Source organism: Lathyrus oleraceus, chromosome 3 (genome assembly GCF_024323335.1).
Source record: "Lathyrus oleraceus cultivar Zhongwan6 chromosome 3, CAAS_Psat_ZW6_1.0, whole genome shotgun sequence".
Classification (NCBI taxonomy): domain Eukaryota; kingdom Viridiplantae; phylum Streptophyta; class Magnoliopsida; order Fabales; family Fabaceae; genus Lathyrus; species Lathyrus oleraceus.
In genome coordinates, this window is record NC_066581.1 from 320489954 (window position 1) to 320562042 (window position 72089).

Sequence of the window (72089 nt, forward strand, 5' to 3'; positions counted from 1 at the left end):
TTATGAACGGTTATATGGCGAACGTTAATCTTTTGTTGTTGTCCGCTGCGATGTTTTAACAAATTAAATAATATGTTTTATGTTGTGATGTGTGATGCGATAATTGTTATGTTGTAAGAAATGTAAACTCTTCTACATGCTGTACTCTGATAATTTATTTAAATATGTCGTTTGGGTAGAAGGGTGTTACAATAGTGGTATCAGAGCATGGTCAGTCCAGTCGAGTCGTAATGTGAGGTTTTCCCTGTTGGTCGATTAGTGTAAATGACACTGTCGATATGTAACGGTTGTGGTTGTGTTGTGCAGAGTATGGCTGGAGAGAATGACCGTGCGATTGCTGAAGCTTTGGCTGCTATGGCGCAGGCTATGCAGGCGCAGCAGAATCCGCCGGTCGACGAGTTTAGGAATTTGGGAAGGTTTCTGAAGAATAACCCTCCTACATTCAAAGGACGCTATGATCCAGATGGTGCTCAGATTTGGCTGAAGGAAATTGAGAAGATTTTCCGAGTGATGACGTGTACTGAAGCACAGAAGGTGCAGTTTGGTACGCATATGTTATCTGAAGAGGCTGAAAACTGGTGGGATAACACTCGCCAGAGAATTGCAGTACCAGGTGCTGAGATGACTTGGGAAAGGTTCAAGACGGCCTTTCTGGAGAAATATTTTCCTGCTGATGTGCGATGTAAGAAGGAGATGGAATTTCTGGAACTGAAGCAGGGTAACATGTCTGTTGCTGATTACGCTTCGAAGTTTGAGGAGCTGGTGCAGTATTGTCCTCATTATAATGATGCTGATGCTGAGGAATCCAAGTGTGTCAAGTTTGAGAATGGGTTGCGTCCAGAGATCAAACAAGGCATTGGTTACCAGGAGATTCGTAGGTTTCCTACACTGGTTAACAAGTGCAGGATATTTGATGAAGATAGCAAGGCTAGGACTGCTCACTACAAGAATCTTAGTGAGAAGAAGAATAAGGATCGTGGTAGTCCTTATACATCTCCGAATGGTAAAGGTAAGCAGAAAGTGGTAGATGAGAAGAAGCCAAGTGGGGGAGGATCTCCCATAGCTGGTAAATGTTTCAAGTGTGGCGAGCCAGGCCACCGTGCTGATAGCTGTACCAAGAAAGTGCTGAGATGTTTCCGATGCGGTCAGGCTGGACATAGAGTTACTGAATGTAAGGATGCTGGTCCGACATGTTTTAATTGTGGCGAGAAAGGCCATATCAGTTCGCAGTGCTCGAAACCGAAGAAGGCGGCTACTGCAGCTCATACTACTGGTAGGGTGTTTGCTCTGAGTGGGGCTGAAGCTCCTAAAGAAGATAATCTGATTAAAGGTACTTGCTTGATTAATAATGTTGAATTGCTTGCTATTGTTGACACTGGTGCTACTCATTCGTTCATTTCGTATGAGTGTGCGACCAGGATTGGTGTGATTATGTCGTCCCTAGGCGGAAGTATGGTGATAGATACTCCTGCTAATGGTTCTGTGAAGACTTCTGTTGTCTGTCGAGGTTGTCATTTGACGATCTTTGAGAGAGAGTTCGTGGTTGATTTGGTGTGCTTACCCTTGCACCAAATTGATATTATTCTGGGGATGAATTGGCTAGAATTCTATGGCGTGTCTATCAACTGCTATAGAAAGACGGTGCGGTTTTCTGAAGTTGGTGAGAATGTTGAGGCAGGATTTCTATCTGCTAGGCAGGTGGGGGAATTTGTGAAAGATGAAGCTCAGATATTCGCTTTATTTGCGTCTCTGCAATCGGATAAGAAAGTGGTGAGTGTAGATTTGCCTGTTGTCTGTGAATTTCAGGATGTGTTTCCGGAGGATGTAAGTGAATTACCTCCCGAACGTGAAGTCGAATTTGCCATTGACTTAGTACCAGGTACGAGTCCAGTGTCGATGTCTCCTTATAGAATGTCGGCAACTGAATTAGTTGAATTGAAGAAGCAACTTGAAGAATTGCTTGAGAAGAAGTTTGTGCGTCCAAGTGTTTCTCCTTGGGGTGCACCAGTATTGTTAGTGAAGAAGAAAGAAGGTACGATGAGGTTGTGTGTCGATTATCGGCAGTTGAATAAGGTGACTATCAAGAATCGGTATCCATTGCCGAGGATTGATGATTTGATGGACCAGTTGGTTGGAGCTCATGTTTTCAGTAAGATTGATTTGCGGTCGGGTTACCATCAGATCCGAGTGAAGTCAGATGATATTGCGAAGACTGCTTTCCGTACGAGGTATGGTCATTATGAATACACTGTGATGCCGTTCGGTGTGTCTAATGCTCCAGGTGTGTTTATGGAATATATGAATCGTATATTTCATCCGTACCTTGATAATTTTGTTGTGGTGTTCATAGATGATATATTGATATATTATAAGACGGAAGAAGAGCATGCAGGACATCTGAGAATTGTTTTGCAGGTGTTAAGAGAAAAGAAATTATATGCAAAGTTATCTAAATGTGAGTTCTGGTTGAAGGAAGTGAGTTTCCTTGGCCATGTGATTTCGAGTGGTGGAATTTCTGTTGATCCTGCTAAAGTTGATGCTGTATTACAGTGGGAGACTCCGAAGTCTGCTACTGAGATACGCAGTTTTCTGGGGTTAGCTGGTTATTATCGCAGATTTATTGAGGGCTTCTCTAAGTTGGCATTGCCGTTGACGCAGTTGACTAAGAAGGGTCAAGTGTATGTGTGGGATGCAGCTTGTGAAGCGAGTTTTGTTGAGTTGAAGAGGCGGTTGACCAGTGCTCCAGTGTTGATCTTGCCTAATCCTGGTGAGTCCTTCGTTGTTTATTGTGATGCTTCTTTGATGGGTCTTGGTGGTGTTTTGATGCAGAATGGTAAAGTTGTAGCTTATGCTTCTAGACAGTTGAAGGTTCATGAGAGGAATTATCCTACGCATGATCTAGAACTTGCAGCTGTTGTATTTGTGTTGAAAATGTGGAGGCATTATCTGTATGGTTCCAGATTCGAAGTGTTCAGTGATCACAAGAGTCTGAAGTATCTGTTTGATCAGAAAGAGTTAAATATGAGGCAGAGAAGGTGGTTAGAATTACTGAAGGATTTTGACTTTGAATTGAGTTATCATCCCGGTAAGGCTAATGTAGTTGCAGATGCGCTGAGTAGAAAGTCTCTACATATGTCCATGATGATGGTTCGGGAGCTTGAGTTAATTGAACAGTTCCGTGATATGAGTTTAGGTTGTGAAGTTTCCGCTGATAGTGTAAAGTTGGGTATGCTGAAGTTGACTAGTGGAATTCTGGAAGATATTCGGAATGGTCAGCAAGTTGATGTCGCTCTAGTTGATCATATTACTATGGTTAACCAAGGTAATGGTGGTAATTTTGAGATCGATGGGAATGGCATCCTGCGATTTAAAGGTAGAGTTTATGTTCCTGAGTTGTCTGAATTGAAAAAGAGTATTCTTGAAGAGGGCCATAGGAGTGGATTGAGTATCCATCCAGGTGCAACTAAAATGTATCAAGATTTGAAGAAATTGTTTTGGTGGGCTGGTATGAAAAGAGATGTTGCTAAGTTTGTGTATGCCTGTTTGACTTGTCAGAAGTCAAAGATTGAACATCAGAAACCGACAGGTATGATGCAACCTTTGAAGATTCCTGAATGGAAGTGGGATAGCATTTCCATGGATTTTGTGACGGGATTGCCGAGGACGGTGAAAGGTAATGATTCTATTTGGGTGATTGTGGATCGATTGACTAAGTCGGCGCATTTCTTGCCGATGAAGATTAATCACTCTTTAGAGAAGTTGGCAGAGTTGTATATTGAGGAGATAGTGAGGCTGCATGGTATTCCATCCAGTATTGTGTCTGATAGAGATCCCAGATTTACTTCTAGATTTTGGGAAAGTTTGCAGAAAGCGTTGGGGACCAAGTTGAGGTTGAGTTCAGCTTATCATCCTCAGACGGATGGTCAGACTGAAAGAACTATCCAATCCTTGGAGGATTTGTTGAGAGCTTGTGTGTTGGAGCAGAGTGGTTCTTGGGATAGTTATTTGCCGTTGGTGGAGTTTACTTATAATAATAGTTTTCATGCTAGTATCGGTATGGCTCCATATGAAGCATTGTATGGTAGGAGGTGTAGAACTCCATTGTGTTGGTATGAATCAGGTGAGAGTGTTGTACTCGGACCTGAGATTGTGCAGCAGACGACTGAAAGGATTAAGATGATTCAGGAGAAAATGAAGATTTCTCAGAGTCGTCAGAAGAGTTATCATGATAAGAGGAGAAAGGCACTTGAGTTTAAAGAGGGAGATCATGTGTTCTTGAGAGTTACTCCGACGACAGGTGTGGGCAGAGCTTTAAAGTCTAAAAAGCTTACTCCGAGGTTTGTGGGTCCGTATCAGATTTTGAAGAGGGTTGGGGAAGTGGCGTATCGGATGGCTTTACCGCCGTCGCTTTCTAATCTGCATGATGTGTTTCATGTATCTCAGTTGAGAAAATATATTGCGGATCCTTCGCATGTTGTTCAGTTGGATGATATCCAGGTGAGGGATAATTTGACCGTTGAGGTGTTGCCAATTCGGATAGATGACCGAGAAGAGAAGACCCTGAGAGGTAAGAAGATTGCTCTAGTGAAAGTTGTTTGGGGAGGTCCAGCTGGTGAGAGCTTGACTTGGGAGCGTGAAGATCAGATGAAGGAGTCGTATCCGGCTCTATTTGCTTGAGGTATGTTTTCGAGGACGAAAACTCTTTTAGTGGGGGAGAGTTGTAACACCCCGATTAAAATAAGAGAATTATTTAATTGAGTTAATATTATTTTATTAATTTAATTAAATAAAGTTGGATTATTGGAATATTTTATTATTATTATAAGATGTTATTTATTTTAATAATAATTAAATAAATAAATAAAGGGAATATGAAGAGTGGAAGGGTAAAAGTGGAAAGGGGATAAAAGAGTCCAAGTGAAACTTAGGTTGTTTTCACGTGTTGTGCTTCAGAGTCAGAGAAAAGGGAAAAAGCTGCAGAGAAAGAGAAGGAAGAGGAAAAGGCCAAAGATTGCTCGGAGCTTCCTTCAATCCAAAGAGGTAAGGGGTCTGAATCTTATTAAACGATAATATGCGAGCAATTTCATGTATATGTTGGATTGTTGATGGATTTTGAGGAGGTTAGGGGAATTGGGAAAGTTGGGGTTTTGATGGAAAATCACGTCGGATGAAACTGTGTTTAGACTGTAATTGAATATATGGTTAGGTTAGTTATGAATTTCCGAACATATAGCTTTTTACGGAAGTTGAATCGGAGGTCCGGAAGTCCTCCAACGGCGGAAAATGCGGAGAACTCTGCATTCTGCCTTGTGTTAGCGCAGGTACTGCTGTTTTGTCTGCGTTAACCGGTTAACCCAGGGCGTTAACCGGTTAACACTGTTATATTTTGTGAAATGTGTTGTTTTGCCTGCGTTAACCGGTTAACCCAGGGCGTTAACCGGTTAACGCTGTTGCGTTTTGCCAGAAGAGGTATTTTTCCTGCGTTAACCGGTTAACCTATAGCGTTAACCGGTTAACACTGTTGCAGTGTGTAAAAATTGTTAGATTTTATGTTGTGAACCCAATTGTGAGTGGCCTATTGTAGTTAATTATGATGAGTAATTTTGTTGAGTTGTATGTCGTGCTATTAATGATGATAATACCATGACTATATGATGTTGTTGTTGCTATGTTGATTATGAGGCATGTTTGGTGTGCATGCATTCATGAAAGGCCGATGCCTAGTGATGAACGGACTGAGTTCCAATGATGTTGTTGACTCCGGGCTTGTTGAGAGGCTTGGTTCCTTACGGGGAACTCGGATTCTATGGTGATGAATCTGGGAGTGGTGATCCTGTAGTTGGTCACCAAATGGGTATACCGAGTCGTGTTGAGTCATGCATGGGTGTGTGCATTGCATTTGATGTTGTTTTGTTGATGTTCATGAGTTGTTGATTATGATGATGATTATAAGCTGTGTTGGCATATGTGAAATATATAATTATGTTTATATTTCTGTCGCTATATTATTATTTAATAATGTAATTCTCACCCCTTCTGCATGTGTTTATGTTCATCTATGATGAGCAATGTGCAGATAAAGCGGAGTAGCTATTGTTGAGGTTTGAAGAATAAGCGTAGAGTTATTCTACAGAGTCGAGTCAAATGCTCTGGTCATGTGACACCGGGGATTATGGGATTCGATAGATAAATTATATTATTATTTACATTGTTATGATGACTATTATGTTGAAATGTTTTGTTGAGATGATGTTGAACAGTATTATGAACGGTTATATGGCGAACGTTAATCTTTTGTTGTTGTCCGCTGCGATGTTTTAACAAATTAAATAATATGTTTTATGTTGTGATGTGTGATGCGATAATTGTTATGTTGTAAGAAATGTAAACTCTTCTACATGCTGTACTCTGATAATTTATTTAAATATGTCGTTTGGGTAGAAGGGTGTTACAAAACTTCCCAAAGTTAACTTAAACCAAATCTAAATACCATTCAAATATTATAGAAATCCAAATTAACATTTAATTTCATTGCCAAAATTACAAATGTACATTCATAGTATTTACAAATTTACATTCAAGCATTTCAATTTGACATTCCATAAAACCATTTCAAGTTGACCTTAAAATCCCTTCCAAACATTTACATAAAAACCATCATTCAATTCAAAGTATATATTAAACTATTTCAACCATATACATACAAAGTAATTTTCCAATACATTCAATCAACCAAAGCTACAACATGACCAAAGTCCATAGCAATCCAATATATCCTTCACAAACCTTGAAAGCTTTCACTTTATCACCAATCATTAATAGTCCCACAAGCATGCTACAAATAATGGAAAGAATGAGATTAGCTTTAAACAACCTTTTGACATTAATATTCAATCCCATAAAGTCCATTTCATAGCAATTACAGTCAAAACATAATATGGATTTCATCATAATAGTTGTTATTACATCATCTCATTTTGTCTTAACTAATTAAACTCCAACTATCTTAATAGAAAACACCAACTAAACTCACAATACAATCACATAGCAAGGGAATTTCAAAATAATCCAAATGCAGGACATGAAAACATGTAGCAGAAAAGCAACACAGATCCACACACATAATTTCTACCCTGCATAATTTTCATTAACAAAACATCAATATGAATTCCATGATAAGCCATGATAACACAAACAACAAATTCAAACCATCTCACAATTAAGTTTACTACAAAGCTAACCTGACCTAACAACAAACTAGCTCTTAATTTGTTGCAGCAATAACAGGTTTTCACAGCAGAACTAATATTGTTTCAATCCAAACTAATAGTTTTTCCCATAACAACTTCACAAACAATCCAAATGTACAACCACCCATCAATTTGAACTAACAACAAGCAGGTTTCAACTAACTCACCATAACCAATGTCACCTTGCATCATATTTTCCTCATGACAGAAAGTTGAATTTGCAGCTTTTTTATACATAACAAGGACCGAACTCCTTCATAAGGAATAGAAGCATAACCCTGCTAATATCAATGGGTAATAGAATATATTAGTTAATTGATAAGGAAAATTCATAAAAAGTCATGCTAACATCAACAACCAAAACAGAATTTGGTAACCAACATCAATTCTATAGAGTACCATAACTGAATTTAACGTGTTAACGGAACTAACCTGAACCCAACCGATTAACTATTTGCATCTGGATATAACTTTCGCTTTAACATAATCAAAACAATGCACTAAGCACATTAGAAATAACAAAATTTGAAGCTGAGAGGATCATACTTCATTTCACTTTCACCCTGCTAACACCAACAAAAATAAATCAACCAAGTTTAACCGATAACTCAACTCAAACTAATTTCATAGGAAACCAACTAGCTGAATTGAAACTGCTAACTAACTATTTCTAGCAGATTGTTTAAACTATTAACTAACCCAAGCTTCACAGATTTAACAGATTTATACTCTATTAAATCAAGGATCATATATAAACACCTCGCTGTATTTTTCGAAGAGGACCTTTCATTCGCTCTCAACTCTCAATTTCTTTCTCTCTCACCTTATGAATTCTTCGAAGTGTTCAATGATCACAAGTCGTAAAATATGAGGCAGCGAAGATGGCTTGAGTTTCTTAAATATTGTGATTTTAGCTTGAGCTACCATCCGGTAAAGCTAATGTTGTAGCTGATGCATTAAGTAGAAAGTCGTTACATATGTCGATGTTGATGGTCAGAGAGTTGGAATTGATTGAGAAATTCAGACACATGAGTTTATTCTTGAAGATATCATAAAGGGTTAGAAGATCGATGTGGGATTGGTTGACCGACTTGTGTTAATCAATTAAGATAAGGGTGGTGACTTCAGGATTGACGAGAATGGCGTGATGAGGTTCAAAGACAGGGTTTGTGTACCAAAAGTACCCAAGATTAAGAAGAATATTCTTGAGGAGGGTCACAAAACTGGGTTGAGTATTCATCGAGGTGCCACCAAAATGTATCAAGACTTGAAGAAGTTGTTTTGGTGTCCAGGAATGAAGAAGAAAGTAGTTGAGTTTGTGTATGCTTGTTTGACTTTCCAGAAGACGAAGATTGAACATCAAAAATTATTGGGTCTGATGCGGCCGTTGAGTATTCCAGAGTTTAAGTGGGATATCATTTCAATGGATTTCGTGACAAGTTTGTGGAAGACGACGAAGGGATATGATTCTATTTGGGTTATTATCGATAGACTGCTAAATCGGCTCATTTCAAATTGAATAAGACCAGTTATCCTGTGCAGAAGTTATTTGAGTTCTACATTTAAAATATTGTTAGCTTGCATGGTATTCCGTCAAGCATTGTGTCAGATAGTTATCTGAGGTTCACGTGAAGCTTTTGGAAGAGTTTGCAAGAGGCGCTGGGTACTAAGTTGAAGTTGATTTTTTTCTTATCATCTAGAGACAGATGGTAAAACATAGAGGACTATCCAATCCTTGGAGGATCTATTGAGGGCTTGTGTTCTAGAACAAGGAGGTTTTTGGGATAGCTACTTGTCGGTGATTGAGTTCACTTACAATAACAGTTTCCACTCAAATATTTGGATGGTCCCGTTTGAGGTGATATATGGTAGGAGGTGTAAGACACCTATGTGTTGGTACAAATCTAGAGAGAGTGAAGTGATTGGACATGAGATTATGCAACTAACTTCTAAGAAAATCAAGATAATCCAAGAGAAGATGAAAGTTTCGCAGAGTCACCAAACAAGTTACCATGATAAGTGGAGGAAATCACTTGAGTTCCAAGAAGGAGACCCTGTGTTTTTTAGAGTTACACCAGTAACCAGTGTTAGTCGAGCTTTGAAGTCCTAAGAGCTTACACTACGTTTTATTGGTACATACCAGTTCTTTCATAGGATAGGAGAGGTGGCGTATCGGGTTGACTTGCCACTGCCACTTGTTATTCTTCACGATGTGATTCATGTGTCTTAGATAAGGAGATACATTCTGGATCCGTCACATGTAATCCAAGTGGACGACATACAAGTGAGAGAGAACCTGACTGTTGAGACATGGCCCATGCGAATAGAGGATCGGGAAGTGAAGCAGTTGCGTGGTAAGGAGATTGCCTTGGTGAAAGTAGTATTGGGAGCTGGACAGCCAGATGAAAGAGTCGTATCCGACTCTATTTCCTTCAGTTAATTTTTAAGGGCGGAATTTTTTCTAAGTGGAGGAGAGTTGTAACACTCCAAATTCAATTAATTAATTTAATTTAATTATTTATATTTTTTTATTAATTTGTGTTTTAAATGATTTGTCATGTGGTGGTAGGGGTAAGTGTCCTTGAAGTAGAGATATAGAGAAATTAAGAGTTTAGTATAAATTGTTTAAAATTAATTAGAATTTTATTAATTATTATAATAAATAGTATTTTATTTGAATTAATTAAATAAAATAGTATAATGATAGAATTAGAAAAGTGTGGAGAATTTAAAGAAATTGAGGGGAGCAAAGAGTTAGGGAGTTTGGGCTAGTGTGAATTAAGAAAATAAAGGGTTAATGAGGTAATTGGGAAAAAGTGTGTAGAAAACCCTAAGTTATATATGAAGGAAGAGAGTTTGGAGTGATTTACGTGAAACTGGATTTTATGGTGAGAAGAGGAAAAGGCTAGGGCTAAAAGAAGACTCCATTGTAGAACTTTAAGGAACTTTTGCTGGAAAATCAAGGTAAGGAGGGAGAAAGGGCTACCAACCTAGGTGTATTGCATGAAGGGTAGAGATGAGAGGTCCTTACTCTCTTTAGGACATTTGGGATGTGATTGATTCTAATTTTTCTATGAATTTTTTATGTTGTTGGCTGTTATAATGATGCATTTCTTGTGCTTATATGTGTTATATTTTCTGTTTTGAGATATGGATGTTTTCCACTATGTTTGAGGGTTTGGAAGGTTTTGGGGTAAACATGAATTGAGAGAATTACATGTTAGTCATATATAAATGATGTATTATTGATTTAGATATTAAAAGATGATAAAAATCCATGTATTTTCATGTACAATTATGTTTGGTATGTTTTGTGACTGTTAGAGGTCAAAACTTGGGGTTTGGGGTCTGATGAACGGCTGAAAAACAAGAGTGATCGCACTAAATCGTGAGCAATTTGGGGTTTTATGGGCAATCCTACGAGCCACAGCAGATGCTACAGGTGACTGTAGCAGCCTGATGTTTTTTGTACAAGAGACATGCACAAAGATTTTTTTGGCTTGGGGAATGCTACAGGTCGTAGCAACTACTACGAGCGTTTGTAGCAGCTCTCTTGATTTTGTATCTAGTGATACATTTTCGAGCGTAACTTGAGTTTCGTGACTCCAACTGAGACATTGTTCGAAGCATTAGAAAGCTAATGTGCAGATGATCGTTTAGCTGTATCATTTTGTACCTAGTTGAAGTCATTTACCTAATGTATTGATGTTTTGGATGACTTGTATGATTGTTTAGGAGATCTTTATGTTTACACGATATGTGTTTTTATTTTGGTGAAGTAACATGAAAGAATGCTTATGAAATTACCATTGTTGAGTTGATGATGTTTGTTGTTGTTTATTGATGTTGTAACATTGATTAAATGTTGCACATGACGAGTGATGTTGTGTATAAATTGTGAGATGTGCTTGGTGATTCTTTTGGTGAACCTTTTGGTAAAAATGCATATTATTGAAAGTCATGCATCTTGATGTACAGACTTCGGTCCAATTTTAGTGTGCTCTGGTCCTATGGTGGGGATCGGGAGCGAGATGAACCTGGGTGTTCATGAATGGTACCACATACATAATGAGTTTGTTGTGGAGTACATTGCATATGTGTTTGCATGTGTAGTTCATATTTCATGATGTTGTAAATTGGTTGAGAATATGCACATGTTGTTATGATTGGGTGTGAGAATATGTTATTGTCGATTGTGTAATGAATGTGTGCTTGTTGTGTGTTCTCTACCTTAGCATTATTTACACTGTTTATATTGATTTGTTGTTTCTCGCCCTTTTTGCTTTCATGTTGTCCACCATGGACATCTTGCAGATACTCAAGAGTAGATTTTGCTACTGTAAGTGGGAGTTCACTCATGGAGTTACTTCGTTTAGTTTATTTGTTAGAAGTCTTACTCTAATTTTGTACCATCGCGGTCGGGAACTTTATTTGTTTATTATGTTTTGTTGGAGTTTAAACCATTAATTTGTTCCATGTTAGAGTTGTTGAAAGTTGCTTATGAGAACTCTGGTTTTTGAAAATATTTTAAATAAGTGGAAGTTTGAGACAAATGTCTTGTTATGATTGTTTTGTTTAAATCGAAATAGGAAGAATACCACTGCAATTATACCCTAAGTGAAGGGGAATGTGCAATGACAGGTGTTGACTAACGTTGCAATTTTGCTGAAATGTTTCGTTGATTGTTATATATTTGTCTTGTTAAAGGTTTTATCGTTGGAGACACCTTAGATTGTCGTGTAATTCTTAAAATATAGATTTTGGGATTTAAGGTGTTACGTAGTCAATTAAGCGTAAATTACTTGGTTACTCGTTCGAAGTTGTTCATTATATATATATATATATATATATATATATATATATATATATATATATATATATATATATATATTTGATTTCCAATTGTTGAACATTGTTGGACATTTGTAGCTTTTTAATATTTGTTATATGTCATTGTATTTTGTTGTATTTGATTAATAAGAATACTATTTTATTTAATTTTTCTTAAGTCTATTTTATTGCATATGTTATGAAATAATATTTTTCAAAATATATTTCTATAATTATAAACTTAATTGTGTTAGACGAATGCCAAAAGCTAGATTAGTTGTCGATTTTTGGACTCTTTATCGAAAGCATCTATTTATATATATTAAATTCAATGCTTCAAATTATATTGCTGACACTTAACATATTCTTCTTCCAAAACAATCCACATCATCCTATTAGCTTATGTGGACATCTTCTATTAAACCACCAATCAAAACACCATTATTTATCCACATCCATATTTTGACTCTTAAAGTACCAAAATAGTCACTACTATTAACAATAATATTAATACAAATAATAAATAATAATATAATATTTGACTAATAATAATAATAATATTATATAATATCTAGATACCACTATTAGAAATAATATTATTAATGCTTAAAAAATGAAGAGTTTTATTAGTTACAAGTTTTTAGTTATACTCTTTTACTTATTATAAAAAAATTTGCTTAGAAAATGAAAAGTTTTATGAAACGGCGAGTGTAATGAAATTTTAAGTTATAAATTCAGTCACATGGATATAAATTAAATTTAATAGATTTTGTTGTAGTTATAAACTCAATCAAGATATACACGATGTTTGATTTTCTTCAATAATATTATTTTATTATTCTTAAATAGTCAATTTTTTTTAAATAGATAAATTCCTCCCATTGTCTCTCTCACACGTATCTTTTAGAACTTGATGAATAACCAGACAAAAAATGAGATGAATGGGTGAATTATTCAACACCGATTAAAAAAAATTGATTTTTCTATCTTTATCAAATCCAAAAGCTCTTGAAAGATAAATAGATAAATTCCTCTCACTTTCTCCCTCACACGTATATTTTAGAACTTGATGCATAACCAGACAAAAAATGAGATGAATTGGGTGAACTATTCAACACCGATTCAAAAAAAATGATTTTTCTATCTTTATCTAATCCAAAAGCCACTACGCCAAAAACTGGAATAGACAGCGCCCCTTAGAGGGCGCTTTATTACAAAAGCGCACTCTAAAGTGAAGAGAAAAAATAAGGAGCATACTATTGGAATAGACAGCGCACTTTAGAGGGCGCTTTTGTAACAAAGCGCACTCTAAAGTGAAGCGAAAAAATAATGAGGAAATGGAGGGACACCAATAGAGGACGCTTTATTGAAAGCGCCCTCTAAGGGTAACCTTAGAGGGCGCTTTTTAAAAAGCGCTCTCTATGTCCATGTATATTTCCAGTTTATAAGGCGCTTTTGGAAAGCCTTAGAGAGCGCTTTTAGAAGCGCCCTCTTAGGCCCCCTTTAAAGGGCGCTTTTGTAACAAAGCGCCTTCTAAAGTGAAGCCAAAAAAAAATAATGAGGAAATGGAGGGACAACAATAGAGGGCGCTTTAGTGAAAGCGCCCTCTAAGGTTACCCTTAGAGGGCGCTTTTAAAAAAGCGCTCTCTAAGTCCATGTACATTTCCAGTTTAGAAGGCGCTTTTGGAAAGCCTTAGAGAGCGCTTACAGAAGCGCCCTCTAAGGTCCCCTTTAGTAAACATTAAAATTATAACATATACTGCATGTCTCTTTATTTTCCCTCTTTATCTGTAACTGGGTTTTCTCTCTACTGCGATTACTCTCGTCCTCCGTTCGTTCTCCCTCCCTCACCGTCATCGTCGCCGTCGCCTTTTTCTGCTGCTGCGTTCACGTTCACTGAGTTATCTGCGTCCACCGTCACTGTTCACTTTCTTCTCCATCGTTACCGTCACCTTGAAGGTATTTCTCTTCTCCATTGTTACCGTTCACTTTCTTCATGTGTTTGATTAGGGCATTTTCTAAACTTAGTTTTACATTTTGTGCATTATGTTGATTAATGTTGTTTAGGGCAAACTGAGTTTTTTATTTCTGATTGAAAACTGATATCATTTGAAGTGTGTTTGAGCTTGTGCTTGGAAGTTTGACGATTATGGATGCAAGTTTGTTCATGTTCCAAACACCATAAGTTTGCATTGGTCTTTTGCATGCAGTAGGTGTGTGTGAGTTTGTATTCAATAATGATAAAAAAAAAAGAGTTTAGATTGTTGTAACATGAGAGAAATGGAAGGTATATGAATGTGTTCACGTATTGAATCATTGTCTTACTTGGGTCTTATTGAATCATTTCTATATTACAGATAAAATGGCTAACCAAGACGATACCCATGACGCGAATGGATCACGTAACAATGTTGAAAAAGAAATCAAATGAGGATTGACTGTTATGAAGTCAATCATTCGTGCAAGAGACAAGGGTGTAAAATTTGAAGTACATTGGAGTGCTGAAGACCAACTAATTGAGCCTAACGGTTCAATGTTGGCAAGTTACATTGGTTTCCTTGTTCGACAACATATTCCGATTACATGTGATAATTGGAGAAGTCCGGACTTGAAGGTTGGCAAAGAAAAAATATGGTCGGAGATACAGGTACTTACCATATATTGTTATATGTTTTTTTTGCATCAACTTTGCAGCCCTGTATTGTAGGCAGAATTTAGGACTTCTCAAAGTTGATTTCTTGTTGCTTTGTCGTTCATAAAATACACCACTAAATTCTCTGCGTTTAATTTTTAATTTTTTTTCATCAGGCTTGTGTCTCAATAGAGGATGGGTATCTACCTAAAGTTACTTTTGTAGTGGTCCAAAAGAGACATCACACCCGTCTCTTTCCTGTCAACCCCAAAGAGACCGATAGAAGTGGAAATATTATGCCAGGTTTTTTCAATATATTTCTCAACGCAGCTGGTATATATTATCATTTGAATTTATCACTTTTTGTTGATTTTGTTGTTCTAAATTGTCAAAGGAACCGTGGTAGACACCAGCATTTGTCACCCTAGGGAATTTGATTTTTACCTTAACAGCCATGCAGGAATTCAGGTAATATTAGCTATGTCATTTAACTTTATGCCATTGTTTACTATTTGTTGCTCAATCGCCTTTTGACAGTTCTGTGTTATTTGCATTTGGACGTGTTCTTTTTGCAGGGGACTAGTCGACCAACGCATTATCATGTGCTGTATGATGAAAATAAATTCACTGCAGACCAGCTACAGAGTTTGACCAATAACTTGTGCTACACGTAATGATATGATTTGCTTTTTTAATCTTAATTAATGTTTTTTAAACATGTACTGTTTTCATTTAATTTTAGAAGCCTTTTGATACTATTTTTTCCATTCAGTTATGCGAGGTGTACTCGATATGTCTCAATAGGTTTGTTACTCGATTCCCTTTGCTTGTTTTTGTTTTAGGCTATACAAAATTTTAGTTTAACAAAAATGTTATCTTGTATGCAGTTCCTCCTACCTATTATGCACACTTGCTAGCTTTCCGCGCTAGATACTACATAAGTGAAGTTGAAAATTCTGATTCTGGTTCTGCAAGTGGAAATAGGAGTGCCACCAACTTTGTGTCGACTCTGTCATCTATCTTGGAAAACGTCAAAGAAGTAATGTTTTACTGTTGATCTTGATTTGTCGTACAAGCTTCGAGGATAGATTTGGGAGTTAGGATATTCACCATGCCTTTTTTGGATATACTACTTATGCTGCCATCTGTTTTTTTGATTGAGCCTTATTTTGTATGGATGTGCGATAGAACTACTAGACAGCTTTTGGATATACATAACATGTTTGCCACCATGGGTGGATGGGCGTTATTTTGTTTAGTATTGGTTAGAACTACTAGACAGCTTTTGGATACAGTGGTCACTGGGTGTTGGTTGCTATGGATCTTTCGAGACTAATAGTGTATTATCTCGATTCGTCACTGGGTGTTGTTGTATATTGTTGATCAAAGAATCATATATTAATGTTGTATATATGGAGGATTAATGTTGTATATAAATGGATTCATGTTGTATATATCAATGGATTAATGGTGTATAACATTGGATTAAAGGATGAAATCAATATGAATTTTACACTTTTGCAGCATGCGAACAGGTTACCAATTAAATATCCACTGTTTTTCAAACAATTTTTTTTAAAATAACTAACACTTTAGAGGGCGCTTTGTCCAGAAAGCGCCCTCTAAACACTTTACATTGACAACTTTAGAGGGCGCTTTTTCCTGAAAGCGCCCTCTAAACACTTTACATTGACAACTTTAGAGGGCGCTTTTTCCTGAAAGCGCCCTCTAAACACTTTAAGTTGACAACTTTAGAGGGCGCTTTTTCCAGAAAGCGCCCTCTAAGGTGTCCCTTTATGGACCACTCCAGAGGGCGCTTTCTTCTGAAAGCGCACTATAATGTGGCCACTTTAGACAGCGCTTTCTCCAGGAAAACAAAGTGCTGTCTTTACCTATGCCAGCGCCACTTTAGAGGGCGCTTAAAAGCGCTGTTATAGGCCAAAATAAGCACCCTCTTTTCCCTTATTTGGCGTAGTGAGCTCTTAGAAGGTTTCATCTTTTTGTTTTACATCTATTCAAATCAATATTTTGTCCATATTTTAGAACGAAAATTGAAATACACGTCTCTTACAATCATTTGAAGAAACACAATTCTAGAAAATGCAATACATATGCTTTCGTTCAGATATTTTTATTTTTTGTATTGATTTTTTTTTTTGGTTTAATTTCCTTCCTCTTTCTTCATAATTCTAGAATTATAGTATTTATGTTTTCTTTCGAATATAAATTCTTATTTATTTCCTTAGTATAAATTCTAATTATTATCTTAATTATATTTTATACTCATAATTATTTTGATATAGGTTGTTTACTGTCTTTTTAATAAAGATGCACATAAATTTACGGGTCTTCAATTTCGAAGTTCATATAAATTTATGGGTCTTCAATTTGAAAGTTTATAGTCTATATGAATAATAATCATTTAGATCATCAAATTTTTTGAACTATAATACACATGTTTTCGTCCAGATATAACCATACCAATTAGATTATTATTTTTTTGTTTAGTTTCCTTCTTTCTCTTACGATCTCTTTCGAATATAACCCTACCAACAATATTTAATTTCCATTTAATTGTTATGAATTATTCTTTGATTTAATTTCCTTCCTTCTATTTTAAAACGTTTTTGTGGTTTAGCTAGATGAAATAGTTGGTGTTTTTATTATTTATAAAAAATATTTTATTCCTTTAGACAAACTATTTCTAACAATACTATAATTAGTGCATATAGATAATATTTAATTTTTATTTCTAATAATACTATAATTAGTGTATATAGATAATATTTAATTTTCATTCCAATTGTTATGAAGTTTTATTTTTTATTTCTTTTTAATTGTGGCCAATAATAATCTATGATTCTACATTCATATTTAATAATTAATGACTTATTAAAAATTAAAATTTATTTCTCCCTATTTTAATTATTTATCAATCCAAATTCTGACTCTAAATAAAACGGAAGCTCCATTTTACAATATTAGTGACATTATCTACGAATCAGAATTTTAATATTGTAGTTAGTATCATATTTAAAAAAATCAAATTGAATCTCAATTTCTCACTATTTACTATTTATCTATCAATCTAAATCTTCAACCTATAATTAAGGACGGTTAGAAATTTTGAAATTATATTTCTTACTTATTATTGATGATAATTATCTACAATTCCAATTTCTAACTCAACAATTAATGTAATATTAAAAATTTTAAAAGTTTTTTTTTCATTATATTTTAGTACAATTATTATTGCTTTATAATTGCCAATAAATCATTTATTCTCTTTGAATAAAAATAAATTAAACTAAATTATAAATTTAACCATGAAATTATTCTATTATCTATTATTCAATCATCAAATTTTTAACATACAAACTAATTGATAAATTTTAGTATAATTCTTATATTATTTGCAATTACGTTGATCTTTTTTATTACTCCTTAAAATTTAAGTTATTCTCAAATGTCCTAATAAACTCATATAATAGTTATTCAAATAAATTTACTCAAAAATAATTCTATCAAAATAATCAATTAATTTTCTCTATTACTCTTAAAATTCAACCTTTTTTAAAATATGTGTTTATAAAACTACATATAATAATTATTTAAATATAATTATTTAAAAATTACTCAATAAAAAAATCTAAAATTTTGATAAAGTTTAAAATTTCATATACAATAATATTAATATAATATAGATCATCCGCGCAAAGCTCGGGTTGTATTCTAGTTTTAGTATAATTTTAAATGTCATATTCTTATGATGAAATACTATAAAGTTTGTCAATCTATGATAACAAATAATAAAATTATTATAATAGATTATTATTTTTTATTTATAAATGGGATTTCCTATCTATATTGATTAGAGATGTTCAAGGTTCATCAACTCCACTAAACCATTACACATTAATGGTTCAATAAAAAACAGTGAATATTTAAAGTGATTTCAACTGAGTTTAAATTAATGGTTCAATGGAAGTACTTTGTATTTATAAAAATGTTTCATATTTTAAATTCTTTCAGAATAAATTTTATTAAAGAAAAAATTATTTTTAAAAGATTTTTTTTTCATTTTCAGAAATTAAATATAATCGGATTTTATTATTTTCTTTTCAGTAAAATTATTTTTTAAAGATTTTTTTTTAATTTTCTTGAAAAAATTAAATTAAATTTATGAAGAAAAATATATTTTTTCAGATAAAAATTATTACCTTTTTTAATTCAAACAATTTTGTTTTAGTTTCTAGAAAATAATGATTTCTAGAAACTTTTATATTTTGAAAAATAATATATATTTCTTAATTGTTTTATTACTAAAAATTATTTTCAAATAATTTTTTAAGCAATTCATTAAACAATTTAAACTAGTTTTAAACTTAATTTTGTTAATTGAATTGTTTATAATATGTGATTCAACGTATTAACCAATTAAATACTTCAAGTTTTTTTCCAATGTAATTCATTTTGTGAATATGATTAAGTTAACTAAATGTTCATACATACTAATATTGATATATTGATATGTATGTTTTTAGTGTTTTTTTCTTGACTACATTAATTCTATTAAAAACTAAAAATTTAATAAGATTTTTTTTTTTTAGATATGCTTCTAGTCAATTTGGATATTTTAAAATTTTAAAATTTCAAAATAATTGTTTAATTCGTATTCATAAATTTTGAGTGAAACTTGGTTTAAAAAAATAAAATTTTATCATTCAAATTAAATAAATACATTTATGTTTTTAATTTCCGGACTTTTTTGTATTTGGGGATAAGGTAACCAATGAGGATTGAGCTCTGACGTGGTTTCTTTTTATTAGTCAATGGTTTTAATTATATACTCTATATAAAAGGGGTTTTAATCTCAATCGTATACCACAAAGAGAAGTAAGTAGACATGACAATTACAAATAAATTTTTTAGATGTTTATTTGAATGATGGAATTTACTAGAATTGAAAAACGATCTTAATTGGAGCAACTTTGGGTGTTCATCATTTCAACCTCCAACACATTTATTGTGTTGGGTTTTAGAAGTGTGTTCAGTCTCCACCATTACCTTCTTCAAAGTCAATTTTTTGACTTTGAATTTCATCTCTTGTTCAATTCTTAGGGTTATCCATGACTTGCTTTTGAGTCAACCGCACCTTCAATGATGTATAGTGTCTCTTGTTATTTTATATCCTGACTGAATTCATGTAAAACTATGTATATTTCAAGTTTAATTTAAGTATTTGCTATTCTTCCTTATTTAAAATAATGACTTTAACTAAATATCAAAGTAGTACAACCATTTATAACATATGTTGTCATTGCTTTGTTCTCAAACTTTAAAACTTAACTATTATAATGTCATTACATCTTTGATTCTTTCTTTTTCTTCATATATACACCTTATTCTAAAACCATTGTTGAAATCATCTACGATTATCTAATGCACTTTCCCTTGATATATCCCTTTTCAGAAAATTTATGAACATGGAACACATATTGCTCTCCAATTGGGTTATCCCATTTGTGAACTTTTCGTTGATATTCTCTGTGTTTCTTATGGTAACTCTTCTTCACTCATAACCTTTTCATCTGCACTTTCTCCCTCTTTGTGGAGAATATTCATATTTCCAACTTCCATTAATTCAAAATTGATATCATTTTCAACAAAAATATTTTCAAATTCCATAAATTTAAGATTGTTATCATTGTCAGCAAAATTATTTCCAATTTCCATAAATCCAAAGTTGTTACTATTATCAGCAAAACTATCTTCAATTTCTATAACTCCATAGCTTTTGTCATTATCAACGGAACTATTTCCAACAATATCAATAAAAGACATTTTATTGAAAAATATTAACGAAAAATCTGAACTCAATTTTCCTATACATTTCTTCAACAATTATGGGATTCTAGAACCATTTCAAACGAGTTCTTCAAGTTATTATGCATGTTCTCCGCTGTTTTTAATCTTTGTACTAGATTTCCCACATTTCAGACTGAAATGAGGGAAAATATAGTACAAAGATTAGAAGCAGTAGAGAACGGGAAGAATAACTTGAAGACTAGTTTGATATGATTCTTTAGAATCCAAAATTTATTGAAAAATGTATTTGAAAATCTAGTTCGTATTTTCGTTAAGACGCTTCAATAAAAGACATATTAGTAATGTTGTTGAAAATAGTTTTATGACAATGATATCAACTACGGAGTTATGGAAGATGAAAATAGTTTTAATGATAACGGTAACAACTTTGGATTTATGGAAGTAAGAAATAATTTTGGTTACAATGAAAACAACTTTAAATTTATGGAATTTGAATTATTTTTTTTGCTGAGAATTCATTGAACCCTGGGCCAGCCTTGTCTCTTGCCATTTGTTCAGTCTGGAAAATTTTGTCTAAGGTGTCAGATCCATTGTTTAGCATTTTGACATACTTTGTCATCTCATCCAGTTTGGAATTCAAGAACACTGCTTCAGTCTTCAACTTAGAGATGGTTTCCAAGTGTTTTGCCTTCTCATTCTCCAGTTGTGTTATCACTTTCTTCTGACTTTCAACTTGTTGACACACTTCTTCACTTCTATGACACACCTTTCTGTAGGTAGTGGCTAACTCATCAAAGGTTACTTCATCATCACTTGAGTCTTCATCAAAACCCCATCTTCCAGTCAAGGCAGTCACAAGATTTGCAGACTCTTCTGTTTCACTTTCATCAGACCAAGTAGCAGCAAGACTTTTCTTCTGTTTCTTGAGGTAGGTCCCACATTTAGCTCTAATGTGTCCATACCCATCACATTCATGGCACTGAACTCCTTTTCCTTCTTTGGACTTTTCATCAGATCTTGTTCTTCTTCCAGCATTATTGGACCTACTGATGTCAGATGAGATGTTCTTGACATTAGACTTAGACCTTACAATCCATCTTTTTCAGAAGTTTGTTGAACTGTCTTCCCAGTAATGCTACATCATTTGCCAGATCTTCATCAGTATCTTGACCACTTTCTTCCTCTTTCTCTTCAGTGTTTGACATGAAGGCTATGCTTTTGACTTTCTTTTCAGATCCATACACATTCCCAACTCAAATGTTTGGAGGGATCCAATTAGCTCATCCACTCTCATATTGGAAATGTCTTGAGACTCTTCTATGGTTGTCACTTTCATGGCAAATCTCTTAGGAAGTGACCTGAGTATTTTCCTCACTAGTTTTTCATCTGACATCTTCTCACCCAGGGATCCTGAGGCATTAGCAATTTCAAGGATATTCATATGAAATTCATGAATATTTTTATCTTCTTTCATCCTCAAATTTTCAAACTTGGTAGTGAGCAGCTGCAGTCTAGACATCTTCACTCTAGAGGTGCCTTCATGAGTGGTTTTGAGAATATTCCAAGCATCTTTAGCCACCTCACAGTTGTTGACCAAACTGAAGATGTTCTTATCAACCCCATTGAATATATCATTCAATGCTTTAGAGTTCCCAAGGGCTAGATCATTCTCCTCCTTGGTCCATTGTTCCTCAGCCTTCTTATCAGTTGTAGCTTCTCCTTCCTTAGTAACAATTGGATGTTCCCAGCCTGTTAAAACATCCTTCGAAGCCTTATTATCCAAAGATTTTAGGAAGGATACCATTCGAGGTTTCCAGTAGTCATAGTTGGATCCATCCAGAATAGGTGGTCTGTGAATAGATCCTTCGTCTCTATCCATAGCACCAGAAAGTAACGTCCCTAGATCTCACCCAGAACCAGAGCAGGATGCCTGCTCTGATACCAATTGAAATTCTGGTATCAGATATGAGATGTCGAAGGTAATGTCACGACACTAATATCTGAACAATACAAACAGGATAAAAGATAAAGAACAGTAATGCAAGAGACACAAGCAATTGTTAACCCAGCTCGGTGCAAACTCGCATACGTCTGGGGGCTACCGAGCCAGGAAGGAAATCCACTAAATAGAATTAGTTCAAAGACTCTCAGTAAACAACTTCAAGTTACAGTCTTTTCACCTAATCTCTACCTGTGTGACTTCTACCTAAGAACTCTTAGATATGAGATCCTACTCACTCCCCCTCAATCACAGCAGTGATATAAAACAAGAATTACAATGAAAAGAAGACACTCTTCAAGAACACATACTTGATCTTGCTTAAAATCTTCAATCAAGTAAACACACACTCATGCTTCAAAGCTTAGAGTGGACAAATTACAACTCAAAAGTCAGTCCAATTCAATCATTTGTGGATGAATGAATGACTCACAATACACACGACCACACAAGACTAAAACCCTTATTCTCTCTCAATATTTCGTTCGTTATTTCTTGTGTATAAAACCATATATTCCATGCCCTATTTATAGAATTGTTTGGTTGGGCTTGGATATCACAAAACCCTAAAGCTATTTTCCATTCATATCTTCTCATGACAGCTGATTATATCTTGTTGGAAAATAAGTCAATCTGGTTTTAATTACTGATTGAGGATTCGTTCAATCATTACATGAATCACACATAGATTAGCATTAAAAACGCAATCACATAATATATAACATTCAGACTGAATGTTCTGTATACAAATGTCATGACATCGGGTCTGCCATCTCAGTAAAATCCTGCATATTCACATTTTAAACATCCTGCAGGTACATGTTATCTTATGTCAAGACAACACTTGTGACAACTTGTGAACACTCTAGGTTTTACCAAAATTGCTGTCAACATATAGAACCAACAGTTGAGAATATTGAAGCTGGCCAAAGTTATTACAAGATCGACGAGGCCAAAGGCGCGAAGAAATCTTTCGACCAATATTTGGCGAATATCATACATTGTGATGATGAATCAGGATCCTACACCTCTGTAAACACAGGCCGTGTCCTGAATCTAGATTCGGATTATGGATTTATCTGGGATGCTGAAGAGGCAATGGAGCCTAAAGTGGCCAATCCACCTACGAGGTGGCCTGCAGTCGATGAAGATGACTACTGAGTCAGAAAGTTTGGCTCGAATTTCGGCCTATTTGGCCGAGAACAAAAGAAAATCGGCACTAGAAGCTGAGAAACTAGAAAATTTTGGCTATCAAAGCCAAAGTTAAAGATTGTGAAGATGGCCAACAAGGCCAAACAAGAGCTTCAAAAATCCGGAGGCTAGATTGCATTTATGACAATGAGTTTTTGGGGTTTAAGAAAGACCCATTAAATGAGTTGAAGAAAATGGAAGCGCAAGACCCACTCAAGGAGATAGATCTAGGAGATGGGGCCATAAAAAGACCAACTTATATAAGCACTAAAGTTGGGTCAAAGATGAACCCTAAACTGATCGAAGTATTGAAGAAGTACAAGGATTGTTTTTCCTGGGACTATGGCAAAATGCCTGGCCTAAATCGAAGCATAATAGAACATCGATTGCTTATTCATCTAGGAAAATGGCCAGCAAAGCAGCACCCTCGACGATTTGCTCCATAAATCACAATGAAGATTAAGCAGGAGATCAAAAGACTACTCAAAATACGGTTCATCGGAACTGCAAGGTACGTCTAATTGTTAGCCAACATAGTAAATGTTATCAAGAAAAATGGAACACTTAGAGTCTGTATAGATTTTAGAGACTTAAACAATGCAACTCCAAAAGATGGTATTCGATGCCAGTGGCAGAAATGCTAGTCGATTCAGCCGCAGGTTTCGAATATTTAAGTATGCTTGATGGTTATTCTGGCTATAATTAGATTCTCATAGAAGAAGATGATGTTCTCAAGACGGTGTTTTGATTCCCCTAAGCTTTGGGAACATACGAATGGGTTATGATGCCGTTTGGTTTAAAAAATGCCAGAGCAACCTATCAAAGAGTCATGAATGCCATATTCCATGATTTTATTGAAAAATTCATACAGGTATACATTGATGATAATGTGATAAAGTCTTCATCTGAAAATGGTCATTTGAACCATCTTCGACGCTCATTTGGGAGGATGAGGAAATATGGATTAAAAATGAATCCATTAATACGTGCTTTTGGTGTACATGCAGGAGATTTATTGGGTTTCGTAGTGCATAAAAAAGGCATCAAGATCAACCAAAACAAAACCAAATTAATTTTGGATCTCAAGCCTTCTTCGACAAAGAAGCAGCTTCAGTCTTTGTTGTGGAAGATAAACTTCTTGAGAAGATCTATATCAAATCTAAGTGGCAAGACGAAGGTTTTCTCGCCATTGCTCAAGATCAAGAAGGAAAGTGATTTTCACTGGGAACAAGAGCAATAAGAGGCTTTCAATGCCATCAAAGAGTACCTCACAAAGCCTCTCATTTTATTGCCACCTAGTATGAATAAGAATATGAGGTTATATATTGATGCGTCGGATATGACCATAGGAAGTATGTTGGCACAAGAGGATGACAGTGGTGTCAAAAGACCCATCTATTACTTCAGTCGAATTTTAATAGATGCTGAAACTAAGTATAACATGATTGAAAAATTGTGCTTATGCTTGTACTTCTCATGTATGAAATTAAAGCAATATATAAAACCAGTTGATATTTATGTTTCGTCTCATTTTGATGTTATTAAACATATGTTGTCTAAACCCATTCTACATAGTCGAATTAGGAAATGGGCACTAGCATTAACTGAATTTTATTTAACATATATGCCTTTGAGGACTATGAAAGGCCAAATAGTGGCAGATTTTATTGTAGACCATACAATAGTTGAACCATCACTAAACATGGTCGACACAAACCCATGGAGGTTATATTTCGACGGGTCAAGTCACAAAAATGGAACAGGCGTTGGGATCTTAATATTATCCCCACAAGGCATTCCGACGAAGTTCAAATGTAAAGTCAACGAAAAGTGTTCCAATAATGAAGCAGAATACGAAGCCCTAATCACTGACCTTAAAATCTTGAGGGAGTTAGGAGCCAAGAGGGTCGAGATAAAGGGTGTTTCAGAGCTAGTGACTAAACAAATCACACGAGAGTTAAATGCATTAAAGAAAATTTGCTGACGTATTTTGCAATGGCGAAACGCCTATTAGAGTTCTTCAAGGTTATCAGCATCACACATGTGCCTAGAATAGAGAATCAAGAAGCTAACAATTTAGCACAAATTGCATCTGGATATAAAGTGTTAAAAGATAGGCTCAAGGACTTTATTGAGCTGAAAGAAAAAATGGTGTCGAATATCTCGCCGTCACCCAAAATGGAAATCCCAAAACCGGGTGGGGGGGGCAGAATGCTTCAGTAAAATATTTGACAATTTTGAAAGACATGAAGTTTTTGCCATTGACAATGTATCACAGTCAGATTGGAGAAAACCAATCGTAGAGTACCTAGAAAATCCAGTCGGAAACACTGACAGGAAAATCAAGCATAAAGCGTTAAGTTATGTATGTTTGGAAAATGAGTTATTGAAAAAGACTCTAGAAGGAGTGTTGCTCAAGTGTCTTAGGGATACAGAAGCATACTTGGTAATGTCTGAGGTACATAGTGGAATATGTGGGGCCTATCAAACTGGCCATAAAATGAAATGGTTATTATTTCGATAAGGTGTTCACTGGCCAAGTGTGTTAAAAGATTGTATTGACTTTGCCAAAGGGTGTCAAAAATTCCAGATACATGCAAGCATTCAACATGTGCCAGCCAGCGAGTTGTATGCATTCATCAAGCTCTGGCCCTTTCAAGGTTGGGCGTTAGATGTCATCGGTGAGATTCGACCATCCTCGTCGAAACAACAAAAATTTATCCTATTAGGTATAGACTAATTCACAAAATGGATAGAAGTTATCCCTTTGATAAAAGTGGATCAAGAGGCTGTGATTGAATTCATTCAAAAACACATTGTTTATAGGTTTAGAATTCTTGAAACCATTACTACAAATTAAGGTCCAGTTTTTGTTGGTCAAAAGATGCAAGAGTTTGCTGCTGAAATAGGATTCAAGTTAGTTACTTTCACACCTTACTACGCCCAAGCAAATGGCCAAGTCGAGGCAGCCAATAAAGTGGTAATTGGTTTAATATAAAAACACGTTTCTAAGAAACCTAAGAATTGGCATAAAACATTAGATCAAATTCTATAGGCTTGTCGAACATCCCCAAAGGAGGCAACCAATTTAACGCCTTTTCGTTTGACATTTGGGCATGTTACCGTGTTGCCAACAAAAATCTATTTACAATCATTTAGGGTGCAACGGAAAAATGAAATTCTATATGAACAATATTGGAGACTGGTGTTCGACGAAATGACCGATTTAGAGAAAGAAAGGTTGGCTGCAATAGACATGTTGATACGATAAAAAGCGCGCGTGGCTAAAGTGTACAAATAAAAAGGTTAAGATAAAAACCTTTGCGATAGATGATTACGTTTGGAAGGTGATCTTACCTATGGATCAAAGAGATCGAACTTTAGGAAAATGGTCACCAAATTGGGAGGGACCATTTCAATTAATCCAAACTTTTACGAGTAATGTCTGAAATTCAAGAGTTGGGTATTGATCGGCGAGTATTAAGGGTAAATGGGAAATATTTGAAAAAATATAAACCTATGCTCCAAGAGATTCAAATCAAAAGGTAATAAAATTTGTCATTAATTATCAATGCCAAAATGGAAAAAGCCAAGATGGCATACAAAATCTCCAAGCGGAGTTACGTTGGCTCAACAAAGAAATACATTAGGAAGGAAACCTAGACTTAAAGTCTTCAAAAAAGGTCTTGTCATGATCAATCTTGTTGTCAAGGAGGTCCCCATTCTCCTGTAGTTGGTGAATCCTTTCTTTAATCTCAAGGGCCTTCTCACCATGTGCAATCCCCTTGAGAATCTCCCGGTCGATAACGTCTTGAGCCGGAAGAGGTTCAGTTGAGTCCAAGGAAGCCTTTTGTTCCTCGACTTCAGCAATCTTCTTGGTAAGTTCATCTATTTGAGCCTGATAGTCAGAGATTTATTGGTCAAAGGCTTGCTGCTTGGTGAGATGTTCTTTCTTCTTGGCCTTAAAATCATTGAGTTTCCTCTCACAAACTTCACTAAAGTATGACTCTCGTCTCATCTCGTTGAGTTTCGTCTTAATTTGAAACTCAGAGTGCCGACGAAGAGTGAGGTCTTTGACAATTTGAGTGAAGAAAGCTTAAAATTCAATCAGGTACTTGGCCACAGAAGCGGGAAGCTTGTGTTGAGAAAGCTCGTCAATCATCTTGAAGATGTCAACCTCTGTCGCATCCGCGAAAAACAACCGGCGGGCTAAAACAAAACAACACAGAGTCGCCACCGTGCGTTATTTATCCCAAAAGAGGGAAAGGAAACGCTCAGAGTAAACCTGGAAAAAGCAAGGTCTCGCGACCAAAGAGAAAGGGTACGGGAGTCGGTTACGCAAGGGGAAGGTATTAGCACCCCTCACGTCCGTCGTACTCGACGGGATCCACGCTTTAAAGAAAGAATAGGTTGCTAAAACAAACATCACACACACACACCGAAAACAACACAGGTGGGGTAAAGGAGAGAGGGCTCGCTAGGATATCGCATCCTATGCCTACGTATCTCGTCTGGAACGAGAATCAGAGCTGCCGTAGTTCGGCTCACGCACGCCAAACAAGACACACACAAAAAAGGCAAACATGGAACCCGAACGCCAATCGCTGGACTTACATCGGCTTCCGAACCAAACAAACACAATCAGGATACGGACAGCCAATCGCTGGTCTTACATCCATATCCTGACACACAAGAAGAAACAAACAACAAGCTACTAAGGAGTCGGGAACTCGAGCCTAGCAACTGTCAAGCAAACACACACAAAAAAGAAAAAGGGTGCCCGGAGAGACCTCGCACGGCCTCCTGCCTACGTACCTCATCTGGTATGAGGATCAGGGCGACGTAGTTCCCCTGGACGGGAAAGAAATTCTAACCAGATACAAAGGGAGACACACTACTAGGGAGCTGTACTCGAGCCTAGTGTTATCATGCATCATTGCCCTATGTTATGGTTTCTATCCTAACTTGCTCAACAGCAAGCTAATCCTAACCAGGAAACACAAAACACACATGCTCAATCAAAATAAAGCAAACATTCACATAGCACACACTATATCCAGTCAAAGTGGGCTCAAACAAAGGGTTAGACTGCCGAGGCAAGTCATCTGTACAAGGGTGGTGTTAGCTCTTAACCCTGACATTGAGAGTCAAGGTGAAGCCAGATGAAAGGTGAGTGAAGATCAGACTTCACAGCTCTTATCCCTGGCCAGGGAGAGCTTCAGACAAAGGAGTGTGGGTTCAGAATGGAGGAACCCTTCTACACTCAAGACTCAGACTCGACTGTACACTGTACAAGATCTTGGGTTAATGTCCCAATGCATCAACACAGTGGTGTGAGCAGAGGGACGACTCAACAGAATAGTGGGGGATGGATTGCACATCCCTTGGGTTCCGCCAATTGCCTTAATCAAGGTCTTTTCCTGCTTGGGGACAAAGTTAAACAATCACAAACATCGCCTCTTAAGGAGGACTTCAGACAGTTGCCTGGCTAAATAACAAGCCAGGTCTTCCAGACTACATGGAGACAAGAGAGTCTACCTCAATTGGTTTATACAACCAAGCAGCAGCACAAAGCAAGTTCTTAAAGAACTAAAGCGACTATGGTACCTGAAATCAATCTAATACAGTCAGTATTCAAGTCACAAAGTCAACACAGACAAGTTAAGAACCAACAGACAATGTACAATCAAACAATGCAATGTGCAAAGCACAATCAACTTAAGCGAGCCAAGCATCCTACAAAACACACAAGTTAGTTCACAACAAGCAACCAAACTCAATTTAATTAACTTGCATCATTCTCCTTAAAGCATTTGCATCTCAACCTGAAACACAATTCAAAAGTGAGAAACAAGACCACTAGGACAAGCCTAGGATCCAAAGGAGATGAAAAAATCAAAACAGCAAGTGAAAATTATCCAAAATCACAATTAATCCATTTAGAAACAAATGCAATTGGTCCCATGCTCATATCCATCACCATTATCATTTCATGCATAAAAAGGCACCAAACATGCAATTTGCAACTTCAAAAGACCAAACAGAATGATCAACATCAAATCCATACCAAAACAATTCAATAAATTCCACAAAAATTCAAGTCTAAACAGAACATATAGAATGAATAGCATATCAAATTTCAGCTCAATTGGACAAGAGGAAGTAGGTCAATGAAAATCAAAAAGTTCAGACAAGTTCAAACAAGCCAACACATGGTATCAAAACAAGCACCAACTTCCATCAATCATAAAACAGTGACAATACATGATAAATGAATGGGATCAAAAACATGATGACCTATAATATGTCTAGAATCACTCCATCAAATTTCACATTCATCCAATCAATTACCAGCATTTCACAAATCAAATGGTAACATGTGTCACAAAAAATCACAAAATGACCAAGCAGAAGGAAAAATTCCAGTCAATTAGGAAATGCCATCAATAAATCCAGAAAAATTCCCATGTGTCTTCAACATACATAGCCTCAATCATGAAAAAAATTGGCTCAATTCAATGTCCACAAGTACATCAAATAAAATTATGAAGTTCATCAAGCTTGGTGTGACACAAATTGTCACACCTCTAATCAAAAATTCATATCTCCTCAACCAGGGATCCAAAAATTACAAACTACATACCAAAATCACCATCAAAGAGTCCAGAATATGCACAAAAAATTTCATCAATTTCTTTGGAAGCATCATCATTTTATGAGGGAAATGGCAAAACATGTACAAATTGCATACATCCAAACAATCCCTAAGCATTTTTAATTTTCACACGTGCACAAAAATCATAAAAATCACCATTAAAAACTACACATCATAAGGAGAATCATGCAAAAAATCTGACAAAATTTGGACAAGAAATGAATCTCCTATGAATTTTCTAAGTTCATGTATCAAAGTGAAATGGAAATGAAAAAGAAAATGAAATGAAATTGAATTAATATTGAAATAATGGCATAAGCGTAATTTTTAACCACAAGCACAAAACGACGTCGTTGGCATTAATTCAGTGGCGCGTTTCAATTGGCCTAGGCTGCGCAGTAAACAGAATTTGAAAATGAAGCCAAGGCAACGAAGATCAAATGCGTGTTGCTTCACCATTTACAGCAAACACACTTCCAGAAAATCCAGAAAATCATGAAGAACAATTTCTCCCCAAAATGAACAAACTCTATATCATTGGAACCGTCTAAGCATGCACATCACGAATATGTAATTATTTTAACCTAATTCTAAACATGTTAACCGGATCGATCAAAAAAAGAAATGAGCATCAAACTTCAATCTCAGATTTCTCTCTCAATACTTAATCAAATCAAAAACCACGAGTATCATGATGATCTACAATCAAAGACCTATCAAAACCATATGATGATTCAAACAATCGAAAAATTCGAGCATTTACCTTATGGAGAATGCAGTGCTGAATTCGTGCCTCTCAAGGTCCAAATCACCAAAACAGATGAAGTGCAAGGCTATGGAAGATGATTAGAATGATAAGCTCAGCTCAAAACAGCTCCAGATGCAAGAATTAGCAAAACACCATGGAAGAGTGAAGTTGCAACAGTTGCGATTCATCAAACTTTTGGCATGGATTTCATGAAACAGTTATGCACAATCACTTGTAGAGTGTAGATCCAAGAAGAATGATCAAAAATGATGAAGAAATCACCGAGAATTGATGAAAAAAGTGTGTAGAAATTTTGAGAATTTGAGAGGTTTTGGAGGGAAAAGTTGTTACAATCTTGGAGAATGAAATGTGATTATCATTTTCTGTTATGATTAGGGTTATATACCAATGCTTAATCCACTTTGCTAATCACAATTACCAAATTGAAGTGAATTAGTTCTAATGCAATTTCAAGTGAAAGTCAAAAATAGCCTTTTGCCAATTAACCAATGCAACAGTAAAATGACAGTTCACACAAGTCATATTTGGCATTTGGAATGTGTTAGAATTGGTCTTGAGTGCAAAATCCATGTACTTTGAGATTTCACTATGCCACACCAAAAATACAAATGAATTCACTTGAAAAATGACTTTTTGCCATGCTTATTTTTGATGAAATTTGACCATACATCATGAAAGTACATGTGAAATGGGGTTTGCTCAAAGAAAGATCATCCATTTTGGCCATTCCATGTGAAAGTTATGCCACTTTGAATTTAGGCATTTTTGGAAAATGATTGGACCATAACTTGTCAACCATACATGAGAAATTCAAGTTCTTGGACTTTTTGGAAAGGTGAGAGCAAGATCTACAACTTTCATGTTGAACAAAATTTCATTTGAAGCATTTTTGGACATGTAATTTTGAAGTGAAAAACTTTCCATTTTTGGAAACTTTCATTACAAGTCACTTTCTATTTTTGGAAAGTTTTCTCCTGACTTTATTTTCTTCATTCTTAATGTTTGAAATGTCAAATGAAACTTGTTTCAATATGAATGAAGTGTATCCAACTCTCTCCCACCTCTAAATCCACCAAATCAAGCACAGTTGACCACAGTTGACTTTTCAATTGATAGATGAATTTGGTTATGCATTGATCAAGTTGAGCCTCAAACTCCTGATGAAATGGCTCAATGATGAAACCCTAGCTTCCATAAGCTCAATATAATCACATGATGATCCCCACATCCATTGTAGACCTCATCTCCTTGCCAAGCCCTGATTGGCCCAATGCAACTGATTAGGGTTGACCAGTGGTCAAAACCCTAATCTCAAGGCATCTGATCAATCTCTTGAACCTCTTGGATGATAACAAGACCATGATGATGATGTACCATAACAACCAAGATGAAGACCAATCTCCTTGAGAAACCATGAAACCCTAATTTGGACCACAACCCTCAGATGATCAGTGATCCAGTCCAATGAAACCCTAGCTTGCATACATCAACATTTTATCTTCTGACCAAGACTTAGGAGGATGACTTGCACAATGTAGCCATATGATATGAAATATGCTAATGACTAATGACTTAAGAAATGCAATGCAATATGTTAGCTAGTCCCAAGAGAGGAGGGCAAATTTTGAGGTGTTACAACCCCTAAGGAATCTTCCTCTTCGACGACGACCAAAACCTCACCCTTAAATAAATAGGTTTTTAGCTGTTGGAGTTTGAGAGTGACGGAAGCATCCATTTCTGGAATGGGCAGGGCAGTCGAGCTAGAGGGATGAACATCAGTCGACGATTGGCGAAGTTTTTGCAGCTTTCTCAAACTCTCTGCCGGATTCTGCTGTTTCATAAATAGAATCTCCTCGGGAGTAAGAGTAATATTGGATGTACCTTCACTACCAGCAGTTAAAGAGTCCTCAATTTGAGGAAGGTAGGGATTTTGACTGGATTCAGTTGGTGTACCATGAAACTCATCAGTTTTCTGGGGACTTAAAAGGGTGGCAGTCTCAGCTGGATTCTCAATTTCGATCCTTACGTTGTTGTTAACCTCAGCAAGAGTCGAATCAACCTTGTTTCCCTACAAAAAGAAGTTAGGATCAATGTCATGGAATAATTCACAAGGTTGCGAAACAAGAATGTTCAAATACCTTGGGAGCTACGTGTTATGGGGAAGTTGGAGTGGGTTCTTTTGGCCAATGGGTGCAAAGATCTCAGTAAGATCGTCAGGGACATAAATCTTTGCAATCGAAGAAACAATTCTTGAAGAAGGTTTATTGGCTGGAATTTTATTTTTCTTTCTTTCCGGAGTGGACGGAGTAGATGGTGGAGCCTTCGCGGTAGGAAAAATGTGAGAATGGGTGCTTCCATCAGAAGCCTCATTTTCGATAGAAGGAACTTCTTCAAAAACCTAAACCATAAGAAATGTAAGAGGTTTATTGAATTAAAACATCATGAAACACTAAGACGTGAAATACAAAGAAGTTGTAGATGCTTTTTTTAGGAGGCTTGTTTGGGGTTGGCGCAACAATTATAGCCTGTTTTCAACCCTAGAAACAAATACAGAGAAGTTTAGTGGGTTTTGCTTCTTAAAGAAATGAAAGGCAAGGGAGCAGTAGTTACCTTCTTCGGTTGGGACTCACCGACATCAATAGTTTGTATGCTCTTAACGGGAGCTTCAGTATTCGGCTATGAAGCCTGTGTTTCGCCAGCAAGGGCAAAAAAAACATCGATCAAATTTTGGAGAAAGAATGCACTGGGGAAATATTGGCGTTGGTATTCAGACCACCACTTGTCGAAGTCCTTGGTGGTTAGGAAGGATTGTTAAAATTTGAGAACAGGTAACTCAAGGTGCTAAGTCGATTTGTGAAATTTGAGGCAGACTTTATGACCTTCAAAGTTAAGTTGTCGACCAGTCCACACAATACCAATTGGATGAGACTCCAAAGATTCTTGCAGCATCTGGCTCAGGCCAAATTGTCGAGCCACCAAGTTGGGTTGATAGTCATAAATCCATACCCCTTCGACCCAGTCTTTATCCTGAAGGACAACATCATGGGAGTCAGCAATTCCCTCCACACAACGCTCGATAGACCTGCAACTTGAGGAGAGTCACCATGAAAAAGGGTTTTTGAACCATGTCAGACCAAAGTTTCGATCCACAAAAGGGGTCATGCCTGGAACGAAAGAGGTGGCTTCGACGAACATATTAATGTACTTCATGAAAATATGTTTGTTGGGGGTCTTCTGACAGGTCATCAAGGCAAGTCTTACGCCTTCTATAGGTCGATGCTGGTTCAAACACATCATACACTCTGACATAGGATAGCCCAATTGATACTCCAAAGTGGCATTTAACTAGTATTGCAGTAACCACATGGGGCCAGACAAACTTAAGGTCTTAGAGGTAGAGTGGAAAAGCTTTAGCTTCAGTATCGTGATCCCTAGGGAGTGGTAAAGAGATGCTAGCAGAAGCTTGCCAGAAGAAACCTGTTGACCTTCATGGATTTGGATTTCCAGGCTTATATAGCTCTTAGATAGTTGTAGAGAGCCAGGATAAAACAAATAATACAAGAGCCAAAGAGTTAGAAAAGAAATATGTTGCTCGTCAGACACTTCAGTGGAATATTGATCATAATGATCTTCAATGTAATTCTGAAAAACTTGCACGAGTGAAGGTAAAAGCGTTTTCCGTCGGAAGAGTTTGGTCGAAGTTTTTGCCCAGAGGTGAGAGACAAGTGATGGTCGCCATGTCGAAAAGGGTAGGCATTAACATGCCACAAGGGAGTTGGAAGGTGTTAGTCAAACCTTCCTAGAAGTACACCGAAGCAAGCAACATACAAGGGTTGATTTGATGGGCGTTCCTTGAGATTTGGATGGCGTCGAAGATGTCGGCCGTTTTCCATTATTCCTAACATTTATGTTGGACTTTATTGAGCCAAGCCATATACTTTTTGTTATCAGAAGTGGGAATTGACCTAAACACCATGGCCTTTGGGTCCATGAACTTCAGGTCGATGGCCCCATTTTTCTTAAAGGTCAGTGGAACAACGGGAATAAAGCAAGGAAAGTACGATTGAACATTTCTTGGTTGCATTTTTGCATCTGGATATGGCTCGTGGAAAGCAATGAGTTTATCAGTAACAACAAAAGGAATGAGCATTTGACGTTGCCAAATATTTGCTACAGCTTCATCAGTGGATGTTGGTTGAGGAATGGGTTTTAGACTTTCTTCTTTAGTAAAGTTGAAAGCAATGATGTTGTTACCAGTTTTGTAGGTGACTGCATCCATAGCGTTAGCAGAAGAGGCCATCGCAATGAAAGAAAGAAAGGAAATAAGGAAAGTATTACTGTTATGAAAGTTACAGGAAAAATGCGCAAATGGATAACAAGAAAGAAAAATGAAAAATGTAGAAGAGTGATATTTATAAGCAAACACAATGACAACCAAGGGTTAGTCGATCGACGATAACTATTCTGATTCAGAAGTAGTGGGAAAGTTAGTAAAGGTGGTTGAAAGCCCACGACCTAGGAAGTAGCTGCAAATGATGGAATTTTCCCTTGGAAATCATGGCGCAGAAAGGTGTCATCATTTCGCATGACATCATCAATGATTAGACACCTAGTCAAAATTGGGGAAGACAAAATGCCAAGTTTCTCGGTCGAAATGTTTCTCAGTCGAAACTGGCCTTTTAGGGGGGCAATTTGTTAGCCAGAAAATTTTTACTATGCCGAAGAGGAAAATCAAAGCAAGATGTATGGAATCATAAGGCGAAGTGTCGAGAAGGGTGAATATGGTCGAAGAGGTTCGACAGACAATAGGGACATAGGCCATGTCGAAATGAGGTCGATGGGGAGTGAGGCAGTCAAAGTCGAAGCCAAACAAGCAAAAACGATATAATCAATTGAGCAGAACATGGGGGAAGTTGCAAAAGACGTGGGCATGCAGGTTTAGACGCGTGGCACATTATAGATGGCCAACGGAAGTGTATCAGTTATTTCTCATTACTATTTAAGTAGATTTGATTTCTAGTTTCTGAGAGGCATTTGTAACATTGTAAAGGGAAAACACTCAAAGTATCAAGCGTCTTGAAAAAAGAGTTCCTTCCTACAAAATGTATACTTGCTTCCATATTTACTTTCAAGCAATTTAAATTACCAAGTCTTTTTATCTACTTTCTCATTTACGACTCATCTTGTCTTTTCTTCATCTATTTTTGTACCCTTTTACAAGCATTGCTTGTTTACCGTTTTCTTAATCCAAGCATTCAAACAAAAAATCCTATATACTTAACACTTAGTCTAGGATTTTATAGTCGATCCTGCAAGTAAACCTCAATAGGAGGCTCAAGATTGTTCGCGCGAAAACCACGTGCGGATGATCTAATTATTATCTTAATTATATTTTATACTCATAATTATTTTGATATAGGTTGTTTACTGTCTTTTTAATAAAGATGCACATAAATTTACGGGTCTTCAATTTCAAAGTTCATATAAATTTATGGATCTTCAATTTGAAAGTTTATAGTCTATATGAATAATAATCATTTAGATCATCAAATTTTTTGAACTATAATACACATGTTTTCGTCCAGATATAACCATACCAATTAGATTATTATTTTTTTGTTTAGTTTCCTTCTTTCTCTTACGATCTCTTTCGAATATAACCCTACCAACAATATTTAATTTCCATTTAATTGTTACAAATTATTCTTTGATTTAATTTCCTTCCTTCTATTTTAAAACGTTTTTGTGTTTAGCTAGATGGAATAGTTGGTGTTTTTATTATTTATAAAAAATATTTTATTCCTTTAGACAAACTATTTCTAACAATACTATAATTAGTGCATATAGATAATATTTAATTTTTATTTCTAATAATACTATAATTAGTGTATATAGATAATATTTAATTTTCATTCCAATTGTTATGAAGTTTTATTTTTTATTTCTTTTTAATTGTGGCCAATAATAATCTATGATTCTACATTCATATTTAATAATTAATGACTTATTAAAAATTAAAATTTATTTCTCCCTATTTTAATTATTTATCAATCCAAATTCTGACTCTAAATAAAACGGAAGCTCCATTTTACAATATTAGTGACATTATCTACCAATCAGAATTTTAATATTGTAGTTAGTATCATATTTAAAAAAATCAAATTGAATCTCAATTTCTCACTATTTACTATTTATCTATCAATCGAAATCTTCAACCTATAATTAAGGACCGTTAGAAATTTTGAAATTATATTTCTTACTTATTATTGATGATAATTATCTACAATTCCAATTTCTAACTCAACAATTAATGTAATATTAAAAATTTTAAAAGTATTTTTTTCATTATATTTTAGTACAATTATTATTGCTTTATAATTGTCAATAAATCAATTATTCTCTTTGAATAAAAATAAATTAAACTAAATTATAAATTTAACCATGAAATTATTCTATTATCTATTATTCAATCATCAAATTTTTAACATACAAACTAATTTGATAAATTTTAGTATAATTCTTATATTATTTGCAATTACGTTGATCTTTTTTATTACTCCTTAAAATTTAAGTTATTCTCAAATGTCCTAATAAACTCATATAATAGTTATTCAAATAAATTTACTCAAAAATAATTCTATCAAAATAATCAATTAATTTTCTCTATTACTCTTAAAATTCAACCTTTTTTAAAATATGTGTTTATAAAATTACATATAATAATTATTTAAATATAATTATTTAAAAATTACTCAATAAAAAAAATCTAAAATTTTGATAAAGTTTAAAGTTTCATATACAATAATATTAATATAATATAGATCATCCGCGCAAAGCTCGGGTTGTATTCTAGTTTTAGTATAATTTTAAATGTCATATTCTTATGATAAAATACTATAAAGTTTGTCAATCTATGTTAACAAATAATAAAATTATTATAATAGATTATTATTTTTTATTTATAAATGGGATTTCCTATCTATATTGATTAGAGATGTTCAAGGTTCATCAACTCCACTAAACCATTACACATTAATGGTTCAATAAAAAACAGTGAATATTTAAAGTGATTTCAACTGAGTTTAAATTAATGGTTCAATGGAAGTACTTTGTATTTATAAAAATGTTTCATATTTTAAATTCTTTCAGAATAAATTTTATTAAAGAAAAAATTATTTTTAAAAGATTTTTTTTTCATTTTCAGAAATTAAATATAATCGGATTTTATTATTTTCTTTTCAGTAAAATTATTTTTTAAAGATTTTTTTTTAATTTTCTTGAAAAAATTAAATTAAATTTATGAAGAAAAATATATTTTTTCAGATAAAAATTACTACCTTTTTTAATTCAAACAATTTTTTTTTAGTTTCTAGAAAATAATGATTTCTAGAAACTTTTATATTTTGAAAAATAATATATATTTCTTAATTGTTTTATTACTAAAAATTATTTTCAAATAATTTTTTAAGCAATTCATTAAACAATTTAAACTAGTTTTAAACTTAATTTTGTTAATTGAATTGTTTATAATATGTGATTCAACGTATTAACCAATTAAATACTTCAAGTTTTTTTCCAATGTAATTCATTTTGTGAATATGATTAAGTTAACTAAATGTTCATACATACTAATATTGATATATTGATATGTATGTTTTTAGTGTTTTTTTCTTGACTACATTAATTCTATTAAAAATTAAAAATTTAATAAGATTTATTTTTTTTAGATATGCTTCTAGTCAATTTGGATATTTTAAAATTTTAAATTTTCAAAATAATTGTTTTATTCGTATTCATAAAGTTTGAGTCAAACTTGGTTTTAAAAAAATAAATTTTATCATTCAAGTTAAATAAATACATTTATGTTTTTAATTTCCGAACCTTTTTTTATTTGGGGATAAGGTAACCAATGAGGATTGAGCTCTGACGTGGTTTCTTTTTATTAGCCAATGGTTTTAATTATATATTCTATATAAAAGGGGTTTTAATCTCAATCGTATATCACAAAGAGAAGTAAGTAGACATGACAACTACAAATAAACTAATAATGCAGTAAGGGAATGATGAAGAAGATTCTAACTGATTTAATAGTTCCATCATATTTCCTCTATCATCATCAAATCATCAAGTATGGCTTCATATGCGTATGCTCCATCTTTTAATATTGTTAATTTTTACTATGGATTATTGTGGGTTTTTTCAATACCTATTTTTTTAAAATTAAATATCAAATTCTTAACACATAGTTTTTCTGTATTTTCTTTATTATTATTTTCTCCCTTTTGATTATTATTTTTAGAATATACAGTGAATATACTTCAGTCATATGTAGTACGATAATATTTTTTGTAACAATTCTATGACTGATAAATTTCAAGATTGAAAGATTTATCATTTTTTTCTATATTCTCATTCTATTTTCCATGTGTTAAAATTTCTAAATTTCGTTCAATTTTTTAGATGTTTATTTGAATGATGGAATTTACTAGAATTGAAAAACGACCTTAATTGGAGCAACTTTGGGTGTTCATCATTTCAGCTTCCAACACATTTATTGTGTTGGGTTCTAGCGGTGTGTTCAGTCTCCAACATTACCTTCTTTAAAGTCAATTTTTTGACTTTGAATTTCATCCCTTGTTCAATTCTTTGGGTTATCCATGACTTGTTTTTGAGTCAACCGCACCTTCAATGATGTATAGTGTCTCTTGTTATTTTATATCCTGATTGAATTCATGTAAAACTATGTATATTTCAAGTTTAATTTAAGTATTTGTTATTCTTCTTTATTTAAAATAATGACTTTAACTAAATATCAAAGTAGTACCACCATTTATTACATATGTTGTCATTGCTTTGTTCTCAAACTTTAAAACCTAACTATTATAATGTCATTACATCTTTGATTCTTTTTTTTTTCTTCATATATACACCTTATTCTACAACCATTGTTGAAATCATCTACGATTATCTAATGCATTTTCCCTTGATATATCCCTTTTCAGAAAATTTATGGACATGGAACACATATTGCTCTCCAATTGGGTTATCCCATTTGTGAACTTTTCGTTGATATTCTCTGTGTTTTTTATGGTAACTCTTCTTCACTCATAACCTTTTCATTTGCATTTTCTCCCTCTTTATGGAGAATATTCATATTTCCAACTTCCATTAATTCAAAATTGATATCATTTTCAACAAAAATATTTTCAAATTCCATAAATTTAGAATTGTTATCATTCTTAGCAAAATTATTTCCAATTTCCATAAATCCAAAGTTGTTACTATTATCAGCAAAACTATCTTCAATTTCTATAACTCCATATCTTTTGTCATTATCAACAGAACTATTTCCAACAATATCAATAAAAGATATTTTATTGAAAAATATTAACGAAAAATCTGAACTCAATTTTCCTATACATTTCTTCAACAATTATGGGATTCTAGAACCATTTCAAACGAGTTCTTCAAGTTATTATGCATGTTCCCCGCTGTTTTTAATCTTTGTACTAGATTTCCCATATTTCAGACTGAAATGAGGGAAAATATAGTACAAAGATTAGAAGCAGTAGAGAACGAGGAGAATAACTTGAAGACTAGTTTGATATAGTTCTTTAGAATCCAAAATTTATTGAAAAATGTATTTGAAAATCTAATTCGTATTTTCGTTAAGACGCTTCAATAAAAGATCTATTAGTAATGTTGTTGAAAATAGTTTTGTGACAATGATAGCAACTACGGAGTTATGGAAGATGAAATTGCTCTCCAATTGAGTTATCCCATTTGTGAACTTTTCGTTGATATTCTCTGTGTTTCTTATGGTAACTCTTCTTCACTCATAACCTTTTCATCTGCATTTTCTCCCTCTTTGTGGAGAATATTCATATTTCCAACTTCCATTAATTCAAAATTGATATCATTTTCAACAAAAATATTTTCAAATTCCATAAATTTAGAATTGTTATCATTGTTAGCAAAATTATTTCCAATTTCCATAAATCCAAAGTTGTTACTATTATCAGCAAAACTATCTTCAATTTCTATAACTCCATATCTTTTGTCATTATCAACAGAACTATTTCCAACAATATCAATAAAAGATATTTTATTGAAAAATATTAACGAAAAATCTGAACTCAATTTTCCTATACATTTCTTCAACAATTATGGGATTCTAGAACCATTTCAAACGAGTTCTTCAAGTTATTATGCATGTTCTCCGCTGTTTTTAATCTTTGTACTAGATTTCCCACATTTCAGACTGAAATGAGGGAAAATATAGTACAAAGATTAGAAGCAGCAGAGAACGAGGAGAATAACTTGAAGACTAGTTTGATATAGTTCTTTAGAATCCAAAATTTATTGAAAAATGTATTTGAAAATCTAGTTCGTATTTTCGTTAAGACGCTTCAATAAAAGACCTATTAGTAATGTTGTTGAAAATAGTTTTGTGACAATGATCGCAACTACGGAGTTATGGAAGATGAAATTGCTCTCCAATTGGGTTATCCCATTTGTGAACTTTTCGTTGATATTCTCTGTGTTTCTTATGGTAACTCTTCTTCACTCATAACCTTTTCATCTACATTTTCTCCTTCTTTGTGGAGAATATTCATATTTCCAACTTCCATTAATTCAAAATTGATATCATTTTCAACAAAAATATTTTCAAATTCCATAAATTTAAGATTGTTATCATTGTTAGCAAAATTATTTCCAATTTCCATAAATCCAAAGTTGTTACTATTATCAGCAAAACTATCTTCAATTTCTATAACTCCATATCTTTTGTCATTATCAACGGAACTATTTCCAACAATATCAATAAAAGACATTTTATTGAAAAATATTAACGAAAAATCTGAACTCAATTTTCCTATACATTTCTTCAACAATTATGGGATTCTAGAACCATTTCAAACGAGTTCTTCAAGTTATTATGCATGTTCTCCGCTGTTTTTAATCTTTGTAATAGATTTCCCATATTTCAGACTGAAATGAGGGAAAATATAGTACAAAGATTAGAAGCAGTAGAGAACGGGGAGAATAACTTGAAGACTAGTTTGATATAGTTCTTTAGAATCCAAAATTTATTGAAAAATGTATTTGAAAATCTAGTTCGTATTTTCGTTAAGACGCTTCAATAAAAGACCTATTAGTAATGTTGTTGAAAATAGTTTTGTGACAATGATAGCAACTACGGAGTTATGGAAGATGAAATTGCTCTCCAATTGGGTTATCCCATTTGTGAACTTTTCGTTGATATTCTCTGTGTTTCTTATGTTAACTCTTCTTCACTCATAACCTTTTCATCTGCACTTTCTCCCTCTTTGTGGAGAATATTCATATTTCCAACTTCCATTAATTCAAAATTGATATCATTTTCAACAAAAATATTTTCAAATTCCATAAATTTAAGATTGTTATCATTGTTAGCAAAATTATTTCCAATTTCCATAAATCCAAAGTTGTTACTATTATCAGCAAAACTATCTTCAATTTCTATAACTCCATAGCTTTTGTCATTATCAACAGAACTATTTCCAACAATATCAATAAAAGACATTTTATTGAAAAATCTGAACTCAATTTTCCTATACATTTCTTCAACAATTATGGGATTCTAGAACCATTTCAAACGAGTTCTTCAAGTTATTATGCATGTTCTCCGCTGTTTTTAATCTTTGTACTAGATTTCCCATATTTCAGACTGAAATGAGGGAAAATATAGTACAAAGATTAGAAGCAGTAGAGAACGGGGAGAATAACTTGAAGACTAGTTTGATATAGTTCTTTAGAATCCAAAATTTATTGAAAAATGTATTTGAAAACCTAGTTCGTATTTTCGTTAAGACGCTTCAATAAAAGACCTATTAGTAATGTTGTTGAAAATAATTTTGTGACAATGATAGAAACTATGGAGTTATGGAAGATGAAAATAGTTTTAATGATAATGGTAACAACTTTGGATTTATGGAAGTAAGAAATAATTTTGGTTACAATGAAAACAACTTTAAATTTATGGAATTTGAATTATTTTTTTTTGCTGAGAATTCATTGAACCCTATGCCAACCTTGTCTCTTGCCATTTGTCCAGTCTGGAGAATTTTGTCTAAGGTGTCAGATCCATTGTTTAGCATTCTGACATAGTTTGTCATCTCATCCAGTTTGGAATTCAAGAACACTGCTTCAATCTTCAACTTAGAGATGGTTTCCAAGTGTTCTGCCTTCCCATTCTCCAGTTGTGTTATCACTTTCTTCTGACTTTCAACTTATTGACACACTTATTCACTTTTATGACACAATTTTCTGTAGGTAGTGGCTAACTCATCAAAGGTTACTTCATCATCACTTGAGTCTTCATCAGAACCCCATCTTCCAGTCAAGGCAGTCACAATATTTGCAGACTCTTCTGTTTCACTTTCATCAGACCAAGTAGCAGCAAGACTCTTCTTCTGTTTCTTAAGGTAGGTCCCACATTCAACTCTAATGTGTCCATACCCATCACATTCATGGCACTAAACTCCTTTTCCTTCTTTGGACTTTTCATTTGATCTTGTTCTTCTTCTAGCATTATTGGACCTACTGATGTCAGATGAGATGTTCTTGACATTAGACTTAGACCTTACATCCATCTTTTTCAGAAGTTTGTTGAATTGTCTTCCCAGTAATGCTACATCATTTGCCAGATCTTCATCAGTATCTTGACCACTTTCTTCCTCTTTCTCTTCAGTGTTTGACATGAAGGCCATGCTTTTGACTTTCATTTCAGATCCATCACACATTCCCAACTCAAATGTTTGGAGGGATCCAATTAGCTCATCCACTCTCATATTGGAAATGTCTTGAGACTCTTCTATGGCTGTCACTTTCATGGCAAATCTCTTAGGAAGTGACCTGAGTATTTTCCTCACTAGTTTTTCATCTGACATCTTCTCACCCAGGGCTCCTGAGGCATTAGCAATTTCAAGGATATTCATATGAAATTCATGAATATTTTAATCTTCTTTCATCCTCAAATTTTCAAACTTGGTAGTGAGCAGCTGCAGTCTAGACATCTTCACTCTAGAGGTGCCTTCATGAGTGGTTTTGAGAATATTCCAAGCATCTTTAGCCACCTCACAGTTGTTGACCAATCTGAAGATGTTCTTATCAACCCCATTGAATATATCATTCAATGCTTTAGAGTTCCCAAGTGCTAAATCATCCTCCTCCTTGGTCCATTGTTCCTTAGCCTTCTTACCAGTTGTAGCTTCTCCTTCCTTAGTAACAATTGGATGTTCCCAGCCTGTTAAAATAGCCTTCCAAGCCTTATTATCCAAAGATTTTAGGAAGGCTACCATTCGAGGTTTCCAGTAGTCATAGTTGGATCCATCTAGAATAGGTGGTTTGTGAACAGATCCTCCGTCTCTATCCATAGTACCAGAAAGTAACACCCCTAGATCTCACCCAGAACCAGAGCAGGATGTCTGCTCTGATACCAATTGAAATTCTGGTATCAGATATGAGATGTCGAAGGTAATGTCACGACACTAATATCTGAACAATACAAACAGGATAAAAGATAAAGAACAGTAATGCAAGAGACACAAGCAATCGTTAACCCAGTTCGGTGCAAACTCACCTACGTCTGGGGGATACCAAGCCAGGAAGGAAATCCACTAAACATAATTAGTTCAAAGACTCTCAGTAAACAACTTCAAGTTATAGTCTTTTCACCTAATCTCTAGCCGTGTGACTTCTACCTAAGAACTCTTAGATATGAGATCCTACTCACTCCCCATCAATCACAGCAGTGATATAAAACAAGAATTACAATGAAAATAAGACACTCTTCAAGAACACATACTTGATCTTGCTTAAAAGCTTTAATCAAGTAAACACACACTCATGCTTCAAAGCTTAGAGTGGACAAATTACAACTCAAAAGTTAGTACAATTCAATCATCTATGGATGAATGAATGGCTCACAATACACACGACCATACAAGACTAAAACCCTTATTCTCTCTCAATATTTCGTTCGCTATTTCTTGTGTATAAAACCAGATATTCCATGCCCTATTTATAGAATTGTTTGGCTCGGCTTGGACATCACAAAACCCTAAAGCTATTTTCCATTCATATCTTCTCATGACAACTGATTATATCTTGTTGGAAAATAAGTCAATCTGGTTTTAATTACTGATTGAGGGTGCATTCAATCATTACATCAATCACATATAGATTAACACTAAAAACACAATCACACAATACATAACATTCAGACTGAATATTCTGTATACAGATGTCATGACATCGGGCCTGACATCTTAGTAAAATCCTGCATATTCACATTTTAAACATCCTGCAGGTACATGTTATCTTATGTCAAGACAACACTTGTGACAACTTGTGAACACTCTAGATTTTACCAAAGTTGCTGCTAACACATATAACCAACAGTTGAGAATATTGAAGCTGACCAAAGTTATTACAAGATCGACGAGGCCAAAGGAGCGAAGAAATCTTCCGACTAATATTTGGCGAATATCACACATTGTGATTATGAATCAGGATCCTACACCTCTGTAAACACAGGTCGTGTCCTGAATCTAGATTTAGATTATGGATTTATTTGGGATGCTGAAGAGGCAATGGAGCCTAAAGTGGCCAATCCACCTACGAGGTGGCCTGCAGTCGATGAAGATGACTACTGAGTCAGAAAGTTTGGCTCGAATTTCGGCCTATTTGGCCGAGAACAAAAGAAAATAGGCACTAGAAGCTGAGAAACTAGAAAATTTTGGCTATCAAAGCCAAAGTTAAAGAATGTGAAAATGGCCAACAAGGCCAAACAAGAGCTTCAAAAATCCGAAGGCTAGATTGCATTTATGACAATGAGTCTTTGGGGTTTAAGAAAGACCCATTAAATGAGTTGAAGAAAATGGAAGCGTAAGACCCACTCGAGGAGATAGATCTAGGAGATGGGGCCATAAAAAGACCAACTTATATAAGCACTAAAGTTGGGTCAAAGATGAACCCTAAACTGATCGAAGTATTGAAGGAGTACAAGGATTATTTTTCCTGGGACTATGGAAAAATGCCTGGCCTAAATCGAAGCATAATAGAACATCGATTGCTTATTCATCCAGGAAAATGGCCAGTAAAGCAGCACCCTCGATGATTTGCTCCATAAATCACAATGAAGATTAAGCAGGAGATCAAAAGACAACTCAAAAGACGGTTCATCGGAACTGCAAGGTACGTCTAATTGTTAGCCAACATAGTAAATGTTATCAAGAAAAATGGAACACTTAGAGTCTATATAGATTTTAGAGACTTAAACAATGCAACTCCAAAAGATGGTATTCGATGCCAGTGGCAGAAATGCTAGTCGATTCAGCCGTAGGTTTCGAATATTTGAGTATGCTTGATGGTTATTCTGGCTATAATTAGATTCTCACAGAAGAAGATGATGTTCTCAAGATGGTGTTTCAATGCCCCTAAGATTTGGGAACATACGAATGGGTTATGATGCTGTTTGGTTTAAAACACGCCGGAGCAACCTATCAAAGAGCCATGAATGCCATATTCCATGATTTTATTGAAAAATTCATGCAGGTATACATTGATGACAATGTGATAAAGTCTTCATCTGAAAATGGTCATTTGAACCATCTTCGACGCTCATTTGGGAGGATGAGGAAATATGGATTAAAAATCAATCCATTAATATGTGCTTTTGGTGTACATGCAGGAGACTTATTGGGTTTCATAGTGCATAAAAAACGCATCAAGATCAACCAAAACAAAACAAAAGTAATTTTGGATCTCAAGCCTTCTTCGACAAAGAAGCAGCTTCAGTCTTTGTTGGGGAAGATAAACTTCTTGATAAGATCTATATCAAATCTAAGCGGCAAGACGAAGGTTTTCTCGCCATTGCTCAAGATCAAGAAGGAAAGTGATTTTCACTGGGAACGGGAGCAATAGGAGGCTTTCAACGCCATCAAAGAGTACCTCACAAAGCCTCCCATTTTATTGCCACATAGTATGAATAAGAATATGAGGTTATATATTGATGCGTCAGATACGACCATAGGAAGTATGTTGGCACAAGAGGATGACAGTGGTGTCAAAAGACCCATCTATTACTTCAGTCGAATTTTAATAGATGCTGAAACTAAGTATAACATGATTGAAAAATTATGCTTATGCTTGCACTTCTCATGTATGAAATTAAAGTAATATATAAAACCAGTTGATATTTATGTTTCATCTCATTTTTATGTTATTAAACATATGTTGTCTAAACCTATTCTACATAGTCGAATTAGGAAATGGGCACTAGCATTAACTGAATTTTATTTAACATGTATGCCTTTGAGGACTGTGAAAGGCCAAATAGTGGCAGATTTTATTGTAGACCATACAATAATTGAACCATCACTAAACATGGTCGACACGAACCCATGGAGGTTATATTTCGACGGGTCAAGTCACAAAAATGGAACAGGCGTTGGGATCTTAATATTATCCCCACAAGGCATTTCGACGAAGTTCAAATGTAAAGTCAACGGAAAGTGTTCCAATAATGAAGCAGAATACGAAGCCCTAATCACTGGCCTCAAAATCTTGAGGGATTTAGGAGCCAAGAGGGTCGAGATAAAGGGTGTTTTAGAGCTAGTGACTAAACAAATCACACGAAAGTTAAATGCATTAAAGAAAACTTGCTGACGTATTTTGCAATGGCGAAACGCCTATTAGAGTTCTTCAAGGTTGTCAGCATCACACATGTGCCTAGAATAGAGAATCAAGAAGTTAACAATTTAGCATAAATTGCATCTGGATATAAAGTGTGAAAAGATAAGCTCAAGGACTTTATTGAGTTTAAAGAAAAAATGGTGTCGAATATCTCGCCGTCACCCAAAATGGAAATCCCAAAACCGGGGGGGGGGGGGGGGGGGGGGCAAAATGCTTCAGTAAAATATTTGACAATTTTGAAATTTTTGAAAGACATGAAGTTTTTGCCATTGACAATTTATCACAGTCAGATTGGAGAAAACCAATCGTAGAGTACCTAGAAAATCCAGTCGGAAACATTGACAGGAAAATCAAGCATAAAGCGTTAAGTTATGTATGTTTTGAAAATGAGTTATTGAAAAAAACTCCAGAAGGAGTGTTGCTCAAGTGTCTTAGGGATACAGAAGCATACTGTTTGAGGTACATAGTGGAATATGTGGGGCCTACCAAACTGGCCATAAAATGAAATGGTTATTATTTTGATAAGGTGTTTACTGGCCAAGTGTGTTAAAAGATTGTATTGACTTTGCCAAAGGGTGTCAAAAATTCCAGATACATGCAAGCATTCAACATGTGCAGCCAGCGAGTTGTATGCATTCATCAAGCTCTGGCCCTTTCGAGGTTTGGCATTAGATGTCATCGGTGAGATTCGACCAGCCTCGTCGAAACAACAAAAATTTATCCTATTAGGTATAGACTAATTCACAAAATGGATAGAAGTTATCCCTTTGATAAAAGTGGATCAAGAGGTTGTGATCGAATTCATTCAAAAACACATTGTTTATAGGTTTGGAATTCCTGAAACCATTACTACAGATTAAGGTCCAGTTTTTGTTGGTCAAAAGATGCAAGAGTTTGCTGCTGAAATATGATTCAAGTTAGTTACTTCCACACCTTACTACGCCCAAGCAAATGGCCAAGTCGAGGCAGCCAATAAAGTGGTAATTGGTTTAATAAAAAAACACGTTTCTAAGAAACCTAAGAATTGGTATAAAACATTAGATCAAATTCTATAGGCTTATCGAACATCTCCAAAGGAGGCAACCAATTTAACGCCTTTTCGTTTGACATTTGGGCATGATGCCGTGTTGCCAACAAAAATCTATTTACAATCATTTAGGGTGCAACGAAAAAACAAAATTCCATATGAACAATATTGGACACTGGTGTTCGACGAAATGACCGATTTAGACAAAGAAAGGTTGGCTGCAATAGACATGTTGATACGTTAAAAAGCGCGCGTGGCTAAAGTGTACAAATAAAAAGGTTATGATAAAAACCTTTGCAATAAATGATTACGTTTGGAAGGTGATCTTACCTATGGATCAAAGAGATCGAATTTTAGGAAAATGGTCACCAAATTGGAAGGGACCATTTCAATTAATCCAAACTTGTACGAATAATGTCTATGAAATTCAAGAGTTGGGTATTGATCGACGAGTATTAAGGGTAAATGGGAAATATTTGAAAAAATATAAACCTATGCTCCAAGAGATTCAAATCAAAAGGTAATATAACTTGTCATTAATTATCAATGCCAAAATGGAAAAAGCCAAGATGGCATACAAAATCTCCAAGCGGAGTTACGTTGGCTCAACAAAGAAATACATTAGGAAGGAAAACTAGACTTAAAGTCTTCAAAAAAGGTCTTGTCATGATCAATCTTGCTGTCGAGGAGGTCCCCATTCTCCTGTAGTTGGTGAATCCTTTCTTTAATCTCAAGGGCCTTCTCACCATGTGCAATCCCCTTGAGAATCTCCTGGTCGACAACGTCTTGAGCCGGAAGAGGTTCAGTTGAGTCCAAGGAAGCCTTTTGTTCCTCGACTTCAGCAATCTTCTTGGTAAGTTCATCTATTTGAGCCTGATAGTCCGAGATTTGTTCGTCAAAGGCTTGCTGCTTGGTGAGATGTTCTTTCTTCTTGGCCTTAAAATCATTGAGTTTCCTCTCACAAACTTCACTAAAGTACCACTCTCGTCTCATCTCGTTGAGTTTCGTCTTAATTTAAAAGTCAGAGTGCCGACGAAGAGTGAGGTCTTTGACAATTTGATTGAAGAAAGCTTCAAATTCAATCAGGTGCTTGGCCACAGAAGCGGGAAGCTTGTGTTGAGAAAGCTCGTCAATCATCTTGAAGATGTCGACCCCTAAGGAATCTTCCTCTTCGACGATGCCCAAAACCTCACCCTCAAATAAATAGGTTTTCAGTTGTTGGAGTTTGAGAGTGACGGAAGCATCCATTTTTGGAATGGGCAGGGCAGTCGAGCTAGAGGGCTGAACATCAGTCGACGATTGGCGAAGTTTCTGCAGCTTTCTCAAACTCTCTGCCGGATTCTGCTGTTTCATAAATAGAATCTCCTCGGGAGTAAGAGTACTATTGGATATACCTTCGCTAGCAACAGTTGAAGGGTCCTCAATTTGAGGAAGGTAGGGATTTTGACTGGATTCAGTTGCTGTACCATGAAACTCATCAGTTTTCTGGGGACTCAAAAGGGTGGCAGTCTCAGCTGGATTCTCAGTTTCGACCCTTACATTATTGTTAACCTCGGCGAGAGTTGAATCAGCCTTGTTTCCCTACAAAAAGAAGTTAGGATCAATGTCAAGGAATAATTCACGAGGTTGCGAAACAAGAATGTTCAAATACCTTGGGAGCTACGTGTTATGGGGAAGTTGGAGTGGGTTCTTTTGGCCAATGGGTGCAAAGATCTCAGTAAGATCATCAGGGACATAAATCTTTGCAATTGAAGAAACAATTCTCAAAGAAGGTTTATTGGCTGGAACTTTCTTTTTCTTTCTTGCCGGAGTGGACGGAGTAGATGGTGGGGCCTTCGCGGTAGGAAAAATGTGATAATGGGTGCTGCCATCAAAAGCCTCATTTTCGATAGAAGGCACTTCTTCAAAAACCTAAGCCATAAGAAACGTAAGAGGTTTACTGAATTAAAATATCATGAAACACTAAGACGTGAAATACAAAGAAGTTGTAGATGCTTTTTTTAGGAGGCTTGTTTGGGGTTGGCGCAACAATTGTAGCCTGTTTTCAACCCTAGAAACAAATACAGAGAAGTTTAGTGGGTTTTGCTTCTTAAAGAAATGAAAGGCAAGGGAGCAGTAGTTACCTTCTTCGGTTGGGACTCACCGACATCAATAGTTTGTATGTTCTTGACGGGAGCTTCAGTATTCGGCTATGAAGCCTGTGTTTCGCCAGCAAGGGCAGAAAAAGCGTCGATCAAATTTTGGAGAAAGAATGCACTGGGGAAATATTGGCGTTGGTATTCAGACCACCACTTGTCAAAGTCCTTGGTGGTTAGGAAGGATTATTAAAATTTGAGAACAGGTAACTCAAGGCGCTGAGTCGATTTGTGAAATTTGAGGCAGACTTTATGACCTTCAAAGTTAAGTTGTCGACCAACCCACACAATATCAGTTGGATGAGACTCCAAAGATTTTTGCAGCATCTGGCACAGGCCAAATTGTTGAGCCACCAAGTTGGGTTAATAGTTCATAAATCCATACCCCTTCGACCCAATCTTTATCCTGAAGGACAACATCGTGGGAGTCAGCAATTCCATCCACACAACGCTCGATAGACCTGCAACTTGAGGAGAGTCACCATGAAAAAGGGTTTTTGAACCATGTCAGACCAAAGTTTCGATCCACAAAAGGGGTCATGCCTGGAACGAAAGAGGTGGCTTCGACGAACATATTAATGTACTTCATGAAAAGATGTTTGATGGGGGTCTTCTGACAGGTCATCAAGACAAGTCTTACGCCTTCTATAGGTCGATACTGGTTCAAACACATCATACACTCCAACATAGGATAACCCAATTGATACTCCAAAGTGGCATTTAGCTAGTATTGCAGTAACCACATGGGGCCAGGTAAACTTAAGGTCTTAGAGGTAGAGTGGAAAAGCTTTAGCTTCAGTATCGCGATCCATAGAGAGTGGTAAAGAGATGCTAGCAGAAGCTTGCCAGAAGAAACCTGTCGACCTTCATGGATTTGGATTTCCAGGCTTATATAGCTCTTAGATAGTTGTAGAGAGCCAGGATAAAACAAATAATACGAGAGCCAAAGAGTTTGAAAATAAATATGTTCCTCGTCAGACACTTCAGTGGAATCTTGATCATAATGATCTTCAATGTAATTCTGAAAACTTGCACGAGTGAAGGTAAAAGCGTTTTCCGTCGAAAGAGTTTGGTCGAAGTTTTTGCCCAGAGGTGAGAGACAAGTGATGGCCGCCATGTCGAAAAGGGTAGGCATTAACATGCCACAAGGGAGTTGGAAGGTGTTAGTCGAACCTTCCTAGAAGTACATCGAAGCAAGCAACATACAAGGGTTGATTCGATGGGCGTTCCTTGAGATTTGGATGGCATCGAAGATGTCGGCCGTTTTTCATTATTCCTAACATTTATGTTGGACTTTGTTGAGCCAAGCCACATACTTTTTGTTATCAGGAGTGGGAATTGACCTAAAAACCCTGGCCTTTGGGTCCATGAACTTCAGGCCGATGGCCCCATTCTTCTTAAAGTTCAGTGGAACAACGGGAGTAAAGCAAGGAAAGTACGATTGAACGTTTCTTGGGTGCATTTTTGCATCCGGATATGGCTCGTGGAAAGCAATGAGTTTATCAGCAACAACAAAAGTAATGAGCATTTGATGTTGCCAAATATTTGCTATAGGTTCATCAGTGGATGTTGGTTGAGGAATGGGTTTTAGACTTTCTTCTTTAGTAAAGTTGAAAGCAACGATGTTGTTACCATTTTTGTAGGTGACTGCATCCATAGCGTTAGCAGAAGAGGCCATCGCAATGAAAGAAAGAAAGGAAATAAGGAAAGTATTACTATTCTGAAAGTTACAGGAAAAATGCGCAAATGGAGAACAAGAAAGAAAAACGAAAAATGTAGACGAGTGATATTTATAAGCAAATACAATGACAACCAAGGGTTAGTCGATCGACGATAACTATTCTGATTCAGAAGTAGTGGGAAAGTTAGTAAAGGTGGTTGAAAGCCCACGACCTAGGAAGTAACTACAAATGATGGAATTTTTCCTTGGAAATCGTGGCGCGAAAAGGTGTCATCATTTTGCATGACATCATCAATGATTAGACACCTAGTCAAAATTGGGGAAGACAAAATGCCAAGTTTCTCGGTCGAAATGTTTCTCAATCGAAATTGGCCTTTTCGGGGGGCAATTTGTTAGCCATCAAATTTTTACTATGCCGAAGAGGAAAATTAAAGCAAGATGTATGGAATCATAAGGCGAAGTGTCGAGAAGGGTGAACATGGTCGAAGAGGTTCGACAGACAATAGGGACATTGGCCATGTCGAAATGAGGTCGATGGGGAGTGAGGCAGCCAAAGTCGAAGCCAAACAAGCAAAAACGATATAATCAATTGAGCAGAACATGGGGGAAGTTGCAAAAGATGTGGGCCGGCAGGTTTAGACGCATGACACATTATAGATGGCCAACGGTAGTGTAGCAGTTATTTCTCATTACTATTTAAGTAGATTTGATTTCTAGTTTCTAAGAGGCATTTGTAACATTGTAAAGGGAAAACACTCAAAGTATCAAGCGTCTAGAAAAAAGAGTTCCTTCCTACAAAATGTATACTTGCTTCCATATTTACTTTCAAGCAATTTAAATTACCAAGTCTTTTTATCTACTTTGCCATTTACAATTCATCTTGTCTTTTCTTCATCTATTTTTGTACCCTTTTACAAGCATTACTTGTTTACCGTTTTCTTAGTCCAAGCATTCAAACAAAAAATCCTATATACTTAACACTTAGTCTAGGATTTTATAGTCGATCCTGCAAGTAAACCTCAATAGGAGGCTAGAGATTGTTCGCGCGAAAACCACGTGCGAACATTTTGTAAAAAAATCAAGCTAAACATAAGGTGGCAAGGAAATTAGAGTTGAGGAGAAGTGATATAACCAAGGTTCTTAAATGTAAAAAGCTCAAGGGAGAAGAAAGTGACCCAACACAACCAGTGACATTGTACACATTAGTGAACTTTCTGTTATACCTCTTTGGGATTTATGTATTTTGGTTATGTTATACTTTGAGTCATGAATAACTCAGTTATGTATTATGGCTTTATGAATTTTGGTTATGTTAAACTTTGAGTCATGAACAACTTGATAATGTTGTACTTTGAGTCATGTACAACTTGGTTATATTGTACTTTGAGTCATGAACAAATCAGTCATGTAAGTTGGCTTTATATATTTTGTCTATGTTATACATTAACCATCATATCTTATTTAAGTTTATGCCTTTTTATCATATGTGTTTATGCATATTTATGCCTTTTTGGCTCGTATCTTATTTTAGTGCATTATGAAACAGGGATGAAAATAATAAAATCACAAACATATAGGGACCCAAATTTAAAACATCATATTGAGTCATTACATAATCATTACATGTAGAACCAATGACAACATTTTGAAAGACTGCTTGTTGCAGAGACTAAAAATAAACAAAAAATTACATACACATTCAACTGAGATTCACCACCACTGCTGGTAAGCAATGAAGAAACCCATGACACAATCAACAACAGCTTGAACAAATTGGCTTTTCTCCTTTCGTTTTCCAACTTCAACTTCATATTTTGTTTTTTCCTAACCTCAAGCTCCTTAACAATGCAACCTAAATCCTTCACAACCTCTGAGAAATTGCATTCACTTGAATTTATGGCTTTATTTAATGTGTTTCTTTCGAGTTCATCATCCCATATGAACATCTTACAACTTGACATTAACCTAGAATTTTGATATTTCTAATATCTCTGTTTAGGGTTTTCATGTGAGTTTGAGATGAATAATTTCATGTATCTATTGCAACCACATAATGGGATTTGAAACGGATTATAGTTAGCAGTTGAGGAAGAAGCCATGGATGTATGTGTGGATGAAGAAAAATGCAACAGTTACCACTTTCAGATGAAGAAGATGAAGAAAGGGGAGGAAAGTTTCAAAATAAAAGTTATTTTGGGTTTCATCCCTCTTCTTAATAACCCACATGTTGCATTTCCACGTGTAATATTATGTATCATGATAAATGTTTAAAAATAAAATCCAACTCATCACCGTCAGCCACATATGCTATTTTTTAACAGACCTTTGAAGTAGGGACTAACACCAACAAGAAATTAAAATGTAGGGAATTCAACAAAAAAAAGACTTAGGGATCAAAACCAAAAACTCATTAAATTACAGGGACCAAAAGACTATTTAAGTCTTAAAAGAAAAATACTTACAGAGAGATAAAAGTTGAGGGGACCAAACCAAAATCCCTCATTGAAAAACACTATTACAGGAAAGTTCAATGGAGTTTCGAGAAAATTCCATTAGGATATCCCTATAAATTACATCTCACCACATGAAACTCTGGACATGTAAGCTGATGTTAGCTAATATATCCACACAATATTTTCCCTACGTGTGAATGGTTATAAAAGATGACTACATAGTGGAGTGTAATATATTTGTCCACTTATTCCTTAGTGTTAGATGATAGGCCTAGATCTATAAGGGGTGAATCGACCCCGAGTTAAAATCTTGACAAAAATAGGTTTTAAAAAATGTACGGCGCGGAACCAAGTTACAAATATCCCGAATAAAAAATTGTCTAACCGAACTCGCTGTCAAAATGCTCGGATATGCGTATTAACGACAACGGTATGATAATGATTCACAAATTGATCAATAACAACTAATCACAACTAGTTAAATGTAAAGTAGTACGAAAAGTCTATCTCCAATGAAAACTCACATAAGAAAATAAAGTGAAGAAATTTGTCGAATACTTAGTGTGTGACCAATAATATTTGGAATTATATGTGGTAGTGTGGTAGTGTTGTTCTAAAAAATCCAATCACAACCAAATGGTTTGTGATCTACACAACAACACCAATTTCAAAATATGTTCAAAATTATGATCAAAATATAATTGAACAAACAATCAACGTAATTGATGTAATTATATATATATATATATATATATATATATATATATATATATATATATATATATATATATATTAGAGAGAGAGAGAGATGACCTCGCTATGGGTACGTCTGCCCTCAACTCGAATGCGATTTGAGATAGTGTAATATATCTTACTTTGCAAATGTATGAATACAAGAGAGATGTAGAAATCTAACCCTACAACCCCTAGGCTTGATGTTGATTCTACCATCTTCTCTTCCCTTGATCAAAGATTGATCAAGTAACCAACAACGCCGCTTCAATTCACCGTCTCACGCCACTTCTTTTAACTAAACCCCTTGTTCTTCAAAGCTTTTACTCGGCCGAATTAATTCTAAGCTTTTACTAATGTGATCCACCGTCCCACGTTACTTCCTTGCCAATAACCTTTTTTTCTTCAATGACTTCACTCGGCCGGATCCCGATTGCATAAGCTTATCCAAAACCTTCAAACCCTAAAGATCTTGAAGGAACACCCCACCTTGGTTTTATGGTTTTAAATCCTCAAAGTTCTCAACCCAATATTACGGTATAATCAAACTAAATTGGACGTTATCAAACCTAATCTAGATGACACCCAATCAAAAAATGATAATGTGTAATTTGATTGTGTGTATGCATAGAAGAGAGATTGAAGATAATCAGAATGCTTTGAAATCCCAATTTCGTATAGGTTTTACTCACTAGAAACCTTACTAGTAAATGATGCATGTACCAAGTATTATATATGTAAACAAGTGAGAAGATAAAGGGATGCAAAATGAATAGAAAGAAATTAAAATTTTCAAGATTTTTGATCTATAGGTCGACCTATATAAGTCATGTGTCGACCTATACATGTTATGTGCCAACCTGTAGAGGTGACACATGGGACATAAGCTGCATGCTTCAATATTGTAGCACATAAGCTGACTTGTGCATTGTATGTGTCGACATGTGGCTGAAAAAATTCTTCTAAAGGTAGACCTATAATCGTATGTGTCGACCTGTAAGCAGTTTTCCATACAAAAATGAAAATTTTGATGCATACAATCTTTTATTGATGCATGAATCTTTTCTAAATCATTTCCAAACATGTTGACATGCTTCTTAATGCTAAGTTACCTAAAATGCACAACTAGAATCAAATGATACCATCCAATGTACATAAACACTAAAGTATCCTAGTTTTGACATCATATAAAACACATCTAATGGAAAGTTGCACTCGCATACTTCCCCTTTTTTGTGATGGAAAAACTTGAGACAATGCGTTTTGTGTCCATGAAGGCTCCCCCTGAATGTATGCATCATAAGCTTCATATACCTCTCCCCCTTTGACAACATCAAAAAGAGACAAAGCATGCGATTAGAAGTATCACATATACAATATACGACACAAAGACGGTTGCAAAGATAAGACGTGTACTCACATATACTTAACATACATGAAAATATACAAAATTAATAAACACAACAACATTACATATTAATCATCCAAGACAATAGACATAGTAAAACCAATGTCAAAAGTTCAAGCAAACTAATAATATTATCAATACATAACCAACAACAAAACAAATCAATCAAAGTTAATAATGCATAAAGAATAAAAGTGTGACTTAAAAACATGCATAACAAAACATGAGACTCAAAAGACACAACATAAAATAACATCACAACACTTCATCCAACATCACTTCATATTCTTCCACGTCCCCTAGACATCAATATTATACCTATATACCATCCTTGACCATCATTACCATAGTGATTATCAAAGAAGTCACACATGTCTCGGTAAAACCTCATATAATGATGATGGTTTTCATTCTCAAATGCAATCATATGGTTTATCCTGAAAATACTGGAAGCATGATTCGCATCCATGTCATTCCTCAATGACACAAGACTTTTTGTCACATATAAATCAAAAGCCTCAAAATTAGCATCTTGAGTAGTCATGTGCTCCTGCATCAGACAAAACCTCTCCATTTGGGCAGCTTCAAAGGCGTCTCGCCTTTAACAATCCCCCACATACCTCTCGTTTTGCCTTAACTGCATATTTTGGAGCATAGTAATTATTAAGGACATATCACCAAAAGCGGTACCAAAATCACTACCATGAGCATCTCCACGAGGAGAATTTTGCATAACAGTATCGCCCTCAGGAACATCATGAGGAACACCCATAGGTTTCTCATCATCCATATGAGCTTCAACAGTATTATCACCAAATTCTGTTGAATCATCAAAATTGTAAATTTTTCTACCATTTTTACCTGCACAAAAGTAATATGCTTGACGGTTTATGTCCCAAAAATAGCCCATGTTGGTAAGGGTACGTTGAAAAAACTCTTGAGCTAGTCCATGAGATTTGTAAGTGAGATTGGGCATGCTAATGTTGAAGTAATTTAAAATTTTGGTTAAAAGGTGTCCCTTTGTGAACTCTCTGATAGCAAGCATACGAGAGATAAGGTAGTGTGTCCTGTTGATCTTGATCTTGTTCAACAGAATATACACCAAATAAATTTCAGCAAAATCAATTCTAGAGAATCTGCCACTTTTTGGGCGCAAGACATGAGAAACTAGCCTTAGCAGAATTCTAGGAACCATTTTCAACTGCCCAATGGTAATAGCACCGTAACAGTATTCGGCATAGGGATATTTAAGTAACTCATTCACATGAACATTCCACTTAAAATGAATATGAGTATGGATATCATCCACTAACGGATCAACTTCATTATCATCATCAGCATCAACAACATTTATACTAAATAAGGATTTCAAAAGTTCATCAGTGAATTCATAAACAACGTTACCAATAGTAAACTTGAAGCAAGAATCGTTCTTAGCATGCAACCCGGAGTAGAATACACGGATGGAGTATTTGTTGTAGTCTTAAGTAAGTTGTAGAAAATAATCAATCTGCTGATGTGCAACAATACCATCCACTTCAGGGATATCCAAACCATCAACCACATTTTCCTTCCAAACATATTGTTTCAACACAAGCCTATATTTATGTTTCTCTTAAAATTATTTAGCACACCTTCTAGAAACCAAAGAAAGCGGATTTTCTATAGTAGTAGAGGATGTACTAGCTTTACCTTTGCCTTTAGCATCACCTTTGGTCTTGGAAAGCTTAGGAGCCGTGGAAAATATTCAAAATAAAGTGTGCACACCAAGTGTTTAATGAAATGTTTAAACGAAAAGTGACTGAGTATGAGATGTTAATGGATACCCACACACTCAAACAAGACACACAATCACATAAGCATATAAAAAATTGAAGAGAAACCACAAACAAGTGAAAATTTTGGAATTTTTGAGAGTTTGGGTGAAAGAGGATTTTTGGAGAAGAAGTGAGGAGAATTGATGAAAATGCAAATGATTTGATGGGAAAATGATGGTTAACGGTATGGGATAAATGAATCTAACAAGGCTTAATATTAATCAAATGACTTGCAAGATTCAAGATGAAGTGAAGAGGTTTTGGGAATTTGAGTGCATGTATAAGAGAGAAGGAAATGAAGATAAATTGACCAAAAAGGAAGCTTATGAGTCGACCTTTGAACGCATGTATCAACTTATCAAGGTCATGTGTCGACACATACTGAAGTGTATACCAAAAAATTCAATAATTTATTTTATGTGATGACCTTTCCGCCACATGTGTCGACACATACTGAAAGAATTTTGAAAAGTTAAATAAATTTGGTTTTATGTGTTGACCTATCCGATTTATGTGTTACATGATGTTCAAACTTGAAAATTTTGATACTTGTGACTTTATAATGACTTTCGATGACTCAATTTGACCCATGCATGACTAATTGATGAGAGACTTACGCATATGATTGTTTTTCATGATTTGCTAGCTAATAACTTGTAAACACATAAATGTAAGCATGAAATGATGAAAGATATAGATCAAATGTGAAGACATTTAGAATAAGACCACTATAAACATATAAAATGAAACACACAATGGTTACATTTGAATTTTTTTGAAATGAACACTCATAACATACATCATACACACAATATCACATATCTTTGAGAAGTAAAAAGATAAAAGAAGAACTTACTTACAAAACAAGAAAAGGATTGGAACGATATTAACTCACCGTACAAATGAAGAAGGATGCACTTGCATTACACAAGGATCTCTTGAATGAAAGTTGGAATGAATACAAAAAGTGCCACAAACTCTAATGAAAACGAACAGTCTTACCACTTTTCCCTTTGCAAAAGTACTTGAAAGTGTTATTAATAGTGTATCCAAGAATCTCATTGACTTGATGATCATCCTTATGAATGGACTTTCAATCTTGTTCAATTATGATATTTATTTTGCTTCTCCTCATGTTTTATTTTCTTAAGTTGATCAATCCCTAATTTGATGAACTTGAGGATGTCTTATTGAAGATAAACCTACATCATTAAACACAATACCTTTTTCGACACTTCTCGGATAGAAACCATTAATAATAATCAACATACTTTTACTAATTAAAAGAAACACTAAAAGTTAACCTCCTCGGCAACATTATTCTTATTCCTTGCCACATAGTCAAAGAAGTAAGGAGATGTCACTCGTATTATATCTTGAGCCTCCATAAATGAGATTCCATACTATCTTCATAGAGTCAAGACATCTATCCTGCAAGATCAACTAATAGTGCTAGGTACCCAATCTTCATTGGGTACTTGATGATTAATGAAACCTTGGTTTCATTTAGGCAACCATTGAAAGGCTCCTTTAGGAACAAAAAGTCTCCTAAATTTGCCATTTGAAATAGTGTGACCTTTTTTGCAACAATAATGATAATACAAGTTGTGAAAAGATGAGATTTTGCTATTAGGACCCTTATCAACAAAATTATACCTTCTATAAGGATTATGAGAAGGCATATCATGTTTAGAAGTATCAATAGCAAAATTAACCTTGGGTTGCAAAGCCTTATCCAACTTAGCTTTAAGAGTTCTTAACTCTTTTTTCCAAATATGACAAGTTTCACAACCAAACCATGAAGAATTTTCATCCTCACTCTTATCTTTTAGAATATCTAGCATATATTGCCTAAGAGCTTCCATATTCTTTTCTTTTTCCAAAATTTTAGCTTCTAAGTGTGAAAACATTCTTTTATTTAAAGCTAACTTTTTGAAAGCATATATGCTTTGTCTTTGTAGATTTTCAAAAGATTCTTATAATTGAGAATAAGATAAGTCATGAGTAGATTAAAGCTTAGAGTGACTTACAAACTTTTTCTTCTTTTTGTTTTCCATGAGACAAACTTGGTAATTGAGAATTTCGCCAAGGATTTACATCCTCGTGCCTACGTACCCTCATAGTGAAATGAGAAAGTCAGAGCTTCGTAGTTCAGAGGAAAAGACTGAGAAAGGAGATAAGATTAGGGATGGTGTCTAAACAAAAGGAAAATGTGGGGGTTAACCATAAACGTGTGTCCCAAAAGAAGAGGAATTACAATGGGGATTAAACCAACAGAAAGGAAACTTGTTAAAGCCAGAGACTTACATGACAAGAGTCTTACCAAAGCACTGGGTCTAACATGGTAAAGAAGGAAAGCAGGAACGTGTCAAAGCTGGAGACTCACATGACAAGGGCCTTACCAAAGCACTAGGTCTAACATGGTAATGGAAAGGGTTTTAAACCAATAGAGGGGAATAACCATGAACGTGTCAACCCAGGGAATAACCATGAACGTGTCAACCCTAAAAAGGAAATTATGAGAATAACCACGAAGGTGTCAACCCAAGGAATAACCATGACGGTATCAACCCTTAAAAAAAGAGATTGCATTGGTGTTTAAACCAAAAGGATTTGAAGATTGGAGCCACATAGGCTAGGGGAAAACTCGATAGTGAACCAACTAGAATTGCACTAAAGTCTATGAATATATGCAAATATTATGAGCAACTGGGCTATTCGTCCCATACCTAAACATATTTTAGAAAAGTGTAGGGAAGATCCCCTCTCATCATTCTCTATTGCTTAAGGCCCATGACATGCAATCCTAGTCAATGACTGACAAGTTGTTGGAGTAGGGTTCCAAGAATGCTTGTTGGGATGAGTCAGATGATGACTGTTGATGACTGTAGGAGAATTGCCATCCAAGGCACAGTGGAATTTAAAAATTTCTCCATTTAGTGATCCTTACGAATGGGCATGATCAGTGATAGAATTGTTACCTCTTGTGGCGATTCAAACCTTTGGTGCAAATCTCTGATAATGATCAAAACCTTTGATACAGATCCACGGGGCGATCACGAACGTTGAACGATGACAACGTCTCTACTCAGTCCACACGAACGGATTCCTTCAATCGTAGTGCTAGCTGTTATGAATGAAGGCTTTGAGTGAGAGAAAGAGGGAAACAAAATTCCAAGTCTCTGCTTGAATTTCTGTCTGAGTGGATTGGAGTGACAATGCTTCTACCCAAGGGGTTCTATTTATAGAACCACTTGTGTGGGCTTCAAGCTAAAAAAGCCCACTTAAGTGTATTTTGGCCCATATCTTATAATATGCCCAAAATCACTTAAGTATTTGGTACCTTACCATATTTCGTCTCCCACTTAAGTGCACCGTACCTTACGGTGTTCCTTAGTTACTCTATCTCTCATCAATCCGTCCTTTGTGTGTGACCCTATAGGTTTTCGCGGCGTTGGCAATTATATTAAATCACGCATTTAACATAATAAACAGTGAGCGGTATCTAGCAACACATCACTGCTACCCGAGTCACGAAAGTGTCATGTGATCTGACAAAACCTCCTGTGATAATAATTATGTGTATAATTACCCCTTTGCCCTTATGTCTATATTGAACACAAGGTATAGACCGTGTCACCCTTGTCCAGTTCAATATTGGGCCCATAGACATTTATCCTGTTACGCAGGATTGGCAAATTCCATCTAGGACACTCATGTCCCTCAGCATGCTTCGTGGAGTACCCATCAACTGTCTTTATGGTTATCCAGTTACGAACAACGTTGGATCAGCAATAAAGCACTCGACTCTACATCTAGGATCCATAGTGGTTTCAGGTCGAAGAGTGGTATACACTATTATCACCATGAGAATAACTTATGACACTTTGCATAACTTTCTATATAGTATTCTCATAGCGGGTCAATCCGGTATAAATATTACTCCTAATATTCATACCTATGTTTAAGACTTGATAACTCTTTATCCATGATCCATGAGATGTGATCATCAGTCTACAAACATAATAGTCTTAATGCTTTAATGTTATCCCACTTCACATTAAAGCTCGACTACAGATACTTTAAGAACAATGTCCTTATGTTTAATGTGTTCTCATGATTAAGTCACACTTAATACATTAAACGGACTATCTATTCCAGGGACTTTATTAATCAACCATAATAAAGAAAATGCCTTTAAATAATTCGATACAAGTACCAAAAGTATTGGCCTCTAGGGCTTACACCAACAATGACAACTATAATCCACTGGGGGTGCTTGAACCTGTTGAGAGGCTGATGCTCTAAAGTAACAAAGGAAAATCATATCAAGTGGCCAAGGGACTTATGGTCATTTGATAAATACAAAGGGGAAGTGTAATAGATGAAAGGATTTAGTTGATCCATTGGGAATTGGAACAGACCAAATCAAAGGAGTACGATTGATGAACAAACAAGGACGCATGAACATACAAAGCTAACCTAAGGTCTCATTATTAGGTAGCCCAAGAGAAATCCATATGGGTGCAAAGTGTACTATCCTATGTCTCATTGTTAGGTAGCCCAAAAGAAAGCCATGTGTGCATATGAGTGTGCTAAACCTAAGCAGATGAATGCAAGATGAAATAGTCATAAAGCAGATGAAACAACACACAAAAACCCAAGGGTTCAATAAGAACAAAAGCAAGTCAAAGTGTCCACAAGGCCTCAGAGTCTAAGATCACTCCAAGTCAAGCAAATGACCTACATCCTAAATCAAAGTCCAAAGTTCAAAAGGGCTTCAATACTCCAGATCAAGCATAAGATTAAGATTAGGTCCAAGTTACTTTATCATGTTTTAATTCATTAAGATTAACAAGTAAGTGACCAAACAAGATAAAAGCAACTGATGAATATGGTAAGATGAAGTGATATGATAATAATGAGATATGAAATTAAAGTGCATTAAGTAAATAATATAAACTTAAATGACTTGAATTAAATGGCAATAATATAAAGAGCAAGAGTATTGTTAGGAGTTAATGGTTAGTCAAAAGATGGGTCAGTTACAATGTATGTGTCTGACAAGTTAGAGAATTAACACAAAGTTAAACTCAAACAACAAAGTCACACAATGAGAAAAGCAAAAGAAAGAGATAAATATGGAAAGAAGTGAAAGAGAGAATCAAGCCAATTATATGGGATCATTCTATCCTCAAATCAAAGGACTCAGAATATGGCACATCGAAGGTTAACCTATTGTAATACCCCAAAATTTACCCTTCATTTTTCTTGGAAGCATACGCTTTAAAAAAATAAAAAAAGAAAGAAAAAAAAAACGAAAAAAAAAAATGAAAAACGAAAAATAAATAAATAAATAAATAAAAGAAAACATCTTGGACTTGGACCTCTCTCATTTGAGTCCACAGGTCCACAAAAATCAGGTTATAAATTCAGAGTTTCAGTGAAACCAAAATACAAATTCTATTCCTATTACCCTGGCTGGAAAAAGATAGTGAGAGAAGAGCTAACAGAGTTCAGAGCAGCCTCCAAACCCTGAAGGGAACTCAACTACACAGAATCACCTCTGCCTCACATAAACCCTAAAGATTGTTTTGTAAACCTCACGAGTGCAACTCAATTTCAATCAAGCTCTCCAATCAGGGATAACTTGCGTGGTTTTCCACTTTATTTGTGGGATACCCCCTGGAGGTTCATTCCGGTTACCTGTACTGACCCACTTTCTTTGATGATGTTAGCTTGGAGGGATCTCAGGGTTTATCGTTCCTTTAATTGTTGTTACCTCGGATCTTCATCCGTGTGGTACCTTTTACATTTTTCCCGCATTTTACTGCTTTCCTAGCTGGAAGACCTCGATAGGAGGCAATGTTTTTGTGTTTACTTTATGCAGGTTCCTTTGTCCAGGACTCCTTTTGCACGAGCGTTCCTATAACGCAAGCAAACCTATTGATTTTTCTTCTCCTAAACACACGTTTACTCCTTCTACTACAGGTGAGTAAGTCTCCAAAGGTCGAGCATCCGGTAGATTGCGTAGTAACGTCGTTCGTCCAAAACCCAATCCATAACCCCGTAGTTGGCCGAACTACGACTTGCTCTGATTCTCATTCCAGATGAGATACGTAGGCATAAGACGCGATGTCTTAGCGAGCACACATCCCCTCAACCCATAGGTCAGCCGAGCTATACGAAGACTCTGATTCTCATATTCAGATGAGATACCTATGCAAAGGATGCGACATCCGCGCGAGTCATTTTCATTTAACCCCCTTTTTTAGTAAACAACACAAGATAAACTCACACCCTTTAGACAAGAACTACAAAAGTGGATCCCGTAGAGTACTACGGATGCGTAGGGGTGCTAATACCTTCCCTTCGCATAACCGACTCCCGAACCCAAGATAAACTCACACTCTTCTGTCATTTTCTTTCGCCGGTTGTTTTTTCACACACTGTATTTTTCAGGTTGCGACAGCTGGCGACTCTGCTAGGGACCCGGTTTCCCTAAGCGAGTCCCTCATAGCTTTTGTAGTTTGTTTGTTTATTGGGTGTTCATGCTTTTGTACAGTTATTTATTTATCTGCTTTACCTTATTGCATTGTGTACATATCATTGCTGTATCTGTTGGCTGGCTATGGCTGCTTGGTGATCTTTGTGAGATGAGTTCTATACCCGAACTCGAGTGCACTTAGGATAGGAGAATGGCATAGTCTTGTCGACTTGTGTGGAGTTATTCCTTAGCAAGTTGACTTGCAAGCCCATTCACTTGGTGGAGGTCATGTTGAGATCAATAATGTCACACAAGTAAGTTGTGGTTAGACATTACTTTTTCCAATATAGACCTTAGAAGCCGAGGACCTTAGTTTACCAAACCCATCTTGGCCTATTCGTAGGACGTAGTGCGAAAGTCATTCAAGTGTAAGATTTGATACGATTGTTACGCGATACTACACTCATAAGAGTCTCTCTTGAGAATATTTTTGGAATACGAGTAGTCGTTCCTCCGATAATATCCGAAAGATGGGATTATGACTATGGGAACCTTTTGTAGAACATGTTTGGCAGGTTTAAACCTTAGTACACTCCTTTTGGGTGGTTCTTAACCTAAACTCCATGCTCGTGACTTGCAACAAACCCTTGATTCATGGTTGATCCGATCAGGTATCCTTAATATCAATGAAACTTGGGTGTTGATAAGGTGTAAACCATAATCCACCAAAATGGGTGGTTGATATTAAGGATAACATGATCCATCCCATGACCTTTGTTTGGTGTGCTCTTAATTTCTCTCCAGACAGTGCAACCTGACAGATGTTCAAGCAAATACAGCGATCCTGATTCCCATGCCACTGCACTGCATTCACATCATTTTGCATCACATCATTTTGCATTCATAATCATTCACACATGTTTATCCATTTCTGTGGGGTTTATATCTTCTACTTGATTCTAGTCGGAATTTTCTTGGTTCTCATCAACGACTTAGTCTTTTTTTACATCGTTTATCTATTGAGAGACTGGAATCAAGGGGGTAGAATACCTTTGGAATTGATAAACATGTCATCGCATTTACATATTCATTAGCATGTCTTGCATAACAGGTACCGCCACAGTGTTCTCAGTTTGTTTGGTGTTCCATCAGCAGGATAGCTGACCCAGGCATTCACCGGTACGGTACTCGCAGAAACCAACAGAGAGCAATGGAAAGCCTACAGGCAGAGTTCGCCGAGATGAAAATCCGCATGAATCAATTCATGGATGTGGTTCAAGGGGTGGCTCAGGGACATCAAGAGCTCAGGCAGATGATACAGAGGAATCCCCCTGCTCAACCAGAGACGGTGACTGATCCTCCAGCTGGAGAGGCTAATGGACCCAATGGACGGGGGCATATCCCAATCCTACATGTCACCTCCGGTCAACAGCCCGTTCATGATGATCAGGACGATCAGTTCCCCCTGCTGTAGGAAGACTTTGGTATGGGTCATGGTGTGGACCTCATGTTTAGAAGATTGGAAGAGAGGTTGAAGGCAGTGGAAGGACAGAATCCTCTGGGAGTAGATGTTGCTGACTTGGGGCTGATCCCAGGTGTGAGAGTGCCACCGAAATTCAAGGTCCTGATATTTGACAAATACAATGGCAACTCTTGCCCGAAGACCCATGTGCAAGCCTATTTCCGTAAAATGGTTGCATACTCCGGTGACGAAAAGTTGCTTATGTACTTTTTCCAGGACAGCCTAGCTGGGGCATCCCTGGAATGGTATATGAGGCTAGACAGAGGCCACATCCGTTGCTGGAGGGATTTGGCTGAGGCTTTCGTGAAGCAGTATCAGTATAATGCAGACATGGCTTCGGACAGAACTCAACTTCAAAATTTGTCTCTTAAAAGCAATGAGTGCTTCAGAGAATACGCTCAACGCTGGAGAGAAACAGCTTCCCGTGTTCAACCTCCTATGTTGGAGAAGGAAATGGCTAACATGTTCATGAACACTCTGCCAGGACCTTATTTGGAGCGCCTGGTGGGTTGCAATGCCTCCAATTTTGCTGATGTAGTCTCTACCAGAGAGAGGGTGGAGAATAACCTGAGGACATACAAGACCCAGAGTTGAGGTGGATCCTCATCAGAGGTGAAGAAGCCGTTCATTCAGGGACAGAAGAGGAGAGAAGGGGATGCAAGTGTCATATCTTCTTATCAGAACAGGGATAACCGGAGGAATAACTTTCAGAACTATCATCAACAACCGTATGTTGCGGATGTGACCATTCCAGCTGCAGCACCACTACAACAACAACAACCACGACGTCAACCAGCTCAGTACCAACCACAACAACCGGGTAACAGACCCGCCTATCAACCGAGGCCAAGGACGATGGACTGGCGTTTCGACACTCTTCCAATGTCGTACGCTCAGTTGCTTTCTAGTCTTCAACAACTACAACTTGTGCAGTTGCGCACTCTGGCTCCTCCCGTTGGTAGGCTTCCGGTGGGTTATGACGCCAACGCTAGGTGTAACTTCCACTCTGGGGCACCTGGCCACAATATTGAGAACTGCAAAGCTTTTAAGCACGTAGTTCAGGACCTCATTGATTCAAAGGCCGTTAACTTTGCACCAGCTCCTAATGTCGTCAGCAATCTCATGCCCCAGCATGGTGGAGCCAATGTTAACATGGTTTAAGGAGAAGTCAAATTAGTCTCTGCAGTCAATAATGAAGATGGGGATAGTGATTGCGACATCGATAATTGGGTGCGTCCGAGGATCCCGGGTGAAGTTCTCAACAATTGGTCTTCTGAGGAGATTGTCCAAGCCACTTGTCTGGAGGAGTAATTTTCTTTGTTTATTCATGCATATCCAAGTCTTACGTTCCGCCAGGGCGTAATGACTCATTGTAGGGCTCATCTATGTGACACTTGCATTTTTTATCATAAATAAAGGACGTCTTTTTGCATTCAAATATTTTATTCCCTGTCTTTCTATTTTTGCAGTTTTTCAAAAAAAAAATGGCAATGTTTTGTTTAGTTTCCACTTTTTTTCACACTCATAAGCACATACCATCACTCATGCATATGCACATCACCGGATCCTATTGATAACGGTTCTGCTATGGCTCGCTTCGACTTTGAAAATTCAATCTTTCAAGCTGAAGAAGAGGGTGATGAAGACTGTGAACTCCCTGAAGAACTTACCAGGTTATTAAAATAAGAGGAAAGGGTCATTCAACCGCATCAAGAGTCTGTTGAAGTGATTAATCTCGGCACCGAGGATGCCAAGAGAGAAATCAAGATAGGGGCTGCTTTGGAAGACAATGTGAAGAAGGGGTTGATTGAATTGCTGCAAGAGTATGTTGACATCTTCGCTTGGTCTTATTAGGACATGCCAGGACTTGACACAGACATCGTGGTACATCGCTTGCCGCTCAAAGAAGGTTGTCCTCCGGTCAAGCAGAAGCTCAGAAGAACAAGACCAGAGATGGCTGTCAAGATAAAGGAAGAAGTGCAAAAATAGTTGGATGCAGGGTTTCTAGCAGTCACAAATTATCCGCCATGGGTTGCAAATATCGTTCCGGTACCTAAGAAGGATGGAAAGGTACGGATGTGTGTTGACTACCGGGATCTGAACAGGGCTAGTCCTAAAGATGATTTCCCCTTACCTCACATTGACGTTTTGGTGGATAACACGGCTCAGTTCTCGGTATTCTCCTTCATGGATGGCTTTTCTGGCTATAATCAAATTAAGATGGCACCAGAAGACATGGAGAAGACAACATTCATAACCCCATGGGGCACCTTCTGCTACAAGGTGATGCCATTTGGTCTGAAAAATGCCGGAGCAACATATCAGCGAGCGATGGTGACTCTGTTCCATGATATGATTCATCATGAAATCGAGGTTTATGTTGATGATATGATTGCCAAATCTCAGACAGAAGAAGAACATTTGGTGAATTTGCAGAAACTGTTTGAGCGTTTGAGGAAATTCAAGCTGAGGCTTAATCCGAACAAGTGTACTTTTGGGGTGAGATCTGGAAACTACTGGGTTTTGTTGTTAGCGGAAAAGGGATTGAGGTGGATCCGGCCAAAGTGAAAGCGATACAGGAAATGCCTGAGCCAAGAACAGAGAAACAAGTCTGTGGTTTCTTAGGGAGGTTGAACTACATTGCAAGGTTCATCTCTCACCTAACAGCCACGTGTGAGCCAATATTCAAATTGTTGAGAAAAGATCAGGCTATCAGGTGGAATGATGATTGTCAAAGGGCGTTCGAGAAGATAAAAGAGTATTTGCAGAATCCTCCTATCCTTGTGCCTCCGGTCCCAGGGAGACCGCTGATTATGTATTTGACAATACTAGACAATTCCATGGGTTATGTTCTCGGTCAACACGACGAGACAGGTATGAAAGAGCATGCCATCTACTACCTGAGTAAGAAATTCACAGATTGCGAGTCGAGATACTCAATGCTCGAAAAAACATGTTGTGCACTTGCATGGGCTGCTAAGCGATTGAGACAATACATGCTGTCTCACACAACCTTACTGATCTCCAAAATGGATCCAGTCAAGTATATATTTGAGAAGCCAGCTCTCACCGGAAGAGTTGCTCGTTGGCAAATGGTACTGACAGAGTACGACATCTAGTATACTTCCCAGAAAGCCATCAAGGGGAGTATTCTGTCAGACTATCTTGCTCAACAACCGGTTGAAGATTATGAGCCGATGAAGTTTGATTTTCCAGATGAAGACATCATGTTTCTCAAGATGAAAGACTGTGAAGAGTCAGTTGTTGAAGAGGGACCTGATCCAGACGAAAAATGGACTTTAATGTTAGATGGGGCCGTCAACGCTAGAGGAAGTGGAATTGCTGTTGTCATTACTACTCCGAAAGGTGCCCACATGCCTTTCACCGCTCGTCTGACTTTTGAGTGCACCAATAATGAAGCTGAGTATGAAGCCTGTATCTTGGGTATTGAGCAAGCCATTGATTTGAGAATCAAGACTCTGGACATCTTCGGAGATTCAGCTCTGGTGATCAATTAAGTGAATGGTGATTGGAACACTCTCCAGCCCGATCTGTTCCCCTACAGAGATTACACGAGAAGACTGTTGACATTCTTCACAACAGTAAAGCTGTACCATATACCTCGTGATGAGAACCAGATGGCAGATGCTCTTGCTACTCTATCCTCCATGATCACGGTGATCCGTTGGAACCATGCTCCCAAGATCGACGTGATGCGCCTTGATAGGGCCGCGTATGTGTTTGCTGCTGAACTGGTAGTTGATGACAGGCCCTGGTATCACGACATCAAGTGCTTTCTGAAGAATCAAGAGTACCCTGCAGGGGCATCCAACAATAATAGAAAGACTTTGAGAAGATTGGCAGGCAGTTTCTTCTTGAACAAAGACGATGTGCTGTATAAGAGGAACTTCGACATGGTTCTGCTTAGATGCGTGGGTAGACACGAAGCAGACATGTTAATGCAGGAAGTTCATGAAGGCTCCTTCGGTACTCATGCCGGCGGACATGCAATGGCTAAGAAATTGTTGAGAGCAGGTTATTACTGGATGACCATGGAATCTGATTGTTTCAAATATGCTCGGAAGTGCCATAAATGCCAGATTTATGCTGATAAGGTGCATCTGTCGCCGAATCCTTTGAATGTGATGTCTTCGTCGTGGCCTTTCTCTATGTGGGGCATCGATATGATTGGAAAGATTGAGCCGACCTCTTCCAATGGGCATCGCTTCATCCTTGTTGCCATCGACTATTTCACCAAGTGGGTCGAAGCAGCGTCATTTGCGAAGGTCACCAGACATGTGATTGCCCGATTCATCAAGAAAGAAATCATTTGTCGCTATGGGATTCCCGAAAGAATCATTACTAATAATGGTTCTAATCTCAACAACAAAATGATGAAGGAGTTGTGCCAGAACTTCAACATTCAGCATCACAATTCTTCCCCTTACCGCCCTAAGATGAACGGTGTTGTTGAAGCGGCAAATAAGAACATAAAGAAGATTGTGCAGAAGATGGTCGTTACGTACAGAGATTGGCATGAGATGCTACCCTTCGCCTTGCATGGGTACCGTACTTCAGTACGTACATCGACCGGGGAAACCCCTTACTCCCTTGTGTATGGTATGGAAGCAGTTCTACCTGTTGAAGTGGAGATTCCTTCTCTAAGAGTCCTGTTGGATGTCAAGTTAGACGAAGATGAATGGATTCGGACAAGGTTCAATGAGTTGAGTCTTATCGAAGAGAAGCGAATGGCAGCCATTTGTCATGGGCAGTTGTATCAAAGTCGGATGAAGAGAGCCTTTGATCAGAAAGTGCATCCTCGATGCTTCCAGGTTGGAGATTTGGTGTTGAAAAGGATCCTTCCTCCTCAGACAGATCACAGGGGCAAGTGGACTCCTAACTATGATGGACCGTATATTGTCACCAAGGTTT

At 36.1% G+C, this 72089-nt stretch overlaps 1 protein-coding gene across 1 annotated transcript; it reads right to left on the reverse strand.

Annotated features, from left to right (window-relative positions):
- Positions 1-40240: 40240 nt before the first annotated feature.
- On the reverse strand, positions 40241-41990 carry LOC127131072 (uncharacterized). Its single transcript, XM_051060011.1, has 3 exons — positions 41730-41990; positions 40999-41310; positions 40241-40579 (listed from the first exon to the last, which is right to left on the reverse strand). The coding sequence occupies exons 1-3, from the start codon at positions 41988-41990 to the stop codon at positions 40241-40243; spliced, it is 912 nt and encodes a 303-aa protein (XP_050915968.1).
- Between the last annotated feature and the right edge of the window lie 30099 nt (positions 41991-72089).

Coding starts and splice junctions, on each gene's coding strand:
- LOC127131072 (XM_051060011.1), bottom strand. CDS start 41,990: ATGTCTTTTATTGATATTGTTGGAAATAGTTCCGTTGATAATGACAAA. Junction 41,311..41,729: donor GAGAAAATGTAGATGAAAAG/GTTATGAGTGAA, acceptor TAATTGTTGAAG/AAATGTATAGGAAAATTGAG. Junction 40,580..40,998: donor GAGAAAATGCAGATGAAAAG/GTTATGAGTGAA, acceptor TAATTGTTGAAG/AAATGTATAGGAAAATTGAG.